The sequence below is a fragment of the Echinops telfairi genome, unplaced genomic scaffold, assembly GCF_000313985.2.
Source record: "Echinops telfairi isolate 266 unplaced genomic scaffold, ASM31398v2 ScPeMD7_25;HRSCAF=90, whole genome shotgun sequence".
Classification (NCBI taxonomy): domain Eukaryota; kingdom Metazoa; phylum Chordata; class Mammalia; order Afrosoricida; family Tenrecidae; genus Echinops; species Echinops telfairi.
Window position 1 is genome coordinate 15,424,045 of NW_022103922.1, and position 66,578 is coordinate 15,490,622.

A 66,578-nucleotide genomic window follows, 5' to 3' on the forward strand; every position below is an offset into this window, starting at 1 on the left:
AAACTTCTAAGGTGCACACACTCCTACTACAATTAAAAAACAAGTTCAACAAGGTTAGAGGATAAATAAGTAATCTGAAGACAAAATGCCCAAGAAAACTAGAGGTTCTCAAGTACATAAAACGCATGTGGTTAAGGAATGATACAAATTATAGTCAGACGGGACTCAGTGACAGAGTTTGGTTTGGGTTTGAATAAGAGTAATAGGATGGAGTGGTATTTTGTACAAGTTGTGTATATTTGCAACACTTTTGAACACTCAGAGATGTTTCAGTCAGACACCAAGTTGTAGGAAGTGCAGACCAGCCAAAATCGTTCAAAGAGTTACTTCTAGATGCCATTAAAACATGAAACCTGGTTGATGAAACTCGGCTATCTGATCTCCAGCTATACAGCCTAAGGGAATTCACAGAACACATCTCCCTAACCTGATGGTCATTTCCTATTTATCAAGGATTACATACCCATATTTCAATGTGGAACGATAAGATGTGCACACCGAACAGGTCCTCAATCAAGGAGCAGGGAAGCTTGTCATTAGAAAAAGGCTAAACTTCAGCAATAGGGGAGACAAATACCATCCAAGCTACGCAAGCGTTGAACTTTCAACTGAAGACAAACTGAAGTACACATAGATAGCAACATCCCAATGGTTGGGTTTGTCTAATTCAAACTCTTTACTTCCTGCATGATTTGGGCTGTTTTACATGTAAAATGCATTTCTATTTAGACGTTTGATCTTTACCCAAAGGGCCTTTTTTGTTTAGAGAAGAGGGGTAATTTGAAAGACAACTAGGCAACCAAGGACATAACAAAGAAAGTGCTATGGTTGATACAAATATTTTTAAAGTAAGCTTAGACGTAATTTTTTTTCTTTTCCAAACTCACACACATCCTCCATCCTTTCTCAATCCTGTTTGCTCAGCTGGATGTCCACAGGGTCCAATTTTCCTCCAATTGCCCTTGCACAGTACCGTAATCGCTGCGCGGATGGATAATTGGTGAGCCGAAGGCAGTCTTTGGATGCATTTATTCATCTACAGTATCTGGCAGCTTTGCAAATGTTTTTGCAGTCTTACAGCACTATGATGTATTTTTAGTTTAGTTTTTCCTTTTTTTTTTCTTAAACTGTTGTTGTTTCTTCAGAACAAGGCTAAATAATTGTGAATCTGGAAGAAAGCTTTAAGTGCTCAAAATTAGGCACAAAATTCTCTTAAGCGGCTGCTTTCTTTTCATTTTTCAAATAGAGTAAATGAAACCAAGCCTCAAATACACACTCAGTTCTAGTCTTCCCCCATGGCTTCTCTCCCCAGACAGAACTGAACGAACTCAGTGTAATCGAACTTCAGGGGGAACTAAGAGAGCAACAAGCCAATTTCACGTAATAATGTCCTCCATGAAGCAGGAAGAGTCATTACGTTTTGTTTCAACTTATTCATCAGGCACACCTATAGCCCTACATATGAGGGGCTATTCTGGAGGAAACGGTCTACAGTGTCTATGTGAGTTGCAAGCTGAACCAGCCACTGTTTACATGGAGCATTGTTTATTACCTGAAAAAACTAATATTGCTCGTTTCTTCAATCAAAACAACTGGACAACACCTTGTCACCAATGGGAAAGTGTCAGGTAGCAAATGGAAATGAGAATTTGTAAGACAAATTCTCATAACTGGAACAGTTTGTCCATTTCAACACTAGGATATATACTTAGTTCTCCACGAGTTTTTTTTTAAATAAATCATTTGATTGGGGGCTCTTATAACAACCCATAAATTAATTTTATCAAAACACACTTGTACATATGTTGCCATTATAATTTTCAAAACCTCTTCTTTCTACTTGAGCTCGTTTTCCCCCTCCATCCCCCACCCTCGTGAACCCTTGAAAAATTATAAATTTTTATTGTATAAAATTATATAAATTATACAGTCTGCTATTTCCCTTCACCCATGTTTCTGTTGTTTGTCCCCCTGGGGGGTGAGAGGGTGGCTATACATCGATCATTGTGATCTGTTCTCCATTTCGCCCCCTACCCTCGTGGTATCCCTACCCCCATTATTGTTCCTGAGGGGTTTATCTGTCCTGGATTCTATGTGTCGAGAGCGCTTATCTGTGTAAGTGTACATACTCCAGTCTAGATGGATTTGTAAGGTAGAACTGGGGTCATGATAGTGGGGCGGGGGGCGGGGAAGCATTAACAAACTAGAGGAATGTTGTGTTTCATCATTACTATGCTGTAACCTGGCTGGTGAGTCCCTTCCTTGTGACCCTTCTGTAAGGGGATGTCCAATTGTCTACAGATGGGCTTTGGGTCTCCATTCCAACACCCCTTGTTCACATCGAAATGGTTGTTTTGGGTCTTTTGATGCCTGGTACCTGATTCCGTGGACACCTCATGATCACAGGCTGCTGTGCTTCTTCCAGGTGGGCTTTGTGGATCCCTGCTAGGGAATTCTTTATGCACTTTGTGATTATTGTAGAAAAAGATCCTAGGGATACTTATTATATTGTTGTTGCTAGGTGTTGTCAAGTTGATTGCAACCCTGTTGCATACCTGAGTGAAACTGGCCAGCCCTGCACCGTCCCATCCTCATAATGGTCTCTCTGCTTTGGGCCTTGTCGAAGCCATTGTGCTGTGGCATCTCCTTGAGGATCTTCTTCTTCATTGGTCCTCTTCCAAGAATGACGTTCCTCACCAAGAACTGGTTCCTCCTGACACATGTCTAAAGTATGTGAGACCAAGTCTAGCCATTCTCCCTCCCAAGAATGATCGGCTCTTTCTTCTGGCAGTGGCGGTATATTTAATATATTCTGCCAAGAACGTAATTCTGCTCAGTTCCTATTTATTGTCCAGCTTTTGCATGCAAAAGCTTGATGGCAAGACCTGGTTTGGGCTAGGCACAACTTCGCCGTCAATGTGACACCTTTGCTTTGAATATTTTACAGAAGCTTTTTCAGCAACTTTGCCCAATGTTACTACTTGTGCATAATCTCTAACTAAATTAAAATGCGTACCTCTCTCCCTGGCCATGGTGAAATCTAGAACCTGGGTTGATTTTAATACATAAGGAGAGGAGGGGAAAAACCAGTCCAATATTTTTAAAAAATATTTATTTAAAAATAATATTTCTAAAAATACAGTACATAATACATTTCAAGAGAAGTAAAAATTCCACCAGTTAAATTAAAACAAAATATGCAAAGAAAATCAAAACATTACACAAATAGAACTAAATCATTGAAATAAATTAAAAACAACATTGTTCATAGGTGGAGACATGGGTCGCTTTCCAATTTAAGAACCAGTGTTGACTTTCCATTTCAACAAGTCTCTCAGACACATTGTCCTCATCCCTACCCCACCCCCACCCTGTGCCAGCTCACCCATTTCATCCCTCCTCTCAAGCTGTATTTGGACTTCTCAACTATTGTTTCCCTATTACCCTCAGCACTGGAAATGCTAGTGACGGCTTTCTTAAAACACTCTGACGGGAACAGACAGGTGGGGTAGCAGGCGGGGAGCCAAACAGGACTTGGATTGGAACAGGCGATACACTGAATGGAAACTGCCCAACAATGACCTTCCTATGGCACTTAGAACATACCACTACACAAGGGGGTAGGTTTTATTCTAAGGATTTAATGCTGGACATAATTTGGGGCTGGTAGAGATTTTGTCTAATCATTAAAATTTGCCAGTAAGACTACAGCTCCGGTAGAGAAAGCAGGCTCTCACTGCAAGAACCCCTGGCCTTGCTCCTCCCAGGTTCGATTTGCACTGGGAAGACCTCCGGTTGTGGGGAACTGGTCCTATGGGATACTTGGTTGAGCTATGTTAAGATTATTTTTTTTCTTTTTAATATTCGTCTAAGGGACGAGGGCCGTGGTGAATTCTCTAATTCTTCAAAAGTTGAACAAATCACTGCGTTCACTTGCCGTCACTGAAATGATGCATAAGCAAGCGGACACCGCGGCACCAGAACCCTGAGAGCGCACTGCAGAAGTGCTGTCCACTGCGTAGAGGAAGACACAAGGTGGTTTGTCCCTGGCCTGTATCATGGTCACCATGGACATATGCTCCGTCACATGATCCTAAATGACATTTCACTGTTTCAGACTTAATTTTTTCCCATTCAGAATGCACTGCAAAACCATATATTGAATCTACAGTCAAGAAAAGGTTGATTTGGGCTGCTTAAAAAGAATGCCCAGCAGCCTCCACGGTGATTGTCAGCCTCTCCAGGCCCTGCGCTCTGCCGGCCCTCACCTGCAGGGCAAGCCCTGCCTGCGGCTGCCCGTTTCAGGGCAAAGACCACGAAGACTCAGTCAGGGTCTGACTCAGTCAGGGTCTGAGGAGCAGTACGCAGGCCCAGGGCTGCTAGCATCCAGACAGAACCAGACACAGGAAGAAATACTTCTCAAGATCCCCCTCCCGCCCTGCACCCAATTTTGTGAAACCAATCACCAAACAATTCATTAAAAAAATAATCTTACCCTGACTTTTTGTGTGCAGCGAGAATCGACAAGCAGTCTGGATACTCTATAAGTCCATTTTCTATGAGCAGGTTTCTCAGATCTGAGGACGGGTGCATTTCCTCTGGGTGGGGGGGGTGCACCAAGATAGCCAACAGCCTTGCGAGAGCAGCAGCCGCACAAGGAGCACAAGGACTCTCTCTACGTGCATTTTTACACGTTGCAAAAAAGATAATATACTTTATGTACTTGAATTTTACCTTTATTTGTAAAGCAGACAAATGGTGGTATAATTCTTGAATGCTCCTGAGGATTACACACAGAGATTTCTTGATTTTTTTTTTATCAGAATAGACACTTCAGCTTTTTATTTTAGCATTTTTGTCTCTGCAGCCGCCCCTCAGTGCCCCAGGGGTGGTGTAGGGGAGGGCAGTTTCTAGGATATACCAAAATCCATGATGCTCAAGCCCCCTATATAAAATGGAGTTTCATGTATTTGCATATAACACCGCCCCCCCCAATACTTTAAATCGTGTCTTCATTGTCTTAAAATACTGAGAAAACTATAAATGCTATCTAAATAGCACTTTACGGTTCCACTTGGCCTTTGGGGGTTTGCTTTGACCACTTAATTGTTCTCTTCCCCAAGAGTTTCTTCTTGGAGCTTAGGGATACAGAGGGCCAACCACACTTTATTTATGAAATGAGGGTAGAAACTTTACAGAAGTAGAACAAAAGATCTTTTTGTTAACGTCAGCCTGTTAACCTACTTTTTAAAACAGCTAAACTATACTAAAATAATCAAATTTAATCCGCCAACCCAAAAAGAAAAAATTCTAAACAAGAGACATTTAAAACTGATTGAGGCAGCGCTGTACTGAAAACTAAGGTCTGTTCATCAAAACTGTTCTTTTGCAACATTAAATTCCATTTTATAAATACCGCATGTGAGAAGAAAATCTCAATCAACCAAAAAAGAAAATGAACTCTTTGGTACAGGAATTAGAATGTCACTCAACGCTAAAGCGAGTAGCACCAGGTTCTGTTTTAACTGTCGAGGTTGTTAAACACAAGCTGGAACTTCAGGCACCATTAGGCTAACATGTCACCCGATACGTTATGTGCAGGCAAACTTCCCCTGTGATTAACTGCCTACAAGCAAGTACACCCTGTCCTCAGCCAAACAGGTACGCAAAACTACCAGATGAAACACATTTTCTGTGACTTCATTCATCTTTTCTACTGTAAAGTTGTAGACAGACACCCCAGAGATCAGAACGGGGAACAACAGTGGGGAGCAATGCATCACATGCAACGGGAATTCAGGAAGCCTGTGGGAATGGCGTCCCGGATACCAAGAACTCCCAATGCAGCCCCAAAGACAAGGAGAAGGTCACCCTTCAGATCCATCTGAACAGTTGGGTTTTCCTCTAGTGACAAACTTTGCCATAATTCTTACTATCCTCTCTTTGTAGTAGGAGTACCCTAGAGAGGGTCCTAGTTTTTTCCATCAAATCTGGGAAAATGATTCATTTCTGCTTTGTATAAAAGAGCTGTATGATTTGTAACTTTTACACTAACATACACTGCCCAAGTATGATATATAAAACTCCTGATGATTTCTGAAAGAAGGAAACTGAAGAAGAAACAGCAATGTAAATTAAATCTCTTAGAAAACATACCTCAAACCAGTGTTCCTGGGCAGCAGCCACCACTCCAGTAAAACGTGGCCGAGGGGCAGCGAAAGAGGAAGACCCTCGGCAAGGACTGATGCAGCGGCTGCAACAATGGGCTTAGACAAAGCAAGCATTTAGAGCAGTGGTTCTCAACCTTCCTGATGCCGTGACCCTTTCACGTATCTTTAGTATCTTCTACATGTATCTTCTACATTTAGTATCTCCTTAACCAATGACTGTATGCTGAAGTCCCATATTTGTTATCTGCTGTAAGCATCACCCTCTGGGGTGATGGCTGAGTCACTAAGTGTGTTGTGCTCTGTATTTAGCCCTTCTCAGTTGAATTCTAAAGTAGAGTCGAAGGATCAATAGCACCCTCGGCTGCAGTCTCTGGAAAGATGATGGTATCCTCTCTCCCAGCCCAGTCAGTGCTTGGACTTTCCCTGCCTTTGGGCCTATTGATGGCATGACTTCAGGAAAGTACTTGTGTGCTCAAAACTTTTCCTTTATTATCAGTGTGCAGTATTTAAAGACACACCCTTTTCCATTGTGTCTGCTCTTCTGTGTTGCACTACGGCCTGCTAGTGTTAATTCAAAACAGAAATAGCAAGGGAACTTAAAATTTTTAAGCCACTGGGCTTTAACAGGTTTTGGGGGTTTTTTTCCGTATTTTTTTTTTTTATCATCAAAACGTCCTTTCTCTTGTCTCATCTTAGGGACAGGTGTCTCAATAAAGCGGGTCAAATGACTAATGACTAGCCAGAAAAGTTGGGTGAAGAGAGTAGGGGGTGCTTCACTGGTGATGTAAGAAGGCTGGCTGGAACGAGAGCGACCCACAGCTGTGCAGCACAGTCCACTGGTTTGGGCTTCCTGGTTTTGGGCAGCCCCTCTGCTGAAGTGGTTAGTCAGTGTCTGCCTGGTCTCCAGAGGATGCTGTTTACCAGCTTTACCGCCTATTAGGTGCCGACGTTGGGCTCCAATGCGTAGTGAGCCCAAGAACAACAGAACAAATACCACCCGGTCTGTGCCCTCTAAACCAGCGGTTCTCAACCTGTGGGCCGCGACCCCTTTGTGGGGGTCGAACGACCCTTTCACGGGTCACCCGGTTCACAACAGTAGCAAAATGACAGTTATGAAGTAGCAACAAAAATAATGTTCTTTGGGGGCGGGGGAGGGGGTCACCACAGCAGATAACAAATATGGGACTTCAGCATACAGTCATTGGTTAAGGAGATACTAAATGTAGAAGATACTAAAGATACGTGACCATTTGCTAATTATACTTGCCAACACCTGTTTTTAGAGTAGTAATGGCAGAGTTGGGCAAAAATCAAATACCTGTATCTATTAGTATATCACCTGAAGTTTGTAAATGGAAAGCTGACCAATAAATACATGTTAGAGGCATGATCAAAAAAGTAATGAAGGAACTCCACAGGCCCCCCCTTGTCTTACTGTGCTGCTCTCCTGCGCTCTGCAGATACTGCCTTTAAAAACAAGCCAGACTGAAGGTTCGAAGCAAGCCCACACCCAGCACACCTTGCAGTGCCGGTTTTCCAGCAGCATGTGCTGCCTTTGCGAGGTGTCACACTTTGGTGAGTCTCACAATATTTAAAACCATCTCACAGTGCTATTGATTATACTGCAAAGACGGGAAGTCAAGTGTACACCTACATTTATACACACTGGGGAGACAACAACAACAAACACTTGGGACCCGCTTTATTGAGACACCAGTCCGACTGTTGTGGTCTAAACGGAATGCAGCCTCCGAGGTCTGCTTGCAGTTTAGGAGACCTGGCTAAGCAAGGTCAAGCAGCCAGAGATAGAGAGCCCAGCAGCTCCTCCAGGAACTGTGTAACTCATTGCTCAACAGGACCTGCCACCCCACGCGGTTATAGTGCTCAGCTATGCAATACGTGTGTGAGCACTCAAACTGTCCCATGATGAACACGCAGACAAATGTATTGTTTGTCTCCATGCTTGTTCAAGCTTCAGGATTGGAAACTGTCCATTTTCACAATAAGAGTAGCTCCCAAATAAGTTCTGCAGAAAATGTATTTTTGCTAACTAGTCATGGTTGATAAACATTAGCTATAGGCAATCATTAATCATAGAGAAAAATGACAACTAAAACCCTCGCAGAAATGCACTGTTCACTCTGGCCGAAGTGTTCAGACAGCTGTGATTGTGAACTCAGGGTGTGCTTACGTTCTCTGCCACTGCGTAATGTTCAGCTGCAACTTAAAGTGTCTAAGTTAACAAGAAATATTCATACAATTCTTAGGCAAAAACACATGTTTTTCTTATAATGGACCACCAGCTCACTTAGTATTTTTAAACCTTGTCTGGGTTACCAAAGACAGAGAGCTCTATAAATTCAATGGCTACTGTTTGGGGGATTCCAAACTCAAGTCGAGTTTGTCAACAAGTTTCAGACCATGCTGCACCCACAGACATTTCTATTTGCAGAAAAGAACAACAGAAAATATAATTGTTCAGTAGGTCTAACCTGCAGTATCTAGAGCAGTGCTATTCTTTTTTAAGAAGTCCCATAAGCGGCTTCACTGATGTCAAACTTGTTCATGTTCATTTTGTTTCGAGTGAAATGGAGTGTTTAAAAAGCACTTTAGTCCAGCATGCAGATCACACCAGTCACTGCTCTGTCACCGTTTTCATGGTAATCCCAAAATACACTGGATGGGCTACTACAGCTAAGGCATACCTCTGATAAAATGAAACAAGCAAACCCCAAAACACAAGACAAAACAAACATGAAGCAGTACAGCCAGAATGCTCCTCAGAAGCTAGGATGGCAAGACTTGGTCTGGTGCTCTGGAAGACCAGCCTGGAGAAGGACATCATGCTTGGAAAAGAAGAGGACACTGAAAAAGAGGAAGACCCCCAACAATACAGAGTGACACGTAAGGGCTCAAACGTAAGGACAGTTGTGAGGCTGGTGCAGGACCAGGCCATGGTTTCTTGTCGTGCACAGATCCCCCAGGGCCCCTATGGCACTGACAACCCCAGAGGACTCAGCCCTCTCCTTAGTGGTTGAGCGCAGGGCGTGCCTGCTTGCAGCTGTGCGCCCCTCCCCCTCCCCCCCGCCCCAACACACACCATCTGTTTGATAAAAACTGGCAATTTTTAAATAAACGTATGTCTAATTCTTATGAATTATCTTCCCAGGATAATGTGTCAATAAAATCCACAAACTAGCTTTATCCTGATCTAATTTGAGGGCTGTTAATAAAAAGAGTTCAGAATCAACAGAAAAGCAGCAAAACACACCACATGTCTATAAACTAAAAAAGACTGATCTCAGACATAGCAACACATCCATTTTCATCAAATGGTTCTGCCAAATTTGTACCTCCGACAGGCCCGGATCTAAGCCACCCAGCACTCTCAGGGCAGTGGATCTACGTCGAGCCAGTATAATTGCAGCCCTTAACCAAAAGAGGGCGCCGAGAGGACATCGGCTTATGTAGTCCCCGAGGAACTGCCCTCTGGTGTCCCTCAAGTAGTCTAACAGGAATTACAAACCCCACGTACTACAGGGTGATAGGAGCTACTGTGAGAACCCTGAAAGTTACAGTATAAGAAGGTATGTAAAGTATCTATATTTACATAAAAATCTACATTCAAGCTCATTTGTACCTGTGATTTGATTGGATTTAAGCCACTCAGCATATATTTTAAAATAAAGATTTGTTTCCAAGAAATACTTGAATGCAGATTTCTATGCAAATATATTGGTATCTCACCTTTCTGCCCCTCAAGCATAATCTGTTTTAGTCTGTAGTCCAGTAATGTAGAGGAACCTGGCAGGAGGGATCGGGGGTGTGGGGGGAGTGGCGGTGCCCCGGAGGTGGTCCTGCTCGGGAATAGCCACACACATGCACACACAAACCACCCACTGGTGGGAAAGGGCCCACCTAGGGTTCCCAGTACTGAGGTTCAGACTGGCACTGAGGCCCTCCCGGAACCTGGGGAGGTGCCTTCGGCTGTCCCACGAAGCATAACTCTATGACCAAAGAGTATTCTCAGGAGTCTTCACACAGCCCTGCAATTTCTCAAGGACCGGCTCATTTGAAAAATATGTACACACCTTAAGGCATTAAACCAGTATCTACCTACGTTACTGCTACCCAATTTCCCCTAACTACTACTGCTGTCACAGACTCGACTTCAGTGAATGCGAACTTGCAGACGTTCAACCGACGGACCTGATGCAAACATATTAATGTTGTGTTTTATTGAGCTTCATAATGTACTGCTCATACTAAATTTACTATGCATCTTATCAGCACCGATAAATACTCTTATATGCCACTGCTAAATTTTTGGTAATAACGCATTTACAATCAGAACATGAACAGCACGGGTGCTATATTTCTGAGAAGAGCTTATTGTATTATTTCAGAATATTTTAGAAGATATTTACAGTTTCTGAAAGAACCGTCTGGTCAAGCTAACCTTGTGTTTCATGATTTCCCACAAGTGATTCTTTATAATGAAAATTTTCTAGAAATAAAATATTAATATGCTCCAAGAACAAACACGTCATTAAATCTTCTTTTCAGGTGAATACTGAGTATATATATTTATTTTAAAAGATATATGGATTTTGCAGTATTCTAATGGAAAAAAATATAAAAAGTTGAACTTTTTTCTCCCAAGCATGCTAACTATCTTTCCACACAAATGTTCTATAGTTTCCAAGAAGCCATCATTATTAGCAATTTAAAACTGTATAAGGGTACTGATAAATACATACCATTATATTTTATTATTTTAATATAATTTCCTAACATGAGCTTCTTGAAAAAAGGTCTTTCCACAAATGATAGTTGGCCAGTTAAAACTGGATTTCAAGTTGGGTACTTAGAAGTCCACGAAAATTGTTTACTTCGAACAATAATTTCCAATAAAAATTCTTCTACACTATTGGGCAGATAGATATCTGTTATATATAAACCTTCAACTTGTCATTTTAGATCTATCAGTAGGTAAATAAAAGTAAAAAGTACATTTTTTCCCAGAAGCACAATATTCTTCTTTCTACTGTACATGATAATAGTATCTAGTTATACTAGCATTTTAAGTACACACACATTCTAATACAACTGCACTAGAAAAAGTATCTGTGGAATGATGGCAAATTCTCTACCCTTCTTGCCCTTCAGGATCTTAGGGTCCAAGAAAAAGATGTGCTGACTGGTCACAAATTCCGCCTTAGAACAAACATTTTAACAACCGTCAGTGCAAGTGGAGGAAATGCAATGACACCGCTCGTGCTGAGAGAGATGTCGGTCTTCCCTTTCAAGCAAGGTAGGTAGTTGGGGTTTCACTTTTCGTGGGGCCTGTGTTTTGGTTTTGGTGCTGAGGAAAAGGAGAAAACATGAAAATGCTACTTCTAAGAAAGATTGCCCTGTTTCAATGTTGTTCACTCCTTTGCTGCATATCTTTAAAACCTTGCAGCGCAGATAAAAAGAAGTGCCAAGTCTTTTAAACTGTGTTAGAAGAGAGAATTTTACACATAATATAAGCAGATGTATCAACTTCTATAAAACCTGGAGAATTAAATTCAAGTAAACATTGGAAATGCCCCGCAAATTAGAACCGGAAACATTGTCAGTACTCAAAGAAATTATGTACAATTATTTCATCCCAATCACTTCCTTTTGAGTGTAACAATAAAACCATCTGAAGAAATCCCATGGAAAGCTAATTTGAAAGTGAACATGCTTTAAAACTTAAATATAGATCACACATTAGTCCCACAACAGGCTCAAGATCGCTATTAAAATAAAGCCCGGGGCATGCTGTGATGCCGAAGATTGGTGGGTGGATTTTAATTGACTTGAAGACTGTCATCGTTCTATTATCATAAAACCTGTAACGCATTTCCAGCCTGGAGGACCCATCTGTGCCCACCATCCATCTGTTTAGACGTGATTGGCAAAGTGGTGGGGGACTCGCAGTGGCTGCCTCTGCCTGAAAGGAATGAACCACAGGATCTTCCAGCGAGTGCCAAAAACTTCTGAGAAGGTCTGCTGCCACGGCTTTCGGGGCCTTGATCTGCAGAAGACAGCATTATTAGTGAAAGACAGCGCTCCCGTGGTGCGCTTCAGTCAGCTGAAACAATACGGGGTGGCTGGGGATCCATTACTGGACGCTGATGAATTGTGTCCCAGCATCACACATACAGCTCCCCCACCCCCTCACTATGGCACGCAGCTGCGTTTTAAACTCTGGATAGCAGATAACTGTATCTGTATCGTCAATCAACCTAAGGCAACTTTTGAAGCCGAGGAGAATCTCGGGATTAACAGAATGTGCGTCAACAACTCAGTAGCAAATCTCGTTTGATGTACTTTCAGGACAAATCATTTCACTTACTGCAGTTAGACAGGGAACAAGAATGATTAGTACTGCGTGGTTTGAGCACTGCCCTGGGCAGAAGACCCTGCTGTAAGCCTGGGGTGTGCCTGCCCAGCTCGGGCCTCAGGCAGGTACCAAGGAAGAGCTGCATTCAGCTCTCTTTCCTCGGTAAGGGCCAATTTCTCAACGGTGAATACTTCCAATTTTACTTTTTATACTTACATTTCTTCACAACAGTTTGACATCTTTTCAATAGATGTTGTATCCTGTTAAAAATAAACAATATCCAACTCAGATGCATAGAAGTTCTCACATCTCTATCTTATTTCTATTTTGTGATATTTTCATTCCTACCCAGACACTCTTTAGAAACTTAAAGCAGATTATATATAAGCACTAAGAAATTTTAATTGTCTACATACATGGCTGGGATTCCTTGGGAAATATAAAGTCCACATTACATTATGCTTAATAAAGTTTATTCAAATTTTAAATGCACAAATATTGTGGGCACTTCCCACCATTAAAAGAGATCCTTTGATTAAACTTGCTTTCTTAATGATTCTTTATACTATTTTCAATTCACACACATTAAAAAATAAATGCCAAAATGACACCTGCAAGACATTACTTGATAGAAAACTGCCCTGAACAAAATGCTATTGGTGTAGACTTCTGTTAAGAGAAATAATAAATTCAACGAGGTGGTCCATAAACTCACCATTGTGTAACAGTTGCTGATCTGAAAATTGAAGATAACTGACTAGTGCTCTTTGATTAAAAAAATAAAACCCATTTTTCTGTTTTAACAGAAGAGTCACTTTCTAGAATACAATTAATTTGCTGTCTATACACTCTATTGTAAAAATATGAGACAATTCTGTTCAGGCTCCTTTAATTATGTTAATAGCAAATCCACTTTAAAGTGACAAATTGTGAAAATATTTAAGTAATCAAAACATGTTACATAATCTTTTCAGATACATATTTGTTAAAACACTTAACAGTAAGACAAGAGGAAATATAGGCTTCCAATATCTAAAGTAGAAGTTTTCTACCTCTTGCCCCTTACTTCACCTTACTACCTCTCCCACACACGGACAGAAAGCGGCCTGCGCTTCTACTGGAAGGCAGGACCACTCAGGCAAACACCTGTGGCTACAGCTCCAACCCCAACTTCTTTAGCTGTAGAACTCTTTTTCTAGTGATACGAATAAAAAAACATCTTTACTTTGAAAAATTCTTTTCAGAAATTACATGGATAGTCTATAACATACATAAATGCTCATGTATGACTTATTTGAACACCCACAGTTAGCTCAGATAACCACACTCACATACTATTGAGCTGAGGCCAACTCATAGGGACCCTATAGGACAGGGCAGAACTGCCCCTGCGGGCTTCTGAGACTGTAACTCTTTACAGGAGGATAAAGCCTCATTTTTCTCTTGCGCAGAGAACTAATGGTAAACTAGTTTGTAGATGATCAGTGACTAATAACAGAGTTTCTTTCCAGACTTTTCTGAGGATTACTGAAGAGACAGGGATTATCTATATTGCATACATTCATCAGTTTCCTTATCATGCTTTGAAATTCATCCAATGGCAATTGTATTCAATGACAATTCTATATTTAATCAGTCCTTCTCTACTCTGCTGCCTAATTTCCTCCAAACAGTCTTACCTTGCGACAACACCTTCTGCAAACACAAAAGCCTATTGATCGGGGATGGGGGCTGAGGGGAACAAGGGGTCTCAGTTTCCATATCTATAAAGAAACGAGTTTCTTAGGAGTCGAAGGGGGCGATTGTCCCAAAGCAATCCAAACTGTATGCAAAGGTGGAGACAGAAAGATGGGGTAGAAGTCAAGAAATGCCACTCAGAAAGGTCTAAGAGCAGCTTAAAATCACACTGGTGAATAACACTTAAAACCTGTGAACTCTTTCAAAGCAAGGAGGACAACTGCTTGGTCAGTCCTAGGTAACCAGCTAATATGATGAAAAATGTTTATATTGTAGATATGCACCACTTGATCTTAACCCTGAAAAATTCATCTGTGGCATTTAAACATTCTGATGAGGCTAAGACATTAACTAGATTTAGATTTCATCTGGAAAATGCGTCTATACGCTTTTAGTACCTTCCCCTAGTATGTTTATCCTGAGATAACTAGATACTGCCTATGAAGTCATCCTAAGGAAAGTTTGCTTTCAAAGGGTATGAAGTTCACCATTCACTTTATGAACAGGCACAACAAGGCAAACCAAAAAAGGTCAATATTACCAAACAGCCAAACACCCAGGCTAAATACAAACACTGCAACATGTTTGCATTAAAGCTTACGCAACATACTTGGAGAAGCATAAGCAATGGCACCATCATATTCGCCAAGAGAATAGTAACAGCAAATTACAAGGAGGAGCGCTAAAAACCATGAGTTATTCCCAAGCATGAAATTGGGTTTAGTTAGCCCTTTGTATTATAAGGCAGGAAAATGTGGGATCATTGAGAAAAATAAGTTAAATGAGATTTTGGTGCAGAAAATTTCATTTAATAAAAAGGTTCACTATCCCATGACCAGCAGAGAAGGATCAAACAGATCAGTGCTAGCCTCTGAGTTTAGAATAGATCTGTAAATTCTTCGAGGTAAAAACTGGCTACTCAGAACAATTCATTCTGCAAGGATGCTAAGAAACAGGTTTTACTCTATGTGGCTTACAATACGGATAACTTGTTCCCAGAAAACACTTCTGCCTTGCTTATGATCTAATGATTAAAACAGCCAAGGCTTCCCCCAATCTGTTTAGCTAAAGAGATGTATCAGAATGTTTTTCTTTTAAAAACAAAAAGGTTATTTTTTAAATACACGAAGGAAAGAGCAGGACTTACAGAATGCTATCTGTCTTACAGATTTTACCAACTAATACTTTATCTTTCCTGATGTCTGATCTTACCCTAAGAGACACACTCTCAGATTGAAGCAAATAAAATGATTCACTATAAATGAAAACTGGATCTTAACAAACTAGATTAAACCTAGAATGGGGTGGGGAGAGTTCTAGCATAAAGAACTTAAAAAAAGAAAACCCAGAAACCAAACCAAACAGACAAACAGAATTCACTTCCAATGAGCCAGAACAGAGTAGAACTGCCCCTGTGAGTTTACGGGAGTAGAAAGCCTCATCTTGCTCCCATGGAGCAGCCGGTGGTTTCAAACTGCAGACCTTGTGGTTAGCAGCCCAAAATATAATCCACTATGCCACCAAGGGCTCCTTGGTATCAGCTCATTTTTTCCCTTCCTCGCGGACCCTTGATAATTTATGAATTATTATTTTTTCATGTCTTACACTGTCGTCCCCCAGGAAGGGGGTTATATGTAGATCCTTGTAATCGGTTCTGCCTTCCCTCCACCCTCCGATATCACCACTCGCACCACTGGTCCTGAGGGAATCATCTGTTCTGGATTCCCTGTGCATCCAGTTCCTATCTGTACCAGTCTACACCCTCTGGTCTAGCCAGATTTGTATGGTAGAATTGGAATCATGATAGTGGTGGGGGAGGAAGCATTAAAGAATGAGAGGAAAGTTGTGTGCTTCACCGTTGCTACACTGCACCCTGACTGGCTCGTCTCCTCCCCACGGCCATTCTGTAAGGGGATGTCCAATTGTCTACAGATGGACTTTGGGCTCCCACTCCGCACTCCCCCTCATTCAAAATGATATGATTTTTTTTCCTTTGATGCCTGATATCTGATCCCTTTGACACCTCGTGATCACACAGGCTGGTGTGCTTCTTCCATGTGGGCTTTGTTGCTTCTTAGCTAGATGGCCGCTTGAAGACCCCACATGCTATATCTTTTGATAGCTGGGCACCATCAGCTTTCTTACTGCATTTACTTATGCACCTGCTATGTCTTCAATGGTTGTGTCGGGAAGGTGAGCATCACAGAATGCCAATTTAATAGAACAAAGTATTCTTGCATCGAGGGAGTACTTGAATGGAGGCCCAATGTCCATCTGCTACCTTAATACTGAAACTATAAATATATACACATAGATTTTTTCCCCATCATACATAAATATATTTACATATGTACACGCCTCTATTTAGACTTCTATAAATGCCCTTTGCCTCCTAGTTCTTTCCTCTACTTCCTTTCACTTTCTTCTTGTCCCACTATCATGCTCAGCACATTTTTAATGCAGTTTTTGTGGTAATATTAGGTGCCTCGGCAGATACTCAGGTCGGCTTATACTCAAGTATATGCGGTAATTCTACAAAAAATGTTGGTTTGACTTCTTAGCACTTTTTAAGAGGGCTTGGAGATACCACATCTCATTTGTGTCAGAATGCAGCTTTTCAAAATCATGTGTAAACAAGCAAACAAAAGTGGCTTTTGTAATAGAATATTATAACGTAGTATGAATTTAACTCCTGGAATTTAATTCTAGGTATAAAAAAAACTTAGTTTCTAGCAAGTTCTCCACTGTCTACAAAATGCAAAAATAATTACAGTGCAAGAGTTATGCGAGCAAAAAAGTATGTATAAGAAGGGGATAAAAATGACTCTAACTTACAATGATTTTACCAGGTTTTAAAGAGCTATTTAGAATTTATTTCATAATATTGAATTCAGAAATGTTATAATAAAAATGTTTATCTCCTTTGTCCGAGATAAAATGACCCTGAATGGAAAACAAATGTCACACAGATTCTGCACGACTAGCAGCAAATTCCCTATTTGCAATGCTGACGTGGACTAGACCAAACACAAAGTGTGAAGAGATTATGCAGGATGCTACTAATTTCCCACACCAAGTCAGTGGGAAACTTGGCAAAAGTTAATTATAAGGATTAATAATCTCTAGACTTGATTATTTCTGGATCTACAAGGAGACTTGAAAAAGTTCATAGAAAAATGGAATTAAAAGATGATTAAAATTTTCCACCATTTTCTGCTCCCGCCCCCTGCCCATATATTAAAAGGTAGGCAAATCCACTAACCAGCTCATTAATTTGCTATTTAATGGCTAAGCTCATTGACATGGATTTAGCATTTTGAACATGAGACCTTTTGTCACATAACATGACTACCTCAAAATTAAGTTACTACAACCTCTGTGGTTCTGTCTGTATTTATCTGGTATATATTAACATGGCAGGTTAAGCATCTGAATTTAAGGGAGGAAAGTAACTGTTTTCCACTTCTGAGTATCTTTGCTTAAGCAATCTTTAGTAGTTCCAATAGTGTCCAACAATAGTATCTGTGAAGCCAAATGACAGAAGAAAAAAAGGGGGGCACCAAATTTTACGTTGACAGTTTAAAATCTGCCTTTTAACAAACTGTAACTAACTACGTCTCCTTCGCCCACCCTGCCCCTGCCCCTGACACAGCGGAGGAAAGCGCCACGCCTCCAAGACACCATCCAAACGCGTCAGCTACTGCACGAACTCCGCGGTGTCCAGCCAGTAGAGAAACGCTCGCATACAGATGGAGATAAACTGTCAGGGCAGTGTCACGCTGTACAATCGCTGGCTGTCAGGGCCTCCCGAGAACGCACAGCAGCAGCTGGGACAGCCCTTCCTGAAGAAGCCTTTCGAAGCCCAGTGACGGCGAACATGACTGATGCCACCGCCGGCACCGCTCGGTGGCTGCTCATCACAAGGGCCATTCCTTTTGGCTGTGTGTGAACTACTCTCAGAAAGAAATTCTAATCAAAACAATGACATTAATAGACAGCACCACTCACCATTGCACTCAGAAACAGCTACAAAATGACTAGACTGTGCAAGAAGAAATAAACAGAATGGCCTGCCCCCTGAAAATAAATGAAAGGGGCCGCCCTGAAAATCACATTTTAATGCCAATGCTAACCATAGTAAAAATGAAAACAAAGAAAACGTTTATTTAACTCTTTAATATTAAATCTAAAAATATTCTGAAATCGTTTTTTAAAACTGGGCTTCAGATTAGTCTCCTCAACAGAAACCGTGGGAATGATTTCAAATTATTTTATCTAGGTCACCAATAATCTGTTCATGCTAGGTCTAGAATGACTTCAGAATATCATTACTATGATTATCTTGTTATCTTCTACAATCAATAGGAACATTGGATTTTTCTTCTTATAAACCACAAGAATAATCAAGAAGTCCTACCAGCTGCCGGGCCTTAAAGAGCAGCTAATCATCAAAGGGAAAGCAAAGGGGAGAGAAATAAAAGGGCCTGGGGGTTAAGAGAGAGTCCGAACTGACGCGATGGCAGTTGAGCTTGGAGGTCTCTGCGTGGAGCGGGACTCAGCTGCTAACCACAGGTGAGTAGCCCCAACCCATCAGGGGCTCCCAGGGACACAGCGGAGGCTGTCTGCTCCCAGAATTGTCGACTAGATAGCACAGGCTTGGTTTTGTGGCTTAGTTAAAAACACTGGTGAAGGAAAAGGTTGGGGTGTCTCTGCAGGAAAAGAGCTGACGGAAAGCTGACAGCTTCTAAAGCCCCGGAGGCAGTTCTACTCGGTGACTTGCACTCACTACGAGTGGGAATGAAGTCAGGGAACCTAATAAAGATAGTCTTTCAGTAAGTGAGATCATACAATTTCCTTTCATTTCTTATTTCACTCAGTATAACAATTACTTTTAAAAATCATTTTACTCGGGCTTTTACAGCTCTTAGAACATTTCATACATCCATTGTATCCAGCATATTTGTACATATGTCAGTATAATAATTTCAAGACTCACCCATGACCTAGCATCAGCAATTCATTCCTCTTTAAGGTTAAATAACATTAAAGTGTATACATTTTTTATCCATTCATCTATTGATACACACGGAGTTGTTTCCATCCTTTCGCTACTGCTAATACTTAATTCAGCCTGTATGCTGAGCAAATACTCAAGAGAAGCTGGATTAGATGAAGAAAAATGTGGCATCCGGATTGAAGGAAAATGAATTAACAACCTGCGGTATGCAGATGACACGAGCTTGCTTGCTGAAAGTGAGGAGAACTGGCAACACTTGCCTTCAGAACAGCTTACAACTCAACGTCAGGAAGACCAAACTCCTCACAACCAGACCAGGAGGCCACATCATGAGGAATGGAGAAACGGTGGAAACGGTCAGGGATTTGACCTTGCTTGGATCCACAATCAATGTCCGTGGAAGCAGCAGTCAAGAGAGTTGCACTGGGTAAATCTACTGCACAAGATCTCTTTAGTTTAGAGTAATGAGAAACCAGGAAATTAGTTTGCAGACTCAGGTGCTCCTGACCCAAGTGATGGTATTTTCAATTGCTTCATACACATGTGAAAGTTGGACACTGAATAAAGCCTGAAGAAGAAGGAACGATGTGCTGGAATTGCATTGCTGAAGAGGAACGTTGAAAGTAACACGGACCAAACAGACAAAGTGATCTGTGTTGGAAGAAGTCTGGCCAAAGTGCTCCTTCGAGGCAAGAATGGTGAGACTTTGCCTTACATACTCCGGACATGCTGTCAGGAGAGACCAGTTCCTGGAGAAGGCTGTCATGCTTGGTAAAACAGCGGGGCAGTGAAGAGAGGAAGGGCTCAAGAAGACGGGTTGACATCAAGTCTACAACAACGGGATCAAGCACGGGAACCACTGTGAAGATGGAACAGGACCGCCCGCCCAGTGCCTCCTTCTGGGTGCATGAGGTTGCTGTGGGTCAGAACGGACTGAACACCACCTACAACAACAAAGCTGCCATGAGATTCGGTGCCCGACTCTCTATTTGAGCCCTTGCTCTCAAGCATTCTGAGACTATACCTAGCAGTGGAATTGGTGGATAATATGGTAATTTTACGTCTAATTTTCTTGAGAAACTCCCAAATTGTTTTCCACAGCAACTTTATCATTTTACATGTCCACCAACAATGTACACTGTCTCAGTTTTATCCATAACCTTGCCAGGACATGCTGTTATTCTGGAAATATGAATAGTAACTTTTAATTTTAAGTATTTTATGTGTTTTAGGTGCATACCATCTTGTTCCATGAGATTAGTTCTTCTTCTTTTTTTTTTTAATCATTTTACTGGGGGCTCGTACAACTCTTATCACAATCCATACATCCGTCTAGTGTGTCAAGCACATTTGTACATTTGTTGCCATCATTTTCAGAACAATTTCTTTCTACTTGAGCCCTTGGTATCAGCTTCTCATTTTTCCCCTTCCCTCCCGCACCCTCATGAACCTGTGATAATTTTTTTTTTCATGTCTTACACTGACCAATGTCTCCCTTCACCCACTTTTCTGTTGTCCATCCCCCAGGGAAGGGGTTATATGTAGATCATTGTGATCGGTTCCCCCTTTCTCCCTGCCACCTTCCCCTCTTAATGTGTCAACATTTTCATTATTTCCATCCTTCTCTTCTGTTTTCATTAACCCAGCTTTCCTGATCCGCCTCAGCTTCTCATTTTGTTTTAGGGCAAATGTCAACTGTTTGGTCTCATATAGCTGATTAGCACTGCATTCACCAGCAATACTGCTTCTTTTATAGTTCAAGCTGTTATTTGGATGAAAGGTTACTACACATGTAGTGACTTTCATTCCAAGCTCAAAGAGTATCTTAGGGGGCTCTAGCCTCAGGGGGTTCCTCTAGTCTCTATCAGTCCAGTTAAGCCTGGTCCTTTTCAGGAACTCAAGTTTTTCTTCCTTTCTCTCCAGGATTTTCAATTGTGGAACCATTGGTATGTTAGGTGGGCACCATTTCTGGTCTTAGGCTGATCATGGTTCATGTACATTATTAGTCCTGATGACTAATTTTTCTTTAAATCTTTGGTTTCCTTCATTCTTTTTAGTTCTAGATGAATAGATACCAATAGTTGTATCTTAACTAGCCATTTGCACTCTTTTTAAACCTCAGCTTCTACTCACCACACTAGGATATAGAACATTATGCCTTTATGAAGCTTGTTATGCCAACTGACTGAGTTATCTGACAAAACCATGGTCCCAAGCCTTCAAACGCAGCAAACCCATCTGTGAGGTGTTTGGTTGTGTCTAGGTAGTATCCATAACTATGGGGTCCCTTGTGTACAGCAACTTTTTGAGGCTCCCTTGTATAGTCAATCTTCTCTCTGATCAGTTCAACATCTGAAGCCTCAAATTGACTATCTACCTCTTAAGGTAATAATTAAACAGGAAAATAAGTAAATACTGTTTGTAAGTACATTTTTCATGTAAAAAAAAAGGCAACCGTTTAAAAACTCAATCCCATATCAGTAAATAAGAACAAAAAAGAGCAAGACTTATTTGATATAAAATGTTTTCACCAGTAACTTCACTTTTAAGGATTTACTCTAAGTAAATAAGGAGGAGAAAGAGAAGTTGAATATGTGTGATTTTATATACTAGATGTAAATCAACTAGAACACTATACAAGGTACAGGGAGTTAAGCCTTGGGCTGCTAACTAAAAGCTCACTGGTTCAAATCCACCAACCTCTCTGTAGGAGAGTTGTGACAGTCTGCCTACATAAGGATTTACAGTCTCAGAAACCCTATGGGGCAGTTCTTCTTGGTCCCAGGAGGTTACTCTGTCAGAATGGACTCGACCACAGTGGTTTGGGTTTTATATTCACCTCACAGAGTAGAAATAACCATTAAATGCTACAACCAAAGGATGCAGTCATAAAAAACAAACAAACACCACTTCCAACTAACTTTTAAGAGCAGGATACAAAAGTGTATGTACACTCATACAGGACTTACACCTGCTTTATACGGAAACAGGAATATACAAATGATAATGGGTAATTTACTTCTGATTCTAAATGTTCTAGGACTAGTATCTAATTAGGAGATATGTCCATAAATGCAGTACTTCACACTGAAAGACATACTTACTGTGATGATGCCAATCAGTTGTGTATAAAAGAGTCCAGTTATTCCAACCAGCATCGTAATACCCATAAAGGCAGCCAGTCTCATGATGGCCAGTTCGTGTCGAATGACAAAGAGGTCCTACAAAGAAAATGACACATTTCTACATCTGAAAAGCAATTCAAAAGGTAGTTAAGATTTCAGTACTAATCAAGAATTCAGTTAAAATTTCCCATTATCTTAAAAGAACTACGGTCCCCTTCTTTTTGCATTGTTCAAATATCAATATGTAAATAAGTGAAAATGCCAAAAATAACTTTTCATTCGTGAACTAAAAGATACAGAATTTTACTACTCTACTGTGTCAAAAGGAACCCTACTGGTGCAGTAGTTAAAACAGTCACTGTTAATCCAAAGGTTGGTGGTTCGAACCCACCAGATACTCCACAGAAAAACATAGCAGTCTGCTCCAACAAAGATGTACAGACTTGGAAACCTTACAGGGCCATTCTTTTTCTGTCCCATAGGAGCACTGAGTCAGAGCTGCCTCATTTGTAACAGATATTTAAAAAAAAAAAAAAAAAAAAGCTCTCGATCCTAGCCATGTTCATTTGCTTTTTAACCTATTAGCAGCAGAACAAAAACCAAAATAGCCAGGATGGTGTGCAAACTTTAATTCACATTAGGAAATTTTATTATTACACTGTTAAAAAGTGTTACTGCAAAAACATAAATCATATTAATAAAGCTGATACCTTGAGATCAGGTAACAGTCAGAATGAGAGGATAACATATATAGTAGGACCCTATAGACAGCTCTCTTCAAGTCCACATCATTCATTCACTCATCCACCTACCCTTTCTACCCAACCACCACTGCCAAAATCTGTACTATTTAACAAAATGTTAAGGACTGGCTCTTTAGTCTCAAGACATACAGTGTATTGAGAACAAGGGCCTAGTTTTCCAAAATTCACAACCATGTGCCATATGCTATAATAACCATGTAGGCAGTGAGTCCAGCAGAGACATAGAAAAAGGACCAGACAGGAGGAGGCCGATGGTAATACTGAGTGAGGGAGGCCAAGCTTCTGGCTCAGGGCACTGAGTGGGAGTGTAGAAAGTGGAGTGCAGATGGAAACATGGGGTGCATTTCCTAAAGCCTCCCTGTCACCAGCCCAACAGCCCAGAGTGAGAGCGAAATGAACATGGACGCCTGTTGCTTCTGGGCGCAAGAAGAGAGAGCCACCCGAGGTAACAACTACAGCAAAACTACACTCACTGGCCTCTAGTCAATCCTGGCCATAGCACAGGGGAAACACTGCCCCACAAGTTTCTGACACTGCACCTCTTTATAGGAACAGAAAGTTTCATCTTTCCCTTGCAGAGTGCACAACAGAACAAAGCTCTCTCCCATAGCAACTGTGTCCGTTAGAGGCCAGGCTGTTTTCATGGCAAAGGACCACGCTTACTGTTATGGATGTGTTTTTCCGTCCTTTAACATGTGTAAAACAAGGCAGCCACTTTTATCAAGTTATCTTTCACGAATTAATTTTTGAGTGCTGGGATCCCATTTTCCCCCAAGCCCTGTGGTTCTGAAAGCAGGACTTTGCATTAGTGGGGTGACTTGATAACTGCTTATAGCATGTAATAGCAGAGCTTACTGTACCAACAATGATATATAGGACCAAATAATAAAAAGCACCCACCATTCTCACAGTGGAAAAACTGTTTCTAGCCAACTAGAATGTGTAATTGTGAGGCACAGAACTGAAATGAAGAGATTTACTTATAACATTGAGTACAGACGCTATTTTCATCTCCGACGCTTTAAACTGCTCTCACCTTTTCAAATACCAGTCTAGACATGGGTGTTTAATGTCATGGGCCTGCAGCCATGGCCTTGGGTCATTAGCATCAGCTTCCAGTGTACAGCTTCTCTTCCATCTTTGAAGTCTACAGACATACCCAGTACTTTTGAGCCAAAACATTGGCTTGGGAAAATTTATCCCAAACCACAGGACCCATCTTTTATTTAAAATTTTTACTACATAATTACAAACTAGTTCTTTACTGTTTTCATTTCTTCTGTTTGTTGTTTAGGGTCAGGAGTGTGCTTCGATGTGGGTGAATGCATCACACACGTTTGGTTTGGTGAAGGGGAAGTTACACCACCTTCTCAAGAGCAGCAGCCTAGGCCAGGGCCCCGAAGCCCGGCGCGCTCCCACCGCTCACAGCCTCTCCCCGAAAGGTGCAATTCCACTCATCTTCCCTTGGGGCTCAAATACACAGCGCCAACACTGCCGCCCCCCACCCCCCCACCCCCCGGAACTTACTCTTCACTCTCCACGTGCAACCTTTTGATACACGTAGATTCTTCATTTTAACACAATCTGATTTATGAGTCTTCTCCCTTGTGTTTTTTATATTCTATTTAAGAAATATTTCCTGACTCTCAGGTAATTAATGATCTTCTCATCTTATTATCTTCAAAAGCCTTCAGTGTTTTTACCTTTCATATTTAAGTCACAAATCTACTCAGAATTTATTATTTTGTACCCAGTGAGAAATACCAAAAAAAGCAAACAAGCAATAACAAGTCTCTCCCATCAAAGCCATTCTGATTCACAGCGATACCACAGAACAATGTAAAACTGTCCCTGTGGGTTTCCAAGACTATAACTCTTTGTTGGAGTAAAAACTTCGTCTTTCTCCCACAGAGTGGCTGGTGGTTTCAAACTGCTGACCTTGTGGTTAACAGCCCAATGCTAACCACTGTGCTACCAGGACTCTTGAAGCTGCTTTTCCCGTTATCAAAGGGATATCCAATTGTTCGAGACGACTTACCGTTCAACTACAGTGCTATACAATGTTTGGTAAGAGGAAAAGGAGGCAACAAAATTGCTGCCAAGATTTAACCATTCCCACTCCAAATGATGAAGACAGTCTTACAGACTTTAAAAGGCCTTATCTTCTACACTCAGTGCTATAGTACGTCGTGTTACAAAGTCTGTGTTCCAGCAGCACTAGGACAGAGAGCTAACAGACGGACCCTCAGAGGACAACTTCCTTAACCTGCTTTTCTCTATAAACTAAGCTACATGGCTGATGCCATTCGTTTCAAGTAAACCCTCTTAAAGGTCGCCAATGGAAGAAACCACTGTAAGTATTTCAAAAGACAAGAACAATAAAAACCCAAATTATTTTCCTGCTGGTTCTGAAAAAAGAACTTTCACTGTCCGCTGATCTCTTAGTCTTAATCTGACTAGTCTTGACTTCTCTTGACTCCCCTTGCCCCAAATCCTGACAGCCAAAAACCTCTTTCAGCCATTTTATCTATTCTTCAGTGGCCATAGTAAATAAACGTCCCTGTAGTCACTGGTAAAACAAAAGTTACTCATGACTGAGCAAGGTGATTTGGATTATAAAATTCTTGCTTTAATAAAAATTCCTTAAGCCGTGCAAAAAAAAAAGTTACTCAATAAGGCCTAAAATATCTTTTTAGAACAGCAGCAGTAATTACCAGCAATACTCAGGGTACTTTAAGACTAATTATGTTAAGAGAGTAAAATGGTCGGTACAAATTAGAGATTTGCTAGTAATATTCAACGTACAACCAGTCTTCTGGCTGTTTCTATTGTGTCGGCCAAAGGGATGGGCACGCAATTCTGGGGCTCAGTGATAGCTGACATCAAATCCCTAGCAACGTGATTAGATACCAGCCAATTGGAATAATAATGTATCTTCCTATCGAAAGAGTTGGCTGGACTGCTGAACATTATTTATTTCCCCTCTTCTGAATATTGGCAGCCTGGCCCTGTATTGAAATTCTCTCCCCTCCTTTCCTCCTGCTGCCGCCCCCCCCCCTCCCCCCCAAGGGGGCTGAAAGCAGTCAGCGGGTTAGTTTTTATCTTTTATCTAGAAACAAGTAGACAAGAAATAGTAAGTCAGGAACGACCGGACTCTACTTCATCTGAAAACACCTTAGAAGCTGTAGCTTTAGACTGACGAGGTCTGCCACTGATGGCGAGTCAGGCTGTGATTAACCACAAACTAGCATACAAAACACAAGCCTGCTGTTCTCACAGTGCAGCAGAGTAGGTGGGTGTTGTTTACAATAGCTGGCTGCGAGCAGACACTGCGCCTTTAAAAGTAGTTCACTTCCCACCCTGAGTTTTGCCACAATGCTTCTAGGAGATATACTAGGGCAGAGTGTGGCCTCCACAAAAGCAGCCTGGATTCCCCAACCTGGAGGGGCACAGAGCTCTCTCTGTGGCACTCGGAGGAGGGGCAAGACTTGTTACAAGGTTTGTGGTCCATCTGCCCCTAGACGAACAGTAACATATTGACTCAGAGTTGGACATTCAGAATACAGTATTTCTAAACCTGGTTAAGAATGGTCGGAGCCGAGTTAATGATGCTTTGTTACTTTTTAAAATCAGTTATTATTTTTAGGAAAAGACACAATATACAATAAAATTGCTTCAACAAATAGCCTCAAGAAAAGTACAAAAGAGCTGGAAAAACAACTTGGTCACACAGAAAAAATATATCTTAGGGATGAAAATCAGACTTTGGCCAAGTGCTTGTGCTGTGGTTGAACAAGTCCTTGAACCACTGAGGATCTCAGTTACTTATCTACACTAGTCATCATCTTAAGGATAGTTTACAAGATTAGATAATTTCTGCTAATCAAGTGCTTGCATATCCAAAAATATAACCGAAATATCATAAAATATATTATTAGTAAAATAGTCACAGATCAATATCTAGTAAGTTTAAGGACTCGTACTCTTAAATATAGTGATACATCTCATATGTCATTAAAAAAAATACAAAATTTGCTGTCATTGAGTTAATTTGGGCTCAGAGAGACTCTACATAGGGTTTCCCAAGACTGTAAATATTTACAGGAACAGACAGCCTCATCTTTCATCTGTCTCCCATGAAGCGGCTAGTGGTTTTGAACCATCAACCTTGATCTACAGTACCAATGCAGCTCCTTCAAGAGCTCTAGTTTTCTAATGCTGGTTTTGGCAATAACAACAAAAAAACCAGCTTCAATACAATGAAATATAATAATATGCCAATAGACAGGTTTTTGCTTATAATCATTTAAAGAATTATGTGTGAAAAATAAATATAGGCCTTGATCAAGTCAAAATTCATTCTTCAATATCCGCCTGGTTCTATTCATTAAAAAAAATACCCAAATCATTTCTCATTCTACATAGTTTGAAATTTTTACAACAATTTCCAATCCAATCACTACTTACAGCAAAACATTAATCTTAAGTATAATTTAGCATTATACTTGCAGAATAAATGCAAGTGATGTTCAAACTAATTTAATGTCTAGCAGTTTCAGTACTTCTCCAAACATCTCAGTGCCTAACTAAAAATATGCATCCACATTCATGTAAAAGGAAAGCTACTAGTTACGTTTCTACTAGTTTTCTAGATGGGCATTTTCCTTCTTACTATTCTTGAGAAATTAGGATGTTTTTAAAATTAACTAACTTCAAAGATGGCATTACTATTCAATTTTAGTTTGGGAACCTCCTTTAGTGTAAATCCAATTATACAAGTACAAATCAACATTGTACAACTTAAAAAGTGAATCTTAAATTTGGGGATTGCTCCACAATGAACTATAAATTGCTTACTTCTTATATACCTTTTATTGCTTCCCTCCCTTAGTAGGAATATACTATGTCTTCAAAACTTCTTGGGTAAAAACATGTAACAGATCTTTGAAAGCCCAGGAGGTAAAATAGTTTACAAGTAAAGAAATCTGAAAACAATGATTTGCTTCTAAGAAAAGAATTTCACTCCAAAGAGCTCCTCAGAAAAGAGAAGGTAAGAGGAGAGAAAATTGAAATAAAAGCAGGCGCCTCAAACTTCATGCCGGAGCGTGGAGTAGCCTGAGGAGCCCTGGTGGTGCAGTGGTTAAGTGTCAGCTGCTAACTGGGGGGTCTGTGGTGGGAACTCACCAGCCATTCCCCGGGAGAAAAGACCTGGTGGTCTGCGTCCAGAAAGGCTGGAGCCTAAGAAACCTGATGGGCAATTCTACTCTGTCTTGTAGGGTTATTATGAATCACACAACATTAACAGCAGGCTTGCTCAACTCCTTCCTATGCACTTAGGGGTAATGTATGCATGTAATCACAACGGGCCGTTTTCTACTGAATACAGGCTTTGTTGTTGCAACAAAGGTCAAAGCTTTGCGTCAAATACCTCTTTTGAGTATTTTTCACATAAAACCAACCAAACAAACAAACAAAACAACATCCTCCTTCCAAAAACAAACCAAAAAAAGCACTGTTAACACTTTGTTTTTGAAAATACAGACCAATCGTCTGATGGTGGGATTTACAGCAGGGCTAGAGGAATGCTAAGGAACGCTGGTGTTGTAGTGGGTTATGAGTTGGCCTCTTCATCAGAGGTCGGCAGTACAAGCCCACAAGAAGGATGAGGCGTCTGTTCCTGTGAAGATGTACAGGTTGGAAACCCACAAGTACTGACTCCACAGCAGGGAGTCTGGTTTGGTTTTTCTAGCTTGAGAGAAGATCCTATGCTGCCATCTATCTACCTGAAAGGATATCAAGAAGAGGATCATTTTGTAGACTTAAGGCCTCACTGCTGTCTGGCTCAGAGACTGCAGGGCCAAAGGCTGTGGCAAATGTTACCTGCATTCCACTCTCCAGGGAAAGATGCATAGTCCTCAGTACTACAATCTCTAGAGCAGGGGCTCTCAACCTTCCTCATGCCAGGACCCTTTCATACAGGTCCTCATGTGGCGGCGGGCCCCCAACCACAACATTATTGTCGTTGCTCCTTCATCACTGTCATTTTGCTATTGTTATGAATAGGGTCGCCCGACCCCCAAAGGGGTCACGGCCCACAAGTTGAGAACCACTGCTATAGAGACAATTCAAGGACCTGTGAGCATCTAGACCCCATATCTCAAATCACGGACTCAATGACAAGTGAATTGCTATCTGGCTGAAGAGAATTTAGTTTTTAGTTTGTTTCAGAGAAAAATAAAAAGAACATAGGTAAGACTTGTTAAAAAAATACTGATGGAATGAGAACATTTAAAATACATTTTATTGTACTCTTTCCAAAATGCTAAAGCCTTTTAAAAACTTACAGACATCAAGCTGATTCTGATTCATAGGGACTCTATGGGGCAGAGCAGAAATGCCTCTGTAGGTTCCCAAAACTGTAACTCTTTAAGGAACATGAAAATCTCATCTTTCTCCTGCAAAGCAGCTGGTGGTTTCAAACTGCTGACCTTGTGTTAGCAGCCCAATGCATAACTACTCTGCCACCAGGGTTCATACTAGTGGTGGTAACTTTTGGTAATGCTGTTCATTTTTTCCTAACTTTAGAAAAACAACAGCAGCAGCAAATGCTATCTTGCAAAGAACTGCTGAAGAAGGAGGAGGACTCTCTTAGCCTTCAAAGTATGATACTTCATGGCAGATCTGACAGTAAAACCAATTATTCCAAAAACGTGTCAAGCCTTCTGGTGTTCCCTTATCCAGTAATGACTTTTTCTTCTGCATCTGGCTAACCTCTACCTCCTAAAAATGCATTTCAAGTTGTTCCCTATAGCAGAAGGGTTCTCAAACTTTACAACCAGAGGATATTTGCAGCGCCCAACTCTGGGGATGCCATGCTCACTTTGACTGTAACATGAGTGGTACCTCCTGGAACTGTGTGATAGACCGGGTAGAGTAGACTCCCCTCAGGTGACCTTTAAACACAATGTCACTACCATTGGCACCTTTGAAAAAATGCCTTATGTAAGACCAATCCTCCCATCAATATTACTAACTGCCAGACAACAGCCAACCAGCTGATATATAAACTATTTTGAAGACAATTGAAAGTTGCTAGAAAGATGTTAGAGTAGAAAGGTATTAAAGGGAGCCCTATATTCTACCTGTGTTTAAGGTACTCACCGCTTCATAATCAGAGCTATCTGAAGGCCAGGCAGAAGTGGAGGCTCTGAGTTCCCTGACGTCTCGCAGAGCTGCGGGCACAAGTTGCAAGGCAAAACCCATAGTTCCCACGGACACCGCATGAAAAGGGGTGCCCCAAAGAGTAAAGGTACATTGAAACCAGGCCTTCACAAAGCTCAAAACCCAACAACCATATGCTCTTACAGGCATTAATGAAGTCAATACGTGCCATCTTCAAATGAACTGCTCTAGAAAGACCAAAGCTCTCACACTATACAACACCTGACTGGATCAAGATGAGCCTTCTTTTACTGCCTGTGCAAAAGACAAAAAAAGCATCCACAACAAAGTCAGTCACCTCTGTGGAAAGAAAACATCAACCAGGTCCTCAACAAGTGCTGAGAAAGTGTGTAGATGCAGTCTACAGGCACGTCAGAAAACACAGGACCAATTGACCTGAACACAGAAAGAGACAGAACAACAGGAGCTCACAAAGCATCAGTACTGATGCCCTGAACACATCAAAAGAGTCTTAATTAAAAATGCTCACGAAAATAGATGACAAAATGGAGAACTGCACCAGTGCTGTGAGCTATAAAAAAAATGGAAATTCTAAGGGTAAAAAAAAAGTAACTGAATTAAAGATCTAATAATTTAAGGGTAGACAGTAGAAAAAAATGAATCCCCAAATCCCCAAAATGGATTATTAAAAAATGTTCAGTCTGCTTCAACCTGGTACTCCAAGATGTGAATGCAATATACCGGTATGAAGCAGGGAACCAGAAGAGAGGTCTGAGGGGCCAGCCCCAATCCCAACTACGTGGACAGCCAGAAGAATTTACTTCAGAGGACAGCACTGAAGCTACAGCTCAGGGAGAGGGATATGTCTGATCAGAGCACACGGGAGCAAATGAAGAGGGAGAAAGAGAAAGTGGAGCACACCTTGGCCCACCAAGCCTGGAGGACGATATCCCCACTGAGAGCAGCCCATGCACAGAGAGAACCATATGGCTGGCCCCACTAGGAGACACGACATCCCTCACTGACCAACAGCCCTACAGGGGACAACACCAAGACACAGTGTGGGAATTGCGCCCGTTATGATCCCACCACACTGAGGTAAAACACTAAGGGCGTGCAACAGAACAGCAAGGGGAGCAGAGCAAAGAAGTCCGATGAAGTACCAAAAATAGACTTTGGGACCAGGGCATGGGACCCCATCAGCCTCAACCAGAAAACACTCCCAAAAGTCAACAAACAGACCTTGAAATATTTACAGGCTTTTCTTTTTTGTCATTGTTTTTTGTTGTTTTCTTTTCTTTTGTTGCTTTGTTTTGCTCTGTCAACATGTTTTTGTGCATATTATCATCTCTGCAGGTCTATTTAGGTAAGATAGGCTGGATAAACAATCTAGAGAAAACAACGGGACCAATGGTTCTGGGGGTACATGGGAGAGCGGGAAGTGGAGGAAAGGAAGTGGTGTTAACAAACCCAGGGACAAGGGAACAAAAAGTGATCCAAAATCGGTGGCAAGGAGGGTGTAAGAGGCCCGGTAGGTCTTGATCAAGGGCAATGTAACCGAGAGGAATTACTGAAACGCATGAAACACAAATGAAAGCTGAGCATAATAGTGGGACAAGAGGAAAGTAAAAGGAAATAGAGGAAAGAACTAGGAGGTAAAGGGCATTTATTTATAGAGGTCTAAATACAGGCAAATACATATGTAAACATAGTTATATATGATGCGGAAATATCTATGTGCATATATTTATAGTTTTAGTATTAAGGTAACAGATGGACATTGGGCCTACACATAAGTACTCCCTCAATGCAAGAACACTTTGTTTTATTAAACCGGCATTCCATGATGCTCACTTTCCGACACGATCCCTGAAGACAAAGCAGGTTCATTAGCAAATGTGGTGAAGAAAGCTGATGGTGTCCAGCTATCAAAAGATATAGCATCTGGGGTCTTAAAGGCTTGAAGGTAAACAATCAGGCATCTAGCTGAGAATCAACAAAGCCCACATGGAAGAAGCACACCAGCCTGTGTGATCACGAGGTGTCGAAGGGATCAGGGATCAGGCAACAAAGAACAAAAAATCATATCATTGTGAATGAGGGGAGTGCGGAGTGGAGACCCAAAGCCCATCTGTGGGCAACTGGACATCCCCTTACAGAAGGGTCGGGGTAGGAGACAAGCCAGTCAGAGTTCAGTGTAGCAAAGATGAAACATACAACTTTCCTCTACTTCTTTAATGCTTCCTCCCCCCCTCCCCCCACTATCATGATCCCAATTCTACCATACAAATCCGGCTAGACCAGAGGATGTACACTTGTACAGCTATAATCTGGAAACACAGGGAATCCAGAACTGATGAACCCGTCAGATCCAGTGGTGAGAGTGACGAAACCGGGACGGTGGAGGGAAGGTGGGGTAGAAAAGGGGAACCGATTACAAGGATCTGCATATAACCCCCTCCCTGGGCAATGGACAACAGAAAAGTGGGTGAAGGGAGACGTTGTATAGTGTAAGACATGACAAAATAATAATTTATAATTTATCCAGGGTTCATGGCGGGGTGAGGAAGGAGGGGAAAAATGAGGAGCTGATACCAAGGGTTCAGGTAGAAAGCAAATGTTTTGAGAATGATGATGGCAACAAATGTACAAATGTGCTTGACACAATGGATGGATGGATGGATTGTGATGAGTTGTACAAGCCCGCAATAAAATGACTTTTTTTAAATGTCCAGTCTGAAGCACAAGGGAAGAAAATTAGGAAAGTCCAGAAAAGGGAAGGTTTTTGCCACCGACAAGAAAAACACAAACAGACCCAAATCAAAGCTCACTTGGACTGTCTGCTAAACGCCCCAGGTCCCTGCGCTGTCCCAAGAAAAGCCACGAAGGGAAAAGACACACCTGAAGCAACAAGGAGCCTGACACCTGACTTCTCAACAGAAATCATGAAAACCACAATAACTGGAATAATATACGGGGGCTTCAAAGGTTCATGGAAAAATTCCATTATATTTTAATTACATTTTCCACAGACGTTTGGAGCCCCCTCAAATCTCTTTAAAATGAAAGAAAAATAACTGCCAACCTTGGAAGACGTATAATCAGAATGTTCCTTGCAAGCAAGAATGGCGAGACTTCGTCTGATGCACTTGACCATGGTTGTCAGGAGAGACCAGTCCCTGGAGAAGGACACCATGCTTGAGAAAGTCGAGGGAGAGAAGGGGAGGAAGACTGGCAGGGAAATGAGGGGCTATGGCGGCTGCAACCACGAGTTCACAAAGAACAACGGAGGATGGTGCAGGAGCAGGCAGTGTGTCATTCCATGGTGAATAGGGTCATTGCATCACCATGAGATGGAACCACCTTGATGACACCAATAATGGCAAGATTATCCTGGGCAAGCAATTAAATCCTTCGAAAAGGAAGGGGAAATAAACTCACCTTCAGGTAAACCAAAACTAGGAGAATTTGTCGCCGCATGTTGGCACTAACAGAAAATAATAATCTTGGAAGGAAAAGCATTAATAAATGGAGAATTTAAAATGAACACTGCCCACATGTAATATGTAATGCAGTCCATGATGCATACAGGCAACAGCAATGTCTTGCTGTCATGTGTTTTCACTGTATGTCTTTATGAAACTAGCGTCCACAATGATGATCGTAAAATAAATAAATCAAAAACTACAATCCACCACCATCAAGCCAGTTTCAATCCACAGCAACCCTAAAAGGCTGAAGAGAATCAGCGCACGGTAAACCTTTACCGAAGCAGACTGCACAGCTTCCTCCCATGCGCTCGCGGTCAGTTCCAACCCCCGACCTGGCAGTTGTAGAGTCCAACCCTTTAACCCGGGCATCTCCAGGGCTCCTTCATGATAACAATCAGGGACAATAAAAATTAAGTTAAAATGTTCTTATCAGGGAAATGATGAAGGTAGTACTTTATACGAAACTTCAAAAATCAAGAAAGAATGTAAGAGATCAATTCATAATTTACACACTGAAATCACAAAACAGGAAAAACAAGAAACAAAAACCAGACAGATCAAAAAGAAAAGATGGTACAAATAACATACAGCAACAGCTAAGTGCTTGGCTGCTCAGTGAAAGGAAAGATCTGAAGACTGACTTCCAGAAAGATCCATCAAGAAAACCCTAGGAGGCAGCTCAACATTGCCATGCTACACGATGGTACCCCACAACTCTCAACCACCACCACCAAGCTTGTTTTTCTTAAACATGGACGATTTATACAGCAAAACTGGTATAAATGGGAAGTCAAAAATGTTTCTTTTCCACTTGGGGTTCTGCCCCCCACCCCACCCCTCCCTTTCCCTCCCTCTCTACCTTGTTCCTGCACATGAACGGTTATGATCACTTGTTCCTCATTCACCCCTTCGTCTGTCTCTACAGACAGACACACACACACACACACACACACACACACACAAGCTGAAATATGTTCAAGAAACACAATTAAGTTCGAATGAAGTGGAAAGATTATTGGTCAAAATAACATACTGTATTAAGTTCTAATCGCTGTCCTGCTGGGCTTATAGCCAGTTGAGTAATCATTTCCAAGATTTACCTTCAGAAATCTCCATTAGGGTGTTTCCTCATTTGTAAAAATGGGGACAGGGGAAATGGTACCCCCCACCCCGCGCCTGCTGCTACGAGCACTAAAGTCAGAGTGCACAGGGTGGGCGCACAGCTGAGGGCTCACTGTCCACCCCACCATCTTGGGGAAGTCTTTCTGACATCAACGGTGGTCTACAATGGGGAGGGCACTGCCTGCCTCAAATGGCACGTACAAGGAGAGCCTTCCAAAGCACCCTACAAGTTTACCCTATTGGGACTATAGTCCTGAAAGGGGAGTTGGGGTGTTGTTTCTATTTTCACCACTTAAAGAAACCACATGTTAAGAACCGTATGCCACAGATGTTCTGACATCAGTGTATACAAACGTTTCTTACCAAGTCTCGCTTTCTTAGTGGAAGGAAGTAGTAATAGTGGCAGAAAGAAAACATCAGCGCGTAGCAAGTAAGCAGCTCTGTGTAGAAACACAACTGCAGAAAAAGCCAATGATTATCTTCACCAACACAATTGTTAATCCTGAAGGGGGAAAATGAAAAGAAAATATTTTAAATGTTAATAAGATGTTAATTTCAGAATCGATAAGCCTATGAAGCTAAAGATGATCACACACAAATGTCACATGTGTTCAATGTCACAGATATGCTGAAGCCCCTCAAACCTAACAGCAAGGGTACACCGATAAGGACGGGTCTGTGTACCTGATCCCCTCTGACCCACGGCCACTTGGTGAGGAGGAAGAGCAGACGGCAGAAGCCTGGCTTTACTGGAAGGCAAACAGAAAGGAGCTCACCAGAGGGTGAGCCGTTCGAAGAGACAGAGGCCAAGAAAATAAGAAGCTCCTTCTCCTGGACACGCTATTCCTGAGAGCATTCTAGCTGAGAGCAACTTAAAAGACCTAATGTGGCATGACCTCACCTATACAGTAACCTAGACTTGCCACTCTCACCTAACTGCTAAGCACTGAATTCTTCCCAGTCTTAGAATCTGTCCTTGATTGGTTGCTAAAAATAACTTATGTATATATCATTTGAAAAGAGTATTTTCATATAATATTTATAAATACTTAAAATAGTGAGTCCTAACAAGGGGCAGATTTTAAATGTTACAATTTATTTTCAAAGCTAATTCAAGCTGGATAGTTTGTTGTTTAAAATGTAATTATTTTATTTCGCTTTATTTTCCAAGTATTTAAAATTTCTAGCCTAGCTAGAACTAAATTACTCTGTACAAATGAATTCATTTCAAAACAGTTGTCACTGTTAGAATAAAAAATGGTATATTATGTAGACTCAGCTCCTAAATTCAGTTGTTGTTTTGAAATGTATTGCTGAAGTATTTTTTTTAATTTATTATTTTTTTAATCAATTTATTGGGGCTCATACAATTCATCACAATACATAGATCAATTGTATAAAACACATCTATACATTTGTTGCCCTCATTATTCCCAAAATTCGCCATCCTCGTTAGTATAGTGGTGAGTATCCCCTCCTGTCACGTGGGAGACCGGGGTCCGATTCCCCGACGGGGAGGCACATGCCTTTGGGGAGGGGGGAAAAAAGGAAAATGAGCTGATTCCGGGAACCCAAGAGGCAAGCTAAAGTATTTTTAAAAATCAAATATAGAACTGAAAGGCTCACAAAGGCATTTCTGGGGGCTAAGAGCTCAGGTTGTGTAAACATGAAAATTCTCATTGTGTGTTGCTGTCTGCAAGGATGGGTTATGCACACACAATTAATATTCTGTCAACAGCAGCTAGTTTAAAATGACTTATCCTTGTCCTGGCCCTGAAGAGTCTGAGAAACACTGCTAGGATCAGAGAGCTGCAAGAAACACTCTGGTGCCCACCCTGTTAGTCAGAGTTCTTTCTGTATCCTTTAAATGACTGAGAGTGATGAGAGACAGAAATATAAGAAATCTCCAGGCAATCAGAACTGACCCAGAATCTCAAGCTGCAGGATAAATAGGGTAAGGCAATTTCTAAAAGCAAAAGGACTTCTCCTTGTTTCCAATTCAGACAGTACATTGCCCTCATCCTCTAAATCTCCCTGCAGTGTCCCTCCTAGCGAATGCAGAGTGCAGGGAAATGCTGTGACTTGTTCAGACTCCGAGTCTGCTCTTTTCCATCCTCTAACTCTCTCTGTTCTCAGCTCCCACCCACCAGTCCTCTGAGAACATGAGCATCACTGCAGGACCAGAGCACCAGAGACAGAGACCTCACCCAGTGGTAGGATTTAGGTTAAACACACTTTGTTTCCTCACTTGCCAGTCTTTATTCCTTAAAAACATATCAACAACATCAGCCTCCACACTAGAAAGCATTTCCTGGTTGAAGATTTTTTTTTTCCCTAAGTCTTCTTAAGGAGAAATGATTGCATTCTTTTAACAAAATGCATCAATTTCCAACTGTCTTGTGAACATTTATTATATTTGTAATCAAAAAGATTACACTGAAAAGTGTATAAAATTGAGTCTCCCAGTGTGATTACCACTTAGCTGAATAGGTTTCACTTGTCTTTTCATCTGTAATGATTGTGAATGCAAATAGGGTTAGAAAATCACTTGAGATTTAATTTATTTAAATTCATGGCACATTTGTTAAAATATCTACTGCTGTATCTTGTTGACAAAATTAGATAATTTTTAGAAGTTTATATAGTAACAAAGTGTTTTTATCTAATATGGTTTACCTCTATGTAAATAATCAATTTAGAAGGCAAACTGAATTTCCACTAAAAACAATTAAGCTCGCTTTCAAAATAAATGACCAAAATAAGAAAACTCTACCTTGGTTAAATCACTAAGCAAAACTTAACTGAACTCTACCATTAAGCCAATGTTAAATAAATGCAGTTATAAATTTGGTTAAATGTAGTTAACTCGGTGTATATGCAAGTCTGTATGTGTAAATAAAGTCATGTATAGAAATATACTTATAAAGTGCTATACTACATAAACTTAAATATTTATATGGAGAATCAATGCTTGGAAAACAGAATTAGATACAATGTCTTATTCACAGATTTCTGTGACAACTTTGAAATGAGAAACAATAAAAATTCTCACAGCACTTGTTATAAAAATTCTATTTCTCAACTGAAGATTGTGCTTAAATACTATAGGGAGTACAGGAGAATCAGTTGTACAGTTACATACATCCAAGAGGCATGCAGGGTGAATACCTACAAGGGGTAACCCCAAACCCAGAATTGTGCTAGGCGGAGCAGAGCTTTCGTTGCACGCATTTCTCTAGCTAGGTGAGCATCAAGCAACTCACTTGTTAGCACACCCAGTGGTGTCACCTGGGAAGGTTCTCGCTCGTCACAGTGAATTTTTTCATAAAAGCAGTTTCACTCAAATCTCCTTTTTCGTGACGGCCAATTTAAGAGAACAGAGTGCAGCCATGAAATTCTGTTTCCTGCTCTGGAAAAATGCCGCAGAAACTTGGGATGTTGAGCACAAGAAAAACTCAAGTGTACGAGTGGTTTTCACGTTTCAAAAATAGTGAAATGTCGATTGATGACAAACATCATTATGAACATCTGTCGGTTGACCCATAGTGCATTTGGATTTTGTTCCACCAGGTCAGAATGTTAATCAAGCTTTCTATTTAAAGGTTCTGAAAAGATAGCATTACAGTGTGCAATAAAACGGCTTGATTTGTGGCAGACGGGGGACTGGTTTTGCCACCACAATGTACCTGCTCACTCAGCCATCTCAATGCGCCAATTTTTGGCAAAACACAACCTGACTCTCATGCCCTACCTACCTTATTCATCTGACCTTACTCTGTGTGACTTCTTTTTGTTTCCCCCAATGAAGAGGGATATAAACAGACAGTGATTTGATGACACAGAAGAGGTGAAAAGAGGTGTCAACCATCCAAACAGATGAGTTTGAAAAATGTTTCCAAGAATGGAATCACAGATTTGACAAATGTAGTAATGTAAAGGAGAGTACTTTGAAAGTGATAAGGTTGTTTTGCACAAAAATGTAAATACAATGGGGGCGGGGGGTGGGTATAAAGAAGAGCTGATACCAAGGACTCAAACAGAATGTAAACGTTTAGAAAATAATGATGGCAACCTAAGTACAAACATGCTTGAGACAACTGCTGTGTGGGTTGTTCTAAGAGCTGTAAGAGCCCCAATAAAATGATCTTTAAAAGTTTTTTTAATAGATAGCTTTGAAAAAAAGTTTCTGGTTTTTTTGGAGGAGCTGACCCCTCGTATAGCCAGTGCTTAATTCTAAAAGGGGCTTAATTTGGGAGGAAGGCGTTCTTAGGGTATCTGAAATTGCCAAATTAAATGAAAAGGGGAGCGGTGAACAACTGGGGAGATATGGCTTTCTAGAATTAGAAATAATAGCAGGTGCTATGCATTTTGTTTTCTATGTGCTAGATAGTAGTGTATTAACTGCTTTAAATACACTGCCTCGCTTCATGTGACCACTTTAGTTGTTCTGTGATATTTATGTTCAGGGTAGGTCAGGGTGTTTTTAGAAAAGATGGGGTTTCTGGGTAACAAAACGACTTTGGGAGAATTGACTGGCTGTAGACATGTGCAAAGGCATCCCGTACTAAACGATATTTTTTAAAAGCCTGCACAAGACCCTGTTTCTTTTCTCACTTCTCTTGCTGAGTGTTGCCAACATTGAAACCCTCTTACCACGGGCAGTGATGGTCCATTCTCCTCACACAGTGTCCGCAGCGGCTGCAGTGATGGGAACGCTTTGGTCTCATCAAGTTGCACTTGTTACATAATTCCCACAACTCCCTTTCTATAGAAAGAAACGAAAGTCCACTTAATGAAAGAAAAGGGCAAGTGCCAAAACAAAACTATAAGACATATTTTACAAAATTTTATAGGGAGTCTTCAAAATATATCTGAGAGGGTTCTTCCACATCTCCAATGTAAATGTGGTTGTTGTCAATATTGCTGCTCCACTTATGTGTGTCTTAGTTTGTAAATTTCTCATTTTAAAACTGTAACATAAGATTCTATTGTTATAGTCAAAGGGACAGAAAAAAAATGTGTTCCAGTTTTAGACACATCCTCCCGTGTAAAATATAAGTAGCGTCCAATGATAGAACCCCAAAACACAATTTTTTTCATTAAAATAGAATCTGATTCAAATGAATTAATTTCTAGGAAAAACTTAAACAAACACACTAGAGAAGAAATAGTGCTAAGTCCTAGGAGCAGATTAATAAATGTACGTCAACCCTATAACCTCACTGGGGAAAGCACATGCTACCGCTCTCCTCTTTTTCCAAACCATTTCATTTTTTGATACTAGTGGAATAATTTAAGAATGTACACCAGGAATGGAGAAGACAACAAATGAGCCTGGGAAGTATTAAAGTAATTTTCGTAGTGAAGATAGGGAAAAAATTACTACTTAATGAAAATAAAGGGGTTCTTTACAACATTGCCCTACAAGTCAAATTTTCCTCCAACCTGCAGTCCTGGTGACATAGTGGTTAACGTGTTGGGCTGCTGACTGCAAGGTCAGCAGTTCAAAACCACCAGCCACTCCTCTCCTTGGGAGAAAGACCAGGCTTTCTACTCTCTTACAAAGTTAGTCTTGAAAAGTCACAGGGGCCATTCTACTTTGTCCTATAAGCTAGCTACTGTGGACCGCCACTGACTCGATGGCAATGAGTTTGGTTTGTTCGGGGTTTTAGGGTAGTGAAAAGGGCACACAATATTCCATGCTAAACACACTACATTTTCACAACAGTACTTGCTTTCATTATAAATTACTCTGATCAGACTCCCAAAAACTATATGGGAGAGTCATCTACCAAGCAGGACAATTGCTTTATCATGTGGAACACACCTTTTTAAAATTCACTGATATGAAATAGTACTGGGACAACACTTTTAAAGCCTCCCACCACTTCCATCTAAACTACCACTTCTTTATAAGAAGGGCAGACTGAAAGTCAGCTCTCAGCCTACCCAGATGGAATAGCGCTGTATGCAGGGCGATCCTAGCACACGGGAGACAGACACTCATTGAAAGCTTGCTCAAGTCTGACAAGTATAAAACTGAGAAACGAAGCTTTCTAAATTAAGCACAAGGTAGCCTTCACTTTTCTACAGATATTTCTTATTTGAAATCCTTTATTTTTTTAGGTTAGTGGACACAAGTAACATGAACATACTGACATTTTAGATGGGGAAGCACTGGAAAAATAGTCTGCTCTAGATGTCTACAGTTCCCTGGTGGCTCAATGGCTAAACATTCAACGGCGAACCAAATGTCTGGGAGCCAAGCATGCCAGCACTCCATGGAAGGAAGGTGGGGCCACAGTCTGCTGCCATAACTATTATGGTCTTGGAAACCCTCTGGGGCAGTTTTGGATCTACAGTTTAAGTATAACCTGTGAATAAGAGTTTTTGTAAATTTTAACCAGTGAAAAATGTTTCTTTAGATACTAATTTGTGTCATATAAGAATCACAAAAACTAATTTCAGTGTCCCAAAATAAAGTTTTATTTGAACACGGCGATACTAACTCACTTGCGTATCACTGATGACTGCTTTTGAGCTAGCCTGGCAGAGCTGTGTGGTTGCAACAGAGACTGGATGGCCCAAATGACCATCTGGCCCTTCACAGAGAGGAAGAAGTTTGCCAAGCTCTGGTCGAGACACTAAATGTGTTTTAACAAAGAGCCAGACCCCATTCCTGTGGCAAATCTAGTCTCCCAGGGGAACTCACTTTTGCGCAAATACATCCCCCAATGTGTTCGGGCCACAAAAAAGAAGTCATTATTACAAAAATCTAGAAAGTCAATTAAAGTATCATCTCTATGTATCTTTATATTTTAAGGCCTCCAAGATATAACAGTTTCTCTTTTATGACAATAAAAAAACTAGCAATTTTAATCTACTCTACATGCCTACGAACAATTCCTTCAGTCTCCTTCCTCCTTTTCTCTCAGGAGGGTCAGAGGAGAGAAATGAATTGATTATTCACGGTAGCCACAGAAACTTAACTCTTTATATAACTACTTTTTTTTAAGGCAAAGAAAAATCAGAACAATAAAAAAGAAAACTTCAAACCAAAGAACAGAGATATTTAATATGACAAAACAGCATCATATTGTTTACCCCCACTCACTGCCGTCGAGTCGATCCCGCCTCTGGAGATCCTGTAAGACGGGGTAGAACTGCCCCTGTGGGGTTCCGGGACTGAAAGTCCTCATGGAAGTAACCTAGATCCTTATAAACGTCTGAAATGCCTCATGAATGACGATACTTCACTGTGTTTCACTTATTCTTCTGAAAGGCAGGTGTCACCGTCCACTGAGTCTGTTAGAAGACTCTGATAAGAGGGGTCTGACCTCTTTTAATTTGGGGTTTTAAGTCACAAAATAACGTTTTGGGGGAAAATGATAACCTGAAACTACCCAAGTAGTACAGTTTGGGCTGTAATAGAGGTCCCTGAGAGAATCAGCTGTCTGTGTAAGAAATCGTTGTCATCGATTGTTTAATTGTATAATCTCACTCGATGGGATTGAACAACAGAATTGATTGTGAATGGATATATTGGATTGTGTAAGGTGAGTCAATAAAACCATTGTATTAGAGAGAGAGAGAGAGAGAGGATGGACAGTATTAAGCACAGCATCTCAGCAGAGGGACCAGCAGAGGCAAAGCTACAGAAGTCTGGGAGTTGCTGAAGACAGTGTCCCCATCTCTTACTGCTTCACATAAGTATGGAAGCAGAAGGCAAGCAGTGTTAAAGCATAGAGAGCAATTATAGAGTATTTTCTGTTGAAATTAATAATAAATGTTTTGAGCTTGAAAAAAATTACCATCTTGAAAAAGTAGCTAAGAGGGAACAAAAAAGGCAAAAAATATGACTGACTACTTGACCTCATCAGTAACCTGTGCACTCTATGCATACTTAGAGCTTGGGGTAAAACTGTGCGGGAGAACATCAGGCAAACTCAAAACACACTGTCTTTAAAATAACCTAAGTGCAAGCAAGGCAGTTGTTCTATAATGTGTGAAAGGTGGCTCTAGCGGTGTCAGAACAGGAAAATGTTCTTAGATTGGTGGTATGGTTGATGGCGACACAATTCTGTGACTATACTAACACCACTGAATTGTACACTTCAATGAGCAAATCATTTATATTAAAGAATTACACTTAAGAAATCTGTTTCCTTAAAAAAGACCCTGAATATAATCATTGCATAAGAGATCAAACTGGGAAAGGCAGTATTTCTAAAGTATCATTTTATGTTTATTTCACACATATATATGTAGCTACATGCATAATTTGAGGAATATAAATAAATGTATAACTATTTCACTTGACTATTTCATCTATCCGCCCAAAAGTTTATAAAATCATGATCTGGGAATCTTATCAGTAAGAAAATAGAAATATCTCTTATACTCAAATTGCCTCATTTGCAGGCTTAAAAATAATTCTCAATACACAAAAATTATTCTTTCTTTTAAAAAACCCAGGAAGTGTGAAAATTAGGTTTTGTGTCAACTTTGTGCTGCGTGCGTGCGTGCGTGCGTGTGTGTGAACTTATTGTCAGTGGTTTGGCAGTTCCTCCCTAGTAACCCCCCACAATGTGACCTAACCCAGTGCAGTGAACTCCACAGTGGATCTGCTGTGAGCAGCCCAAGAGTGCTAAGATCAGAGAGGAACTCAGTCCACAACTCTGAAGCCACTAAAGGGAGTTTCCATGGGAGAACGACCTACTTCCTACACAAGTAGACACTGTGGAAAAGCTTGCTTGCTTTTTGTTGGATCTAGATACAGCACCTGCCTCATCAACCTCTGGTTCCTTGGACTGTGAGCCTGTCATATTGCTTCCAATCACAGGAGCCATCAGTGTGGCCTGCCGTTTGGCCTGCAGACTTTAGATTCGTTGGACTTTCCATTCACAAGTCTGAGCTGCTACCTTGGATTCATCCACCTCTGCAGCCATCAGCCTGTGGTGCTCCTGCTAATCTTGGGTTCATCAGCCACCGAAGCTCCAAGTGTCAGGAGAAGCCTCCAGTTTAACACCTGATCCACAGATGTGGAACCTGTGTGGACTCATCCTGGACTTGCCTACTGCTACAACTATGGCATTGGTTTTGTTTCTCTAGAAAACTCAAGTCTAACACAGGAAGGTAACAAAGTATTTCAGAAAATTAAATGGTTAAAAATCATAGCAATTTCCTTCCTGAAGAATCCAAAGATCAAAGATAAGAAACTGCTCAACCTTCGATAGTGATGAGTAAACCACTATTTTACAATTTCAACTCCTAATATTATATACGTTTAACTAAAACAATTATTTAAAAATGAATTAAGTAGTCCATACCACAAATTCAATTTTCCCCCAAATCAGATAATAGGTATATGAAGAACCAAATTATTCTTTGCCACTACGTCAATCCTCATTCATAACAGCCTGTTAGGACAGAGCACATCTGCTCCCTTTGGGCTTCAGAGACTTCAGATCTTTATGGAAGTAGAGAGCCTCATCTTTCTCCCTAGGAATGATTGGTGGGTTCAAACCACAGACCTTGTGGTTAGCAGTTCAATTCTCACTCAACTATGCCACCAGGGCCCCTTCATCTGTGTATAGCCTCCTGTTAAAAAGGTGATAGAGACAAGGACCTGTGTCTTACCCTGGCTCTGGTGCAACGACTTTAGATGAGATTTTTCTATAGAAAATACTTTCTGCCTGGCCACACTCACTAACTCTAGTAGATGGTGTGTAGTAGATGAGGCGTCTGAGTTTTTGCTCCCTGAAAACTACAGAGTTCCTTTCAAATGGGTTTGAGGATTTTTAATGAGGAAAGGCCTGCTTGATTTTCTGAGGCCACTGGGCTGCAGACTTGAAGTAGGTAACATCTGCAGGCAATAGTTCAGAAAGCCTTTGATAAAGATAGTTGAGGGAAAAGGGGATTCTTTCCAAATACAGATCAGTCCATCCAAAAACTTAACACCATGCATGTGCACACATATATACAAATACACAAACATAATAACTGCTAAGTGAAAATGCCACTGTTTCTGTAAATTAAAAAAGCAACTCCTAACACTTAACATGGATTTCAGAAACCCCTAAAGCTACATGAAACACCAAGGGCAACGTGTCCCCGTGTAACCTCTACACTGGCCAGGACAAGTAGCCTCAAGGAACGACAATCAGAACGCTAACATTTTTAACCCTAATCCTAAACTAAATTTAGAGACTTTGTCCTTAAAACTAATCTTATAAAACATCACTACTTCATTTTCCAAACTTCATTGAAATCACGTGGGCTCTTTAAACTATACTAATAGCTGGCTCCTACACCTCCCTCCCAAACGCTGATATAATTAATATTAAACCCAGGCATGGGGAATTTTTAAAAGCTCCCCAGATGAGCCTCATTTGCCTCGACAAGCATTCTGGCTCTGTGATGCAGATATAAGACATGCACATTCCTTACGAGGGAAAAGTGAGGGTCAAGTTCTCAAAGTTCACACAGCACATAAGCAAAAGTGAGGCTCAGAGAGGGGAGAAGATACACGTTGTAGTATTATTATCTGGCAATTAATAAAAGAAACAATATTCTCAATTTACTTCTGAGGGTGAAATGATAATTACGCAATAAGCTAATAAAAATTAACCAAATGACACTAGAATTTTAAAAAAGTTCAAATTTTCACTGATTTGTTAGAACTTGGAAAAATATAGGCAGCATTATCCATAATAATACAAATATTTACCCCAAGTATTACGATACTTATACTATCATAAGATAAAGGCAAAAAGATTTTAAGTAAACATAATTTCTCAGATAATTATATAACCATTCAACAAATACTTACCCTGCATTTTCCAACAATAGAGATTGCTCTTAGTATTAGAGACACAGCACTGAACAAATAAAGAAAACAAAACCAAAGATTTACACCCTCATAGAGGTCACTACGGAGGCTACTAGAGAGTGGGAGGAGGGCATCAAGGAAACCGCTGGAAGGAGAGGAAAGGGTATGTGAGGAGTCAGGTGGGATTTGTACTGTTAAATAGAGAATTCTAAAGGATAAACATTTGATCAAAGACTTCAAATGGGCCTTCAAGCATACATGAAAAATGGAACCAAAAGATAATGGTAGGTGGGACTGGGGTCATCAAAGCTTGTGAGCAGTCATTTAAGTTGCAACTATTGATTTTTCTCCATCCTCAGGCAGAATGATGAAAAGAAAAACATATGGAAACACATGGATTAAAAGACCATGCAAACATCACACTGCACAATTCTGGGACCAGAAGCAGTAGATAGTACCCAGCTACCACTACCAACTGCTCTGAAAAGGATCACATTAGAACAATGGTTCTCACCCTTCCTAATGCCATGACCCTTTAATACAGTTCCTCATGTTGTGGTGGCCCCAACCATAAAATTATTTTCATTGCTACTTCATCACTGCAATTTTGCTACTGTTATGAATCGGCGATCCCTGTAAAAGGGTCAGTCAACACCCAAAGGGGTCGCGACCCACAGGTTGAGAACCACTGCATTAGAAGATCCTGGGTAGAGTGAGAGAAAATGTGGAGCAAGACTCAAAAGTCATAAAGCAGACCAGGCTGACAGACTGGATAGCGATTGGTGGAACCCCACAAGACTATAGACCTTATGTCACCCTTCAAATCGAGACTAAATGCACCCTTGTGTGAAAATAATCAAGCATTTAAGAGCAAAAGGGCATCATTCACCTGGGATGGAGGATGAGGAAACGGGGAATGGAAGCAAGACCCCCCAAAGGGAAGTGGGCTGGGTGACGGTGCACTGCAGGGGCGCAGTGGATGTGTTGAAACAAAACGTGTAAATGAAGTGCTGAGGGTTACATGATAACCTGCTCCTTCAACCTATACCTAGTTCAGAATAAGATGTTCTTTTTTTAAAGATAATGGAGTTTAAAAAAAGAATAAAAAACAAAAGATAATGGAGTTATCTTCTTTAACTTTTAATAACCAACTCTCTTTTAATAACAAATATGTATTAAAAGGTAATGAAAAGCATGAAAAGATAATTTCGCCATCAATGAAAGCACTAAGTCTGAACAACAGCGTACCTCCATGTGGGATCTTGGGGTTCTCCGGGAGTCTTCCTGGATCCGTTATGGAGGCCCTCACTAAGGCGACCAGGCAAAACATAGAAATGCCATAGAATACTTCAAAAGAAACAACGAAGTTATTTACCACTCTCCAAAATATTCTATCAACAAGCAAGGTGTAAAATCCACATTTTAATTAATGCCACCAGAATAATTCATTTTGAAAGGTGAAAAATATATGATTGCTATTTCATTTCACTTACCAAATAATATTGCCAAGCAGACTATCTTAAATGTACTACTCTAATTATTTCTGCAAGATAGCTAACAAACTTGCTATAAATGTTTATTAGCTGACAATCTTAGTATAAATCCAGCAATAGTATAATTGAGTGGGCTCCCTACTAATTACTTGTAGCATATTTTAAAGGCTCAAAACAGCATTTTAAAAATATTTATTATAGTTTCATTAATTCTAACTGGCTATACTATATTACTCTGAATTACTGAATTCAACCATCTCTTTTGAGGCTTATTAAAGAACAATTTGAAGTACAAGTAAAATAGACAAGGGAGCTTCAAAAAGTTTGTGGATAAATGAAATTTTAAAATAATGGAATCTTCCCATAAACTTTTTGAAATCTCTCTCCCATATCTTTTCAATCTGATTCTTCTACTCATTAGAAATTCATTGCCACACTGGCCAAAAATGGTTATCTAGTAATGCCAAGTGTTACCATAACACAACAATCAATATGTTTAGTATTATGAAATTATCTCCCAGTAATATATACCATACTCTATTTCCCAAACTCTACACTTGCGAGTACAAAACAGAAACATTAAAATATATACACCATACTCCACTGCTAAGAGCAAACTCATAGAAACCCTAAGGACAGGGTAGATCTGCCCAATAGGGTTTCAAGGCTGCACTGTTTCCAGAAGCAGATTGCTACCTTTTCCTCCCCAGGGGAAGCTGGTGGATTCAAACCACCACCCTTTCAGTTAGCAGTTGAACACCATGTACTTTAATCACCATACCATCGGGGCTCCAGACACACACACACACACACACACACACACACACACACACACACAAAATCATCACTACAATGTCACTTTTTAAAAAGCAAAATAACATATTTTGTAGTGTTAGGATAAATACAGAGACAGATCACATTTATTTACCCTTGCAACAGGGCTTCCAAAGTTCTTGGAAATAATGTCCACAATATAATAATTTAATATTCACAGCATTATGATATTAAAAGAAAGTATAGGGATATCGGAAGGGTGGAGGGAAGGTGAGAGAGAAAGAGGGAACAGATGACAAGGTCTACATATAACCTCCTCCCTGGGGGACGGACAGCAGAGAAGTGGGTGAGGGAGATGTCGGATAGTCTAAGATATGATAAAATAATAATAATTTATAAATTATCAAGGGTTCAGGGGGAGGGGGGAGCAGGGAGGGAGGGGGAAAAATGAGGAACTGACGCCAAGAGCTCAAGTGGAAAGCGGGTGTTGTGAGAATGATGATGGCAACATATGTACTAATGTGGTGGACACAAACGATGCATGTACGGATTGTGAATAGTTGTATGAGCCCCTAATAAAATGATTACAAAAAAAAAAGAAAGTATGATGGGACCATATGCCAAAACCATTCACATGAGAAAATCTTTAGTGATAGAAGGAAATGAAGAGGTAGAAACTTACTTATTATTAATACGCCTGGAATGTGGCCTTCTTCATAGTGAGGAAAGAGGACGATTTTGGGAATGATCACGATATTGTACAGCCAGACAAAGACAATCAAACCCATGCAGCACCAGCCATGGGGGTCAACCACAAAGTGAATCCGGAGGCCCATGGTGCAGGCCCACGATGGTTGCCGACCCACCAGGAGCAGTGAGCCTGGGGAGGGACACACACAAAATTACTGACGTCGGAAAGCGGGCCTTGACTAAAACAAAGCTGCACTTCCCGGACCTAGAAAATGACACATCTTTGTGTACTGAGTTCTATTGATAACAACATAAAAGATTGGACAAACAAAGAAGTTTTGTGAGACTCAAATTTCGCTGAAAGCTTAATTTCCATTTAAGTTTCCAATTTAATTCCCATTCATTTACTGGAGGTAAATGCAGGGGACATGAGTGCATTCATTCACCAACAGATAATGCACAAACCTCTTTTTAGCTTTAATTGTAAGCCTCACTGATGGTCCAGGTTATTTGTTAAGAGAAAGAGACATGATGAAACCTTTAGACAGAAATACGGCCAGCTGAGTGGCACTGTATGGTATGAATACATGGTGGTAATAAAGTATTGCGACTGGGAATCCAGTTCACACATATTGTTGCTGTTCGGGTCCTTGGGGTCGGTTCTGACTCACAGGGACCGTATGCACAACAATGTAAACTGCCAAGTCTTGTGCCCTCCTCACAGTTGTTCTTATGTTTGAGCCCATTGTGGGAGCCACTGGACCATCCACCTTATGGAAGGTCTTCTTCTTTTCCACTGCCCTCCACTTTACCAAGCACGGTATCCTCTTTCAGGGACTTGTCTTTCCTGATAACGTGTCCAAAACATGGAAGGCTCAAAGCCTGGCTATCTGTGCCTCTGAGAGTATTCTGCCGGTGCTTCTTCAAGACAGATTTGTTTGGGTCAGGCGTACCTGAGTCCCCAAAGGAACATCACTGGTTTTAAATACTTTGAAAAGGTCTTGTGCAGCAGATTAATCCAATGCAGTGTGCTGTTGATCTCTTGACTACTGCTTCTTGAGCACTGGTTGTGGATCCAAGCCAGACTAAATCCTTGATAACTCACATCTTTTCTCTGTTTATCATGATGTTACTTATTGGTCTCGTGGTGAGGATCTGGGTTTTCATTACACCGAGTTGCGACCCATACTGAAAGCTGCAATCCTTGATCTTCATCAGCAAATGCTTCCAGTTCTCCTCACTTTCAGCAAGCTAGGTTGTGTAATCTGCACAGAAAAGACTGCTAATAAGCCTTCCTCCCATCCTGATGCCGAATTTTTCTTCAAAGAAGGCAGTTTCTCTGATGGTCTATACTCAGCATATAGACTGAGTAGTATGCTGAGCGCACAGCTTTCATACATGCATAGGTTTATACCAAACAAAACCTGTTTAACTATATCTCTGTAATTAATGGATGGCTGCACACAAATTATCTCAGTAATACACATGTCTCAGTCTTGCTAGGATGATAAAAATAATTTTAAACGGTCCAATCAAGCCAGTGGCTCTCAAGGGGATCCAGTAAGCCACCTAAATTCAAGCCCGACAAGTCAGCTCAGAAGGTTATGATAACCGTTATTGGGAACTCCAAAGGGGTTCACGGATTTTTCTCAAAGAACACAGGATAATTACGGAGGCTTATTATGGTGACTTTTTTAAAACACAGAACACGGCACTGGTGAGAAAAAGGCCAGGAAAGTTGTGCCAAGGCATTTTCTCCCAGCATGACAATGCATTCTTTGAGGGTAGCCAGGCCTGTCCTATGAAAATTCCACTAGGACATCTTCACCATCCTCATCGTGCCGCTTCAGGCTTCTTTTTGTTCCCCAAGTTCAAAAACCATTGAAAAGGAAGAACACAATCTGAGTCCCTGTCGTGACCATTGTTCTGAGGTAGGATCAATTCAGCGAAAGGTTCTCTCACTGCCATCAGCCGGACTCCGACCCACAGCAGCCCTAAGTAGAGTTTCCAGGGCTTTGCAAATCTTCACAGGAGTAGACAGCTTCAATTTCTTCCCTGGGAGCAGCTGGTGGATTTGAACTGTTGACCTTAAGGTTAACGGTCCAATACTTACCAGACAGGGCCACCAGGGCTCCTTAGGGAAGGGTTAGAAAGATGCAACACACCTTCAGAAGTGCAGAGACCTAACAGAGGTTATGTCGAAAAAAAGTAGCATCTCATCTTAATATTTTTGTTTACCAAAGGATTCTGATTTGTAGCAATATCTTCTGCACTTGATCTTAGTTAAAAGGCTAAAATGCGACTGTAACAATACTTTCAGATTTGCTCTCATCTGCAAAGGTTCACTGAGCTGCATACTTGTGCTCTTTGGTGTACATATAATGCCACAGTCAAAAAATTTTTTTTAAATTGCAATTAAAAAGTAAAGAGTAACTATACATTGTCAAAATTTATAAATCCATGAAACAATGCCCAATTTATCTTATTATTTATGCATACAAGACAACTCCTACTTAAATGGGATTTCAAAAAAGGTCCAGTAGAGTTAAAACTGCCAATATACTTCCCAAGCAAAAACTTAAGAGTTGAGATCCCCTGTAAATATAGCTATTAAAAAAGTGACTTACATTATAAGATCTACAGGACCAGTGGTGTGAGTGGCAATACTGGGAGGGTAGAGGGAGAGTGGGTTGGAAAGCGGGAACCGATGACAAGGAACTATATGTGACCTCCTCCCTGGGGGACAGACAACCGAAAAGTGGGGGAAGGGAGACGTCGGACAGGGCAAGATATGACAAAATAACAATTTATAAATTATCAAGGGCTCATGAGGGAGGAGGGAGCGGGGAGGGAGGGGGAAAATAAGGACCTAAATGCCGGGGGCTTAAGTGAAGAGGAAATGTTTTGAGAATGATGAGGGCAATGAATGTACAAATGCGCTTTACACGATTGATGAGTGTATGGATTGTGATAAGAGTTGTATGAGCCCCTAATAAAATGATTTTTAAAAATTATAAGATCTAGGGGCTACTTTAACCATAAAACATAATGCAATACAGTACTTACAATGACAAACTAGTACAGTGGTTCTCAAATCTGTAGGCAAACCAGATTCAACTAGGAATTTTATACTACTGAATCAGACTTTCTATAGACTCACTCACTGCTGCTGAGTAAGTTCCAACTCAAAGCGGCCCAGCAGGGCAGGGCAGACCTGCCCCTATGGAGTGCCCAAGGCTGCAGCCTTGATGGAAGCTGGTGGCCACATCCTCCTCCTGCAGAGTGGCTGGTGGGTTCAAACCACCCAGGGGTTAGGGACATGCTCTAACCCAGGGGTCCTCAAACTGCGGCCTGCCAAGGACAGTTACCCAGCCCGCCGGGTGTTTTTGCCCCATTTTGGTTTCTTACTTCAAAATAAGATATGTGCAGTGTGCATAGGAATTTGTTCATAGTTTTTTTAAAAAACTAGAGTCCAGCCCTCCAACGGGTCTGAGGGACAGTGAACTGGACCCGTTTAAGAAGTTTGAGGACCCTTGCTCTAACCCCTATGCTACTGAAGATCCTTTCTTAGTAAATAAAGCTAAACAACAATAACAACAACAAAACGCAGTTCTGAAATCGCTCTCCAGGTGTTTCTGATACAGCTGACTGCCGTCCAGTAGCCACTGACCCAGGGCACATCGCAAAGTCCGCAACGTCACAGCTAAGAGTTGAACCCAATCAGTTCAACGAATGCGCCTTAAACTTCCACTGTGTACTCGTCATATGCTTTAAGCACTGTAGATACTGGGGCACAGATGACAGGGGGTCACTAAGTTAGCATTTAAACAAGGCTTCCTGTAGGAGGTGAAGTCTAGCTTCAGAGTAAAAAGATGAGTTAAAAGTTTGCTGGAAAATTCTATTATCTTTTAAATCAGTGGTTCTCAACCTTCCTAATGCCGTGACCCTTTAATACAGTTCCTCGTGCTGGGGTGGCCCCCCCAACCATCAAATTATTCTCGTTGGTACTTACATAACTGTCATTTTGCTACTGCTATGAATGGGCAACCCCTGTGAAAGAGTCGTTAGACCCCCCACTGGGGTCGTGACCTACAGGTTGAGAACCACTGTTTTAAATCCGTATTTTTCCACTCCACAAACTTTTTGAAGCCCCTTCATATAAAAGTTAAGAATGTGGGAGGTATTACAAGTTGCCTACAGTAAAACAGGGGCGGCCCTGGGGTAGCACCTACAGTTAATAAGCACTCAGCTACTAGCCAAGGGGTAGTGGATTCAAATCCACCCACAGCTGCCTTAATAGAACATCTTGGTAATCTACTCTCAAACGGTCACAGACATTGAAAACACGGAGTAGCACAGCTGGGCTATGTATGCACGGGGTTGCCATGAGTAGAGTTCAACTCAACAGCAACTTAGTGTTTTTTTCCACTAAAGTGTTCAGTGGTGAGAGTGGTAAGAAAGGGTTATATCATGAGAGCTTAAGAAGACCAGGTTAGCATGCTAAAACTTCTGTCACTGGCATTGCAAAGCAACTGGAGCAGGGGTTTCACTTGAGATTTTAATTTTAAATAAATTACTGAAATTCAATAAAATTCAAGACACGGACTAATTAGAAGACAAAAGCCAAAATTAGTTTTGGACAAGGGACCAACTGAAGAAACAGAATCAAATCAGTGCATTTTACTGACCAAATGGGTATTAGGGTTTACAAAGGAGAGAGTCCAAGGATGACTTCGTTTTTGGTTTAGCACCCAGACTACGTCAACCTAAGAATATTTACAACAGATGAGTTGACGAGGCTGAGGGTGCTTTCCCTTAGAGGCCTTGACAGTATTCTTCGTCAAAGCTGTAAGTCTACCCAAACCAATTAAAAAGGATTAAGGAATATTTCACTTCATAAGACTACTCCTATTCTCTCTCCCAGAGAACCGACAATAATTAGTCAGAAGAAGAAAAGAACCCAAATGCAGCCCCGCCCAATGGTGTGCATCACCTATGGTCCAATGCCGTACTCGTTTACAAATTATAAAAAGGGGCAAACGTGTTAGATATTTTAAAAAGTAAAAGTTACACTTCTTAACCTCTCAATTAGAAATTTAAAAATCTATTAGTACCATTAAAATTAAGTAAGTCGTTGAGGATAAAGCTCACTACTTAATTTGCTTGGTTATCCTTACTTTAAAAATCTCTAAGAGCTCATATTCAAATGGTAAAAGCTATCTACACAGCTAAAAAGGGAAACTTTCAAAACAATGTTCATTTTGGACAGACTTGCCAACTATCAAGTGCTTTAAAAAAAATGACAGCAGGCTGTCTCTCAACATGTTCAATATTATCTCATTCTTTTCAATATTTCAGTTCCACTTGGGATTAATAAACAGAATATGAATTCCAATTAGGTTATGCATAAGGCAGAGTAATTCCAGTACAGAACGTATTAACTTACTGTATAACATCTAGGTGCTACCTTTACCATTTCTGAATGTATTAACATTCGAAACAGAAAAGCACATTGCCAGCACAACAAAATGATCAAATAATTCATTCACTCTTTTTCAATATATATTTGTACAAGAAAATAACAAATTTCTCTAGGCACCAGAAGAAATTCCTCACAACAAAAAGTATCAGGGAGTGAAAAGAGTGGTTTTAAAGGCATCAGTTTATCCAGGATATAAATGCAGCAGACAGAAGGCAGGCTTGGAGAGAAGAGGTATGTCACAGGAAAAGTAAGCCTAGAATAACAAAATAAACAATAAATAAGATGCTGAATATTATAAAATATACATGTATATATATATGTACCTGATTAGCAAAAATTAGGGCCACATAATCCTTGCAAATGATCTGTAGAGAGGAAAGCAGTGATCTTCTGGGAGCTCCAGGTGGGATCAGAACTACAAGTCCATCACTAGCATGCAGTAGGATCACGCCACTCAGTTAATACCTACCAGGCATGACTTGTGGCTGAACAGAAACTATTACACATCCGGAGGCACAACCCAACTGGCAACAACGCTGCTATTTGGTCTCGAGCAAGGTTGTCATTTGTCAAGTACTTTCATTGGCTAGAGATTCCAACATACTAATTTGTATATTAAATAGTGAGCTCATAACTCCAACTTTGATGCAAGTAGTGGACATACTGGTACTTCAACATTTTTAAAGATTGCTATCTGGTAGCTATACTTGATTAGTGACTAACTTGGCAATGATGTAAATTACTACAGCACAGACTTTTAAAAAGAATTATAATTCAACTCTAATAAACCAGACAACATAAATATTTACAATGTCTAAACTATTCTGGTGGATACCTCTTTTCATCTTTTTAGACAAGGATATATATTTCACCGTATGTTTTCCCAGGAAGAATATTCAAGGCCTTATGAAAAGACTATGACAGAACACTACTGCACCTTAGGACAGAAAATCTGACTAGCCAAAATAATTCACACTAACTCTAACCAAACCCACCCTGCTAAGCTTACACTTTTACGACTTTCAATCACGGTCAAACTGGCCCTATTCCTCGTCCACATGCAAACATGGTTCCCCTCCCATTGCTCCTGACTCAGGTTCTCCACCTTTCTTACTCTATCAACTTTCTGCTCATACTTCACAGTGAATTTGAATCCTGCTCTCTGCATCATACTCATGGTTCTTCAGTTTCCAGTGATTTTACTGTGCCTACTGAATTCCAAATTAAAAAAAAAACTTTTAGAAGAAGATGTGGCATTAAGGCATACTCAACCACATACAGATGGAGTTTTCTAAAGTGTAAAGTTCACCAAAAAATATAGCTAAAAGACATAAAGTCTCTCTGGATAAAATGGAACATGACTGATAAGCAGAGAAAATAAATGACTAGAAAACGTGGAATAACAGATACATTTTTCATCCAGCTTTTGAAAAACAATTCTGGGGAATTATAATACTTTTTAAAAGTCTGTGCTGAAAAACAAAACTGAGGATCCAGTTGAGCAGGCATAGGAGAAAGGACACTCTCATTCGTTCAGTGGTGTCTGTAACCGCACACACCATCTTTGGACGGCGTTTTGGCAGCACCTATCAAGGTAACTCAGGGGGCTTACTTCCTGTAATACTGAGAAGTGTCACAGGGTGCTTTTTATAGTTATAAAAATATGGCACAAACTCAATCTCTACATGGGAAGAATGATCAAATAAATTCTATCAAATCCATAACACCAACCCCACCCCCACCTCACCCCAAAAATCCCCACCACTGTGTTAGCTCCAACGCACAGCGACCTGACAGAGCACAGTGGACTGCTCCTGTGCGTTTTCGAGGCGAGTTCTTTATGGGCATAGAAAGCCTCATCCTTCGACTCAGCAGCTGGCAGTTTCAAGCTGCTGACCGTACGTATGACGAGCAGCTGAGGTGTGACCACTACGCCATCTGGGCTCCTCAACATACCCGAAGCTCACGCTGTTTTCAAGGTGACCAACAGGCTGGTGGTCTGAACCTGCGTGCAGCAGCTCCATGGGAGAAAGATGCGGCAATCTGCCCCCTACAGGTCACAGCTTTGGGCAGCCTGTGGGCCAGACCACCCTCTCCTAAGGAGCCGCTGCGTCAGCATCAACTGGACAGCAACAGGTTTTATTTCCCAGCTAGCACAATTTTAAAAGAGAAACAGGAGCGCGAAAACAGGAACAAGATCAAAGTCTGCATGTGGTTATCTATACTTACTGCCAAGTAAAAAGAGCCATTTACTTAAGAGAGGCTGCCATGGGGGATGGGCAACAGATTAGGAAAGGAGATGTAGGAACTTCAAAAACTTCAGGGAAAATTCCATTATCTTTCAATTCCACTTTTCCATGAACTTTTTGAAGCTCCCGCAAATATATAAACATGAATATATATGTAGTCAAATAACACAATTCAGAAAAATTTCTCTGAAGCTCATATTACTGCATGTCCCCCTTTAAAAACAATGCTGTTTAGAAAGTTAAACCTTCAAAGATCTAAATAAGCATAACTACAATTTATTTTTGATCATCAACAATAAGTAAGTGCATCAAAGCATAAGACGTGACTTAATTTATATGCATACTAGGTATCTTTCTAAATACTCAAGCATACTGTATCGGATAAATCAGACGCCTCCCCATGCACAAATAAATGCAAACTTACCACTTGTAAATTCACTGAGATGTGTAGTAATTTTTCTAGCACTCACATTTAGAGGTTTTTATCTTGATTCATTCTTTATGATTGCGTCCCACCAAACGGCTCTGTGCTCAGGAACAGTTCTCCATGAAGACCTGTAACTGGTTTAACAAATGAGGACTTGTCACAGCAAAGATAAAAACTGAAAGCAGCTACACAGTCTCCCTGTGAACATGTCAATTACAAAAGTTTCAAATTCAGAAAATATGATGGAACCCACCTGATCTCTGCTTAAGATTCCACTGCACCTCTAAGAATGTTGGATTTGATTGCCGTGATGCTCTGAAGCTTTGAAACCACCCAATTCCCATAAAATCCCATAAGCATCAGGTGTCCACCATACTGAAGTTGTCACAAATTTCATTTTACTTGGCAGCCCAATCAACGTCCAGGAGAGCAGCAGTCAAGAAATCAAATGATATATTGCATTGGCCAAATGTCACTTTGAGGACTAGGATGTGCCTAACACAAGTCATGGTATTTTCAAACACCAAAAATGCATGTGAAGCTTAGATATTGAACAAGGGAGCCTGAAAAGGAATCGGTGCACTTGAATTATGGTACTGGTGAAGAATCATGAATAAAGCATGGACTACCAGAAGAACGAATGAATCTGTCTTGGAAGAAAGACAGCCATTATGGTCCTCCACAGTGAGGACAGCAAGAACCTAACTGACGGTTATCAGGAGGTACCAATCCCTGGGATTGGTAAAGGAAAGGGTGAGAGAAAAAGAGGAAGGCCTTCAAAGAGATGGATTGACACTGGCTACAATTAATGGCAGAAACATAAATGAGATATTCTTCTGTTACACATGAAGGGCTTCAAGATGATTCATTTGTGGAAAAATGAACTTAAAAGATAATGAAATGTCCCCATAGACTCCTGGAGTATAAATGGACTCAGCGGCATCATTTGGGCCACATCAAATCTGCATGGCACAATTATGACAGTGGATTCTGAGATCACTGATGGGGCAGAAAGCACTAAAATTATCTCCCAAGATATGGATGAGGACAGAAATTTCTAATCACAAATGACAAACAGAATACAGAGTTCCAAATAGGAGCAATTTTAGTTTAATATTATACATACCTTTACCACATTAGACACTAAGAAGCCAAAGGTAAAGAACATATTCAGCATACATACCGTATATACTCATGTATAAGCTGAGTTTTTCAGCACATTTTTGTGTAGTTTTTGTAGTAAAATTAGGTGCCTCGGCTGATATTCAGGTCGGCTTATACTCGAGTATATACAGTATACCAAGCTGAAAATAACTAAAGAAAAAAAAATCAAGCTTTGAGATGAAAAACAAAAGGTTTCGATGGATAAAATACTGAATGATGCAGGAGGCACCAAAAGGAAATAGACACATAGCTGCCACTGTACCAAAAGGAACTGAAAACAATCATTTCAAGAAACAGCATATGATCAAGAACCAGTGACGTTGAAGGAGAAGCCCAAGCTGCACTGAAGGCATGCGTGGAAAAGAAGGCATTAGGAATTGACAAAATACCAAGTGAAATGTTTCAACAAACTGACAACATAGGAGGAACTCATTGGTCTCTCTAGGCCAAGACATTTGGAAGATAGTAACCTGGTCAGCCAGTAAGAGGTGATCCCTACTTGTGTTCGTTCCAAAGAAAGGGGGCCCAGCAGAATGCAGAAATTAATTGAACAATATCAAAACAGGTGTGCACCAGGGTTGTATCCACTCACTATACCAATTCAATCTGTGTGCTGAACAAATAGTCAGAGAAGATAGCCTAATAGGAAGAATGAGGCCATCAGAATTGGAGGAAGGCTGGGATATGCAAATGCGACAGCATTGCTTTCTGAAAGCCTAGAGGACTTGAAGCACTTATTGATGGAAATCCAAGATTTTCAAACAGCTTTCAGTATGGATTACAACTTAATATAGAGAAAGTCAAACTCCTCACAACTGGACAAATACAAAGCATCACAAGAAACAGAGAAAAGATTGATGTGGTCCAGGATTTCATTTTATTCAACTCCATAATCAACACTGATGGAAGCAGTAGTCAAAAAAGCAAATGGTGAATTGAACTCGGCAAATTTGTTGCACAAGATCTATTTAAAATGTTGAAAAGCAAGAATGTCACTTGAGGGTTAAATACCAAGCCACCATGGTATTTTCAATCACCACATAGGCATGTGAAAGTTGGACAATAAATAAAGCCCCAAAAGAATGGATGCATTTGAATTATGGTGCTAGCGAGGAATACTGAGAGCATCATGGACTGCCAGACGAACACATAACTCTGTCTTGGAGGAAGAAACCACCAGAATGTTCTGTGTTAAGTGATGATGGCAAGACCAGGCTCATATATTCAGACATGTCATCAGGAGAGACTAGTTCCCAGAAAAAAGACACTACGTTTGGTAAAATCAAGGCTCATGGAAAAAGAGGCAGCCGCTCAACAAGACGGACTGACAGTGGCTGCGATGATGGGCTTAAGCCTGACAATAACTGTAAGGATGATGCAGGACCAGGCAGCGTTCCATTTTGTCAGACATCTTTGGGTCACTATGAGTTGGAGCAAACTTGATGGCACATGTCATCCACTCCAATATTTTTCTCTTATTCCATTTCACTTTCATTAGAAAATATATAAAACTGCTTACAGACCAATTTCAGGATCAACAGATTAAGATCAAACCTCAGCTAGAAAATGCTGTTTATCTGAGCCAGGAAATATGGAACTTTATCCTGGAAATAGTGAATGATTCTTAAGGATCTGAGGCAGAAAATTGCAAAAATTAAAGCCTAAAACCCAGACTACAAAGACTAGCAATACTTTGACTGATGAACCTGTGTGGAAGGATAAAGCATGCACACCAAGTATATGCAATACGCCAAGTTCACGTTAACCATGGCTATGATGAGTGCATCTCCTAAGCAAACCCAAACCATCACTTAAAAGTGAAGCATGGGGTGGGAAATGATACACATGGGCATACTCAGGAGAATTTTGGGAATTAAACTGGTAGAACTTGATAGTTAAATTGGTAGCAAAGGGCAAACTGTAGAGCGGCTCCTAAGGTTCTGATTTAGAGACTAGCGGAAATGAAGGACGCATCAGGAGCTCATCAAGCACACTGCTTGCTTACCAGAGCACCAGCAAGCAATTACATATTAAGGATGTGGAAAAAGCCACTGAGTCATGATCAAAACATTTCCATTCACCTTCTAGATTCAAACCAACCAACCCTATATTTTCTCCCAGGGTCAATTTTTCCAGGGCTGTGTATTGTTAGATTGCCAAATGTAACTGGTTCCCATCTGACCTTCTGCGCTAATTTAAAGTGGTCTCCTGGGCTACCCCTTTCATTATAAGCAGAGACCACATCCAGAGTCACAAAGGTAAAGGGGATGCTAGTATAATGGCACGTGAGCAAGGAGAGTCACCAGAGAATGAGAGGCCCAGCGAAGTGCTCTGCCGTGATGAGCAAAGGCACCCACATTGCTACGGCTGGGACCCCAGGATGGCTGCTGGAAATACGACAGGCGTGTCTGCCCCTAACGCGAGGTGATTCTGAGTCAAACCCATCCCAGCCATTCATTGGCTTAAGTCAGCAACCCTACTCTGCATTGGCATTCGTTAGCGCTGAGCTGCAGGCATAACGTCCCAGCACCCCAAGGTATTTCTGTGCTAGCCTGGTACTACCACCGACCACCAGAACGGAATCAAAGGGCAATGTTAGGGTAGGAAAGTAATGTTGGCCATACAAATAAAAGACATTTTTGGATGGCAAACACTACCATATTGTCTCAGAACTACAATATGCCATTAATATTTTTTCTTACAATGCAACATCTGAAAGAATACAATTATACAACTAACAACGTATAGGCCATGTTTTTAAGTTTTTGCCACCACAGTGTCAAAAAAGTGCTAAAATATTAAAGGAATATATTAAATTTAACTCTGATAATTACAATGTAAAGTACGTTGAGAAGTTACAGCTATATACCTTTAAACTTAGTTATACAGCCAGTGGACTTCTGACTTATCTACAGTAACAATTGGTCAAGAATGACAGTTCAATTGTTCTACCTAAAATATCAGGCTATACAAAAAAAAAAAAAAATTGCCCTCACTGCCATGAAGTCCATTTTGACTCGTAGCACCCCTACAGGACAGAGTAAAACTGCCCTGTGTGTTCCTGAGACAGTGAATCTTCGTGGGAATTGAAAGCCTCATGTTTCTCCATCAGAGCAGCTGGTAGTTTCAAACTGCTGACCTTGTGATTCGGAGCCCAATGTGTTGTTACCCATGCCACCAGGGCTCCATCAGCTGCACTTAATACTTAGCTAATAGAGCAATCCAATTATTAAAGTATTGCATAAATATTCAGTGTATCACCAACAGAGTAGGAAATTTGCACAGAAGTCAAAAACATGTTGCAGATTCAGATTCAGAACTGGAATTTAAAAAAATAAAAGCAAAACAACCTGTTGCCTTAGGTCCATTCTGACTCACAGCCACACTACAGGATGAGCAGAACTGCCCCACAGGGTTTCTCCCCAAGACTAACAATCTACAGGGCCAGATTGCTGGGTTCCAACTACAGGCCTTTCCAGTTAGCCGCTGACTGCTTAACTAACCCCGTGCCTTCGAGTTTCTTCTTGTTGGCTTTCTTAACTTCCGTTTCTTTTCAAAAGCTTCAGAAATGCACATCTTAGAGCAAGTCATTCATCACTACATTCTCGGCAAAATTGACAGAAGCCAAAAATGCTCTAAACGCAAACTTGTTCTTCTGTGTAATTGCTTCATAAGTATAAAATAAATTAGTAATGCTTATTAACATGCTACATTCCAGTGATGCACGTCATCAGAAATCTAACAATACGCAGAAACTACCTGGAGGGTGTGGTGTGATGAAAATTAAAAATCACTGAGTATTGCTGTGTTATTGTTATTGCCAGGTTCCCTCAAGTCCACTGAGACTCAGAGTGCTGCGCACAGCAGACGCAAACATTGCCAGTCCTGTGCCATCCTCACAATGGCTCTGTTGGAGCCCACTGTCGCAGCCACTGTGTCAAGTCATGGTGTTGAAGGACTTCCTCTATTTGAATGTTCTCCTACCTTACCAAGCATGGTGTCCTTTTCCAGGGACTTGTCTCTCCTGACAACACGTCCAGAGTACATGACACGAAGTCTAACCATCCTTGCTTCTCAGGAGCATTTTGGTTGTACTTCTGCAGAGACAGATTTATGTGTTCTTCTGGCAGTCCAGGGTACCTTCAATATTCTTTGCCAGAACCGTAATTCAAATGCATCTATTCTTCCTCACTCAAAGTCCAACCTTTTCTAAATACAGGCATGTACGTATGTGAATATATTTACATGTTAAGTATTAAGGTAGCAGATGGACACTGGGCCTCTACTCAAGTACTCCCTCAATGCAAGAACACTTTATTCTAATAACCTGGCATTCAGTGATGCTCACCTTCCCAACACGATCACTGCAGACAAAATGGGTACATAAGCAAATGTGAATAAAGCTGATGGTGCCTAGCTTTCAAAAGATATAGCATCTGGGGTCTTAAAGGCTTGAAGATAAACAAACAGCCATCTAGCTAAGAAGCCACAAAGTCCACATGGAAGAAGCACTCCAGCTTGTGTGATCATGCGGTGTTGATGGGATCACGTATCAAGCATCAAAGACCCAGAACAAAAAATCATATCGACGTGAATGAGGGGGAGGGCAGAGTGAAGACCCAAAGCCTATCTGTAGGCAATTGGACATCCCCTCACAGAAGGGTCACAAGGAAGAGATGAGCCAGTCAGGGTGCAGTATAGCACCCAAACATACGATTTTCCTCTAGTTTTTTAATGCTTCAACCCCTCCAACCCCCAATATCATGATCCCAATTCTACCTTACAAATCCGGTGACCAGAACATGTGTACTGGTACAGATAAAAGCTCAAAACACCCAAAATCCAGGACAGATAAATCCTTCAGAACCAATTATGAGAGTAACAACACCAGGAAGGTAAGGGGAAGGTGGTGAGGGGGGTGGGTGGAAGGGGGAACCAATCACAATGATCAACATATAACCCCTTCCCAGGGGGATGAACAACAGAAAAGTAGGTAAAGGGAGACAGCAATTGGTGTGAGACATGAAAAAAATAATAATTTATATCAAGGGTTCACAAGAGTGGGAGGGAGGGCGGAAAAAGAGGAGCCGATACCAAGGGCTCAAGTAGAAAGATGTTTTGAAAATGATGTTGGCAACATACATGTGCCAATGTGCTCGACACAATGGATGGATGGATGGATGGATGGATGGATGGATGGATGGATGGATGGATGGATGGATGGATGGTGATAAGAGCTGTAAGAGCCCCCAATGAAATGATTAAACAGAAACAAAGTCCAACCTTCACATGCACATGAAGCAACTGAAAATACCAAATCTTTTAAAAACTAAACAATGACCAAACGCACAGCCACGGAGTCGATTCCAACTCCCAGCGCCCCTTAGTCAGTCCAAAATGCCCACAAGGGAATCCTGGTTTATAGGGGGAGAGAGAGGTGTGCAAAAAGTAACAGCTAAAGGTAGTGGAGAAGTGGAGGTTAGTGGGGGGGGGGGGGCGATAGGTGGCAACAAATAACCTTTTCACTCATCAGCTACTTAAGAGCCAGAAATGAAGAGAGTGCGTCAGGGTCTTCCAGCAAGGAAAGGAGGCCATCTACTTCTAGTCTAGGGCCTACTGCACAAAGACAGATTTTTTTTAAAAACAGCCTAACTTGGATTCCTTTTCCCCCAAGGCTTGACCAAGGCTGAAAAGATGTAAGAGCACAACGGACATAAAACCTTTCTACACCTACTTGCTAAAGCTGAGAATTCTGCAAGATGAAAATGCTATTTATTCCTGAATTACAGATCAAAGGCATAAAATCAGAAGGCTGGTTGAGATTAAGCATGAGCATAAGAAATTTGAATTAAAATGGATCAATGGATGACACAGAAACAAATCTGTACCTGGCCCACTGTTCTGGAAAGGCCAGTAAAAGGCGAAGGAGAGCAGTTATTGATCCTACTCCTTAAAGGGGGAAGGTGACTGCTCTACTCTGAAAGGGAAAGCAATGGAAAAGAGGAGCTCTGGAAGGTAGAAGAGGAGACTGAAAACAGCACGTTTTGCCCAGGGTCTATCTAAAGGGGGCGCCGAGTAAAGAAATAAGCTCCCACCTGGGCCAGGGAGCTGGTCACCAAGGAGAGTTCTGCCTCACTCTTCTACAAAGATGACCTTTCCAAGCTAGAAAATTCAACAGACTAGCTACTGTTAACCAACGAAAAACGGCCCTGGGTAGTGCTTTTCCATTGACGCTTGTCTCTCACCTAGAAAGATGAGACCCTGTTGCTCTGGTAAAGATTTAGCATCTCAGAAACCCCACAGAGAAGTTCTATGCTGTCCTACAGGGTCGCTGTGAATGGGAAGCGACTGTGGTCCTAGGTTGGTCTGGTTCCTGCGCTGACTGACAGCACTGGTTTTACCACTAAGCAGCCTTCTGTGTTGGAAAAAAGTCTACCCTGACTCACATTCTGATTCCAGAAGCCAGCTTCCTGGAGACGCACTAGCCTTCTCAGTCAGGCTCATCACACATTCATGGCATTAAGCTGAATGCCAGGCCACCAAAACGGCCCATGCACCTTTCCCCTGGTTCTGAGTCAGTCCCTGTGAATGGCAGAAACTGGGCCATGGCACGTTAGAGAAACTGATCCACTGGTTTCTGTTGGTAGAACTTACCTGTTTAGCTATTTCACTGACACACTAAAAATCCTTTTCTCTTATTACACAAAAATCCTAGGGCTAGGCAATGAAACACAGTTCTCATCATTTTACTTGTTAAAACATGCTCTATTTGTTCCAATTCTAGCATCTCAAGTATGTTGTTCTTAACAGAAATCTCAATAGCTTGAAAGGTCCAAGAGTCTCTGTGAGTCAGAAAAAATTCAATGGCAGTGAGTTGAGTGGAGTTGAGTATAATCCTAGAGGCCCTAGTGATGCAATGATTAAAGCACTTAGCTAAATGAAAGGTCAGTGGTTCAAACCCAACTGGCTGCTCCACTGGAAAATAGACGTGGCAGACTGCTTCTGTAAACACTCGTAGCCTTGGAAAGCCCTACTACGGGGGCTGTTCTACTCTGTCCCACCAGGTCACCACGGGTCAGAACAATGGGTTTGGGTTTGGGTTTTGGAATAGAAACCCATGGCTCACAGCAATGGGTTTGGGTTTTGGAAGAAAATCCTGTTGCTTGACATTCAAAATGCTAAAATAGTTCTATATAAAAACAGTTGTAGAACTATACATTTTTATTTTTTGACGGAATATACTAATACTTCTTCAAACAGCCCTCGACTGCTGTGAAAGGTTGATGGCTTGTTTAGAATTGAGTGCTCTGACTAGCACTAATGGGGTTCAATTCCAGGTCAGGGAAGTTTTTCTTCTAAAGAGTCCTGGTGGCGCAGTGGGTTAGGCATTGGGTTGCTAACCAGAAGGTCAGCAGTTTGAAACCATCAGCTGCTCTAAGGGAGAAAGAGATGCTTTCTACTTTACAGAGTGAAGACTTACAGCTTCAGAAACTAGAGGAGCACCATGAATTGGAATCCACTCAAAGGTGAGGTGTTTTCCGTTGTTTGAGAGGATCTTTGGGAGAAAGACCTGGTGACTTCGTCTCAAAAAGATACAGCCTCCGGATCAAGTCTGTTGTGTCACATGGGGTGGCTGTGAGTCACAGCGGGTTGGCCCACACCTAACAATACTTGTCCAGGTTCCTTTTTTAAATGTATATTTTTAAAAATACACAAAACTAACCAAACCCATGCGGTCGAGTCCATTTCAACTCACAGGAAGACAACAAGGTAGAGCTTAACTGCCTCATGAGTTTCCAAGAGGGGTGCCCTGGTGGCTTCCTGGGTTACACTCGGCTGCTAACCACAAGGTTGGCATTTCGAAATCACCGGCTACTCTTCGAGAGTAAGACGAGGCTTCCTAGTCCCATAAAGATTTAGTCTTGGAAACCCACAGGGGCAATTCTACTCAGTGACAGCGAATTTAGTTGTTTTTGTTTTGTTTTGTTTTGAGTGTCTTTACCCAGGCAGATGGCCATATTATTCTCCCACAATGCAGTTGTGGAGTTCAAATCACAGACCTTTCAGTTAGCCATCATATGGCAAGTGGACGTGGAAATGCTAATGTTTACCTAATACATTGTCACACTAATGTATTATTATTATTATTATTATTATTATACTTAGAAAACTGAGTGTGACTCCCTGATAAGAAAACAGCCTGGATCACTGATCCATCCATGACCTCACAAGCTAGGGGCTGCAATGGGACAGGAATGCAGCCACAAGGATCCTTTCAGGGAGTCTTTATTTACAATTGTTTTCTCATCTTATCTCTTCTTCAAAACCCGTTTGCTCTGGGAGATAGCATTCCCAGAGACTTGCCACCTCTCCCCACACTTATCTTGGAAATAAGCAAATCTGATAAGATATGACACTGTAGTACAAAGGGGCAGCCGGCCCGCTCACTGCGCAGCCACCAGAGCTTTTTACAAGAGATGTGGTGGG

At 41.0% G+C, this 66,578-nt stretch overlaps 1 protein-coding gene across 2 annotated transcripts; it reads right to left on the bottom strand.

Annotated features, from left to right (window-relative positions):
- Positions 1-10,391: 10,391 nt before the first annotated feature.
- Positions 10,392-57,056, bottom strand: ZDHHC21 (zinc finger DHHC-type palmitoyltransferase 21). 2 transcript variants are annotated; one of them, XM_004706537.2, is made up of 8 exons: positions 56,925-57,056; positions 48,762-48,959; positions 47,061-47,159; positions 39,635-39,746; positions 35,345-35,483; positions 22,402-22,518; positions 12,760-12,803; positions 10,392-12,234 (listed from the first exon to the last, which is right to left on the bottom strand). In XM_004706537.2, exons 2-8 carry the CDS (start codon positions 48,913-48,915, stop codon positions 12,102-12,104), a joined length of 798 nt encoding a protein of 265 aa, XP_004706594.1. In that variant the 5' UTR covers positions 48,916-48,959; positions 56,925-57,056; the 3' UTR covers positions 10,392-12,101. The 2 variants fall into 2 exon arrangements, with proteins under 2 accessions (XP_004706594.1, XP_045145169.1); XM_045289234.1 differs by lacking the exons at positions 47,061-47,159; positions 48,762-48,959; positions 56,925-57,056 and adding an exon at positions 45,813-45,829.
- Between the last annotated feature and the right edge of the window lie 9,522 nt (positions 57,057-66,578).

What these genes read in the sequence shown, in the direction of transcription:
- ZDHHC21 (XM_004706537.2), bottom strand. Translation starts at nt 48,915, where the DNA reads ATGGGCCTCCGGATTCACTTTGTGGTTGACCCCCATGGCTGGTGCTGC. An exon ending in AACTGATTGGCATCATCACA is followed by an intron (nt 12,804 to 22,401) that starts GTAAGTATGTCT and finishes TATTTTTAACAG; the next exon opens with GATACAACATCTATTGAAAA. An exon ending in TCAAACTGTTGTGAAGAAAT is followed by an intron (nt 12,235 to 12,759) that starts GTAAGTATAAAA and finishes TGTCTTCTGCAG; the next exon opens with ATCAAGGCCCCGAAAGCCGT.